Source organism: Ictidomys tridecemlineatus, chromosome 11 (assembly GCF_052094955.1).
Source record: "Ictidomys tridecemlineatus isolate mIctTri1 chromosome 11, mIctTri1.hap1, whole genome shotgun sequence".
Taxonomy (NCBI): domain Eukaryota; kingdom Metazoa; phylum Chordata; class Mammalia; order Rodentia; family Sciuridae; genus Ictidomys; species Ictidomys tridecemlineatus.
Genome location: NC_135487.1, coordinates 117,527,691 through 117,599,779, shown reverse-complemented (window position 1 = coordinate 117,599,779; position 72,089 = coordinate 117,527,691). Strand labels below are relative to the sequence as shown.

Below are 72,089 nucleotides of genomic sequence, written 5' to 3'. Positions count from 1 at the left end.
AGGAAGCAGAGGCAGGAGCAGCTCCATGCTCTCCCTGCTCTTCTTGTTGGATTGGTGTTGGGCTGACTGTGGGACACTATAAGCACATAGCAAGTAGAAAAACTACATCAGTGTCACGGTGTAGCCTCCAGCATTAGAACTGAAGTAACCAGCTATGGAGGTAAAAGCAATAAAGGGCCCATCTGTGTTGTAAAAGAGCAACCTCTGCTCACACAGAAGCAAGATTCAGGAATCTCGCTTTAAAATCCGCAGCATTAACCATGTTTTAGAACTATTTCTTCTGTCCAATTTGATCATAATTTACTCACACTCTGAAAAGTATTAAAATGTACTTCAACTTTTCTCTAATTGTTTTTATATATAAATCCCTGAGAAGATATTTATCTACTTGAAATTTGCTTTTAGAGTTAATAAACTTTCTGCATGGAAGCAGAAACCCCAAGCCTGTGCCATCTGTGCTGTCACATGTCAGGAGAGTTGTAGACCAGGCCACCCTTTCTAAAAGCAGGGTAGGGTGAGGTGCTGAGATGCAGAATCCCAGCACAGGAGCATGAGGTGCATGATGCTCACTCATACTTGGAGACTCAGAGGTCTTGACCTAATGGGGTATCAGGGCCACCATAATGCTTCTTAGGAACCTTATTTTTCTGCTTTTTTTAGACCTCAGGACAGCTGGTGCCACAAATGAGCAAGGAGTTTAACCAAATTGGATGAAGAAAATGGACAAAGAAAGAAAAGGAACAGGAGAAGAAAAGAGAAAGTGAGGAGGATTTTAGGGAAGGAACTTGGAAGCTGGAGGGAAACTGTGGTAGGTCACCACTCATCAGCACCTGTCCCCTGGAAAGATGATGAATGGAGGGCAGACAGTCTGGGACTAGATGCAGCTGTTCAAAGAAATAAAAACACAGCAAATAATGTCAGCTGGACTGTCAGGGAGACCAGGGGCTATTTTTCTCCATCTCAGGGATCATAAAATCACATCTCTGTGAATCCCATACCCAGAAAGAGGTCAACTTAACAATGTCGCCTAAGAACTAACTGGCCCACCTGAGCCCCAGCACTCCTCAGGGTGACCTAGGGGCTGATCACAAGCCCAGTTGACCCCCCAATTGCCTCTCTCACCTTTATCATAGGGACACTACCAGTCTGTCAAGCATGGGCAGGAGGATTCCACTTGAGAATATCTGCCCTTGCACTCCCACAGATCCCTAACTTGAGAGAGTCATGAGTCCAAAGATCAACTGCTGAAAAACATCCAAACTTTGCTTCTTGATATCTTGCACTGCCCCCGTCCCAAGCCTAGGCAGAGTGTTCACCTGCTGTACTGCAGCCCTTTCCAAAGAGACTAAAGAATAAGGGGAATCTCCTCCTCCTTAGTGAGAAGAAAAGGGAAGAGACATTGTCCTTGAAGTGTAACAACTTTACTACCTAATATGCTACCACACAGCCAGACTGAGAAGTGCTGGGCACCTGATCCAGAAGCCACTCGGACCCCACCTGTGGATATCAAAGAGAAGGACTTCCCAGGTAGCCTGGAAGTGACTTGATTCTGGAGAGAAGAACTGGAGAGAGAGTTTGCACCAGGCTCTGCACCAACTCTTCCTGCACTTGGCTCTTTTGGGATTCACAGTCACATTCTTCTGCCCCTAATCTACATCACAGCTAAGAACTGTCAGAGCTCTCCCAAGCATGTATCATTCTCCTCACTTCAGGATACTCATCAGATAATGACTGCCTCCACCTAACAGGAAAAATGGCAGGCTCAACTTCACGTCTGCCAAAAAAACTGTTGTGCTGACATCAGTTTGCTGATTTAGTGGATTTTCTAAACGCATGTATCTTCTGAGCTATTCTGTGGACACCAGCAGTATTATTGGCTATGCCTCAGGCTGGTCAGGCATATTCTGTGCATCTGAACAAAATTAGAACAAACATGAAAAAGAAGTCCCAGGTCACACACCTCACAATAACTCAGAAACTGAAGAAATCACCTGCCATACCATTGACAGTCCTCCCATCACTGGAGACTCTGACAATGGCTTGTGGTGGAGTAGAGGGCTAGATGGGACCAGGAATGTGCATTTCTTGCCAGGTAGCAACAAAGTGCCACAGCTTGTCAGGGTGGGGCTCCATGCCATTCCCAGTGCCCATATACCATGGTGCTTAACAGGCAGGATTATTAGACAATCTTCTGGCAGCCAGATGCCAAATTAGCCAGAGAAGAATCTGCCTAACACTGGCTGTTCCAATGACAATTAGGCATTCTTCAAAGTTGGAGCTTCTTGTAGGAACTCAGGATGGGTGTCCAGGAAGAACAGTCTCTAAATCAGTGAGAATAGAATCTGCAGTTGTCAACACAGGCTGCAGTGTAGTCTCCTGGGAACTCAAACACTGATGTTCAGTTCCCCCAGAGCAACACAGCAACAGTCTCTGCATTAGGAGTAAGGGTGGGAAATGTTGCAAAGCTGCCAGGTGGTCCGCAGGGCATCCAGTATTGAGAAGTACAAAACAGAGGCCATTTGACCCTGCCTGGCTGGGCCCTCAGCTGATGAGGGAGGGGCTTGTGGTAAGACTGGTAAAGCTATGGATTCCATAGACATGGTATGAAGATGCCACAATGCCAGGGACACAGTACAACTCCAAAGATAAATGAGGTCATTTGCAGCCCTGTTCTCCAAGGTGATGTGACCAACCTCAACTTCTAAGCCATAGGGGTGTTCCAAATCCAGTAAACATCGGTAGTTCTAAAGGTGGGTCCAGGATTCTGAGGCATTCATCCTGGTGACTTTCTGGGATTTAGGAGAAATGTGTTAAAATCTGACTTTGCTACATGGTATATTTATCTCAGCAGTCTCTCCAACAGCCTGGGTGCAGCCTTATGATCTGTTAAGTTGGGAAGGAATAGTGTGAAATCTTTGATAAGCTCCACACCCAGAAGTGCCAATAGGAAGCAGCAAGGAGAACTGAGTGCCAGCCCCTGCCTGCATCATGAGACAGAGAAGTACATGTCAGCATGAATCCAGGGTTATTGTAAAGAGCTTTCAAACTGTGTACAATAGTTTCAGTTCATGTCGCCAGTATTTAAATTAACATTTAAGTAAAGTGCATATGTGACAGATACTTTAAAATCCACTAAAAACTTCTCAGTGCTTTGGAGATAAAAGCATAGAGAGAAAGCTCCACTGAGAGCTCTGCACCCAGGCAAATCACACCTCTGTTCTGCCAAAGACCTCACATCCTGGAAATTTTATAAAGCTGGCATGAGGATGAACATCAGGGACAATTACCAAAGGAAAAATAAAAGTAAACTCCACTTGAGCCTGGAAGAGACGGCTGTCCTGAAAGTGCTGAATACTCTTTGAAATTTGCTAAAACATCTAACTTAATACTCAACTCTAACCACCTGTTTCTAAAAATCACCTCCTGCCCACTTCAGCAACTTCATCACTCTGGTTTTCTCATCCTTTTTGCATAGTTTTTACCTTTTAAGGATATACAGATTTGACTTATCTAAGGGCATATGACTTAATTTTCTATTTCTACTAATCACTTTTTAAAGTTACCCCTCTTATTAAAACTCAATTTTTTTCTTATAACTAGTTAAAGATTTACTAAGTGGTGTATCCAATCCAAAGTCTCTGTTTAAAATGAATCTAGCAATAAATGCAAGTTTATTTATGCATTATTTCATAAATTTTGACAATGATTTTTTTTTATTACTGTATGGCCAAGAGTTCACTTGATCATTTTGCTGTAAAAGTCAAAGATTCCATCAAATAAAAAGAAATATACAGCATCAATTAATCAAATTAATAGGAAAATATAGTTCAAATTTGCACCCACAATTAGATGGAAAAGGTAAAAGCCAAAACCAATGGTAAAAAGATGGAGAACCCATGAGTTCTGTGTGTATTCATACAGCCACCACAAATACTTTAATCCAAGGGTATTCGGGCACATGTACTTAAACTTCTTTAAATACAAAGAGCCACATCACCTGTAAAATGGTGCAGAATGGTGAATAATGAATAAAATACAAAACAATGCAAAAATACTACCTTTTGATAAATTGTTTTTTTTTAATTCTTAATTGATGTTCTATAAATGGTGACATTTAGGTAAATTGTCCTTTAGGTGTATTGATTGCTAGGAGAATGGGTGTTAGACAAATCAGTTTGTGTTGTTCCCAGTTAGAAACAGTTCATCACCTCCTAGATTCTGGGAAGAAGTCTGTTAGAGGCTGTGCAGCACTGGCAGAGAACACTGTAGGAGCCCTGTGCATCCTTCTGTGCATCCATCCTGGGGCCCCCCTCCCTGTGTTTCTCCCCATCACTGCATGTCTCAACTTCTTGCATGACCCCACCCACCTCCTACCTTGGGCTCTGCATCAAGTCCACAGCTGCTAGCCTGACACAGGTCCTCTGCTCAACAGACCCCCTCATGTCCTTTTCCTCCAGTGTGGTGCCCGCCTTTCCTTCTGTGCTTCCGCCTGGTGCTTCCTCTCTGCCCCTTCTGCCTTCCTCTTTTCTTTCTTGGACTCTTGTCCTGCCACTTGGGGATCTGCAGGTGGGTGCTATCTTGGTGTTGCCCTTCTGGTCCCTCTGGAAGGTGGGTGCTTGCACCTTGCTCATGTGGATGCTGAGGACCACCACACCTGGCCACTCACTTCTCTGATGCAGGAGTTTGTGGGGCAGGAGGCTGGCCTTCCACCTGGCAGAGGCTGACCCCTGGGCCCCTGGCAGGTAAAGAGATGGGGTGCTGACTCTTGGAACCTCCTCTCTGGAGGTCCTCTGGGCCTCAGAAGTCTGCTATTGTTGTTCAGTGCCCTCCTCCTCAGCCCTCTCTTGGGCAAGGGTGTCCTGGTTCCCTGCTAGCTGCTAGGATTTTCTTACTGCCTGCTGCCTTTTTCGCCCACAGGAAAGGTCCTCAGGGCTCACAGTTTGGCAGATGATAAGTCAGAATTGGACTGTAAAAGCTTATGCTCATCCTGATCATATGGTCTAGGATGCTCCCATCCTCCAGGCCCCACTTGGAGTGCTAGGTCAGCATGGACCGCACAAACTCAGTGAGTCTCTGTAAGCATTTTTGGAGGTTGTAGGCTTCAGAACTTCCTCAGAGGCCAGCAGCAGCTCTAGCCTGTACTTTTCCTCAAACTCTTCGGGATAGGGTTGGGCGCGGCCTCCGCGCGGCCTATGTAAGCGGCTCGCTTCTGAGGGGATATTTCATGGCGGGTGTCCCTTCCATGTATATCTGCCCCTGCATCAGGACTCTAGCACACTCCATTTAGCCCTACATGGTGACTTTCATCATGGCAGTGAAGCTGAAAATGTCCCTTCTTTCAAGATCAAGACCAGAGAAATAGTTGAACAGGTAGTTGGTGATGGTGGGGTGTCCTGCAGGCACAGCTGTGATTAGGGCCATGTTCTCCTTGCCTTTCCAGTTGATGCTTATGGGGGCAGTCTGCTAAGGTTATCACAGTGTCCACAAAGCAGACAACAAAAAGGCCCATCAAGCACTGCAGTTGGTCCCCTGCACCTTCTCATTTCGAGGACCCCACTGCACCAGTGCTTGAAGGAGGAGCCCTCAATCCTTGGCACAGCCAGTGCACAGGAAGGTGGCCTCCTCCAGGACATTGTCCAGGGTGCTGTCCATGCTCACCACACTGCATTTCTCGTCACTTTCAGAAAGATAGAAGGAATCATCAGAAGCGATTCTATGGGTGTCTGCCAGAGTATTCTTTTCTTCACATTTTAGCTTGTCTGAAATTGGGATGCATCTCATTACCACCAACCAGTTGATAGTCACAGAATTATCCCAGATTGTGCACATGTGAATTATAGCTTATAGTGGTATCCTCTTGACTGACCTGCATACCATTAATATAAAAAATGCCAGGTTTGATTGGCATTGTAAAATGGCTTCAAAAATATTACCCTATGACTCAAGTTTATCATATATGCAGAAAAGCATGGAAACAGAGCAGCAGGGTAGAAATTTGATATTAGTGAAACAAATACTCAGTGTTAGCAGAACTGATCACCATTTCATATTTTCTTGAGTAGCACTCACAAAATATTTTGAGAGCTAACATAGGAAGATAAGCACAAATAGATGAAGTTGAACTACATTTTGTCAGTGAGGCCTTGCAAAAGGTTGTCTGTCTCATGCCAATCAATGAAGTTGAAGGCAAAGAAAATCACTGTCTCACACTGTCTCATATGTGAGACAGTGCAAGAAGGTTCAGAGGAGAAATGACTGAATGCTTGTCTTGGTCTAATCAGTGAATTAGTTGAGTGGTAAACTCAAGGCAGGTGGGGTGTGGCTGGAGGAAGTTGTTCATTGGAGGCATGTCTATGAGGTATACATTTTGAATCTGGAGAAAAGAGTTTCTCTCTTTCTCTGCTTTCTGATCATAGTGTAAGTTGCCTCCCTATGCCACACTCTTTCTCCATTGATATTAAATTTATGTCTAATTACACATGAATATTCATATTATTACATATGCTTTATATTAATGTAGTTTTATGTATAGAACTAAATTTAGGAATAGTGTAGGGTTAGACATAGTGCTAGGGAATGAATATATATATATATATCTCAAAAGCATGGTGGCTTTGCTTCTTTTGTGGCTCCTGGAAGGCAAAGGTCTCAATGCTGGAGCACACAGAAGGACCCTTAACGATTTCACCTGCAAGTAAACAAAAGAATTCTGTTCAGATGGAACTGTTAGACCCCACTTATGATGCCCAGACACTGGAATTAGGGCAAAGCATGCAGGAAGGCATAAACATGGTGGGAGGTAGTAAAAAGAATGAGTCAAGGGGATGCACTGGATCTGGAGGAGATTCCAGGTTCCAGCTTAGAGGATAAGCTTCCCTGTGCACCCAAATCCCTGGTGCCCCAGCCATAGCCCTACTGCATGTCATATGGTCAGATCCTACTACTGTCCTTTTATTACCCAGTTCATACTACATGTTATGTGGTCTGAAGAAAAATAAAGGCCTTGTCATATTCCAGGAAAAGAAGGAGGAAGCATGAAACACGCACATGTAGAAACAGCCTGTACTGAAGAGGACATATTGGGGCAAGTCCCCCTGTTAAGTGTGTGTCTCATTTTTCATAAGGAGAAGTCAAATTGGCAGGGACCTCAGAGATGGTCCACCTTTAACAGATGAAGGGTAGTAGCTCACAGAGGCAAAGGGGCCAGCCAATGGCATACAACCAGTTAACATTTAGCCTGGAGTTAGAGACCAGAAATTTGGAACAAAAGAGGGTGGCCTGCACACTGGAGGGAGCCAGCAGGAACTGGAGGCTGTGGGTTAACTTGGCAGGGATAGGAAGAGGCTGTACAGAGCCAATCCTCCAAGTGTTGTGTTAAGAGGCTCAGGAAAGAAAGCAATCCTTGGAGAAGAACCAAAGGGAATTAGAAAACAAGAGCTAGTTAATATACATCCCATGCTTGATCACACTATGGGTGTCAAGGCTCTCAGGGTACAACTTAGGAACATTCCTAGAATGCTCAACTGCTCTGATGTTTACCATATAAGTTTAAAGGTTTAATTTCTCATATTTAAAACAATCAGTTACACATGAATTTTCTCTTAATAGGATTTCTAGGGAATTATTAGCACAGCATTTAAGTGAAAGTAGAGAATATCTGCTATATATATATATTTTAAAACTTTTCCCTTAAAGTGTATTTTTTTTCTTTTCTTTTCTTTTTTTTATTGGTTGTTCAAAACATTACAAAGCTCATGACATATCATCTTTCATACATCTTTTTTTCATTATCAGTTTTTTCTTTTATATCCAGGAGACCAAATGGATCTTCCTTCATGTTTTTTAAAGAAAATGAGATGTTAAAATAAAATGCTGTTCTTAACCTAATTTTGTGCACTAAAGTCAATTTATAAGGTTATGCCTTATTTGGTTTTTCATAAAGTAGTTCAGGAAAGTCCAGAATGCACTTATGGCCTCAAGATCTCTTGGTAGACAACTAATTCACACAGAGACTTTGAAAGTTTCTTCCCTCAGGGACCAACTGAACTGCATTTCTCTGGCTCCTAGCTTGACTGACATTAAGGAGAGAAAATTGGGCTAAAGGGGAGAGATGGTGAGGAGAGGAGAATAATAACAGGGTAGAAAGCGGAGCGGGCAGGAGGGTGAAGGGATGGAATCTTAAGAGGAGGCTATCCAGGAGCTAAGACCTGTGTGGTGAACCTGATATCTCCTAGAAGGTAAAGGAGGTCAGGGTCACTTACAGAGCTGATGTCAGATGGTGATGTATTTGAAGCAGGCTCTGTGACTGTGTAAGATGGAATCGTTGCTTTCGCTCCAAGTTAGTCCTTGCCTTCTTCAAAATATCATGTGTCCTGGTCACTGAAAGAAGAAAAGAGCCCCAGAGAGAAGGAATTTCCAGCTGGGCCCTACTTGCTGGGCATGCATTTTCTAGAGCATTTTCTTCTCACCCCTCAATCATGGCCTCTTGCTGACCCCTTTTTCTCCCCCTCCTTCTGCAACCACAACTGCTCATGTCACAGGAGGGTTGGGCCCAGTGCATCAGACTCTCCCTTCCCAACATTCCCAGTGCCTCTGTGGTCACTGTTTATCTGCAGCACAAGTGGGACATCTGCAAGACAAGCCCTTTCCTCTGCTGCTCCACAGCTCAGGGGCACCTACGCTGGCTGACAATGAACTGCTCCATGTTCTCCTTCTGCTGGTTAGCAGTCTTCAGACGCTCAGCTGTGCTCTCAAGGAGCTTCTCCTGTTTTGATACTTGGGCTCGCAGATCCAGGAGCTCCCTTTCCATTGATTCATCCTGGGGAAGAAGGACAAGCTCTCAGACAACAGTTTGGAGACCGAATGTATCCAGTTCTTTGTGGTTCCTACCAATCAGAAGCAGAACTCCAATCTTCTCAGCAGACTGAGTTCCCTTCATTATAGCTTCTCAATCCCTCAGTTCAGAACAGTTGAGAAAAAGACCACAGGTAGGAATGTTGAGAACCTGAAAGCCCCCAATCAAGGATCAAGGAGACCCTGACTCCAGACCCACAGCAACTCCCAACTGTGAACAAGACCTCCAAATCAGTCCTTGAAGTAATTTTGTCTCACCCTTCTCCCATCCATGCTGGACTTGGAATTTCAGAGATACTATGTCTGGGACACAGGGCTACCTGATGACAGTGTTCACATTTCAAAATGTCTGTACGAATCTGAAGATGGTAAAGTGCTTCCTTGTAATTAGCATAGTTTTTTCCCCAAACATACCAGTTACATTAATATGGAAATAAAAACTAGTGAGCGGATCCAGATTCTAGTCCAACCAAGGCAGGACAATTCTTTAGGGGCTCTACCTTTTCCCCAGACTGGAACAGAGATAAAAGGTGTGTTGGGATTCTAGGAGCATGACTGAAAGAAGCTGCAGGATCACAGTGACTTCCTTTGATCTTTTGACCAAGAAGCCCTGAGGAATGGAGAAGCTTCAAAGGCCCCTGAATTTTAGTTCAAACTTCAGATTTATTGGAAGCAGATATTTATAGATTACCATGGCATCAATGTCTGTGCTTCTCCATTTCCTTTTCTTCTCTTTGAATTATTATCTTGGGGTTTGGGGTGTGAGGACAAAGTAAGGTAATCAGAGCTTCAATGAAAACATCCACCAGGGGTCTCCCTCCAGGATGCTACATTAAGATCCAGCACATTCTAACAACCTGTGTAGCTCCTGACCCTCAGAAAGCCCTGGAACTGAGAATACAGAATCTCATGGGGCAGAAAAACAAAGCTTATACCAGAAGACAACACTGGCCTCTTACCACTTTGCCAGGCAGCCCAGGGCCATGGATACTTGGTAAAGCTGCTCTCCAGAACATGGTCAGGAGCGAGGCTGACTCATCTAGGGTGCGCTGCAGGGCATGAGCACTGCTTCTTAGCTCATGGAAACATTTGCTGCCTGGTGCCTGTGGAAAGGTGGGAGGGAGCCATGGACATCACTGAAGTTGAGACATCACAGGGCTCACGACATTGCAGCCCTGCACAAGACTCAAGCTTTCTTTGTTGATGAGGCACAAAGCATGGGCTGCTTGAACCTGCAAAACCCTAGCTCATCCCTTTGAGGTCCCAGGACTGAATAGTGGCTCCTTTTACCTGGAATGACTCCTCACCTGGACACCCTATATAAGGCTGTCACAGCTCATTCCCATGTCATGTCCTCTACAGACCTTTTAACTTCCTTGCATACAATAAAAGACCCCTCTGCACCAGTGAACTTGAGGTACAAGAGGTGACTTCTCACATTGGGCTTGTGGCCCATTAGTTGGTTTATGAATAGGGGTATGTATCTTGCCCTCAAGTGGGGGTTACCTGGATGCAAGGCTCTGTCTATACATCCATGGGTCTCTGGTAGCTCAGACAGCACAGCCATTGGCCCTTGTTGTCTCTGAACACAGATGCACTCTGAGAAGCATTTGCAGATTGCCTCCCTCCCACTGCCAGATTCTTACTCTTTCCACACACAAGGCCTTTATGGATGTGAATCCCTTAGTACCTGTCCACCTGACAGATTTTAATCCACATGGGTCAGCATGAGTGTAACAGATAATGAGCCATGAGGCTGTGCTGATTTCAACATCATATGGGCATCAACTCTTAACAAATACTTTACTGAGGATGGTGGCAACACTGCACAGACATCTCTGTGGCTCTGAGGCAGAATATCTAGTTGGTTTCCTATACCACAGAGTAGAACATAGAATGAATAAGGAGATAGGGAAGCAAGGGCTTGGCTAGAATAATTGGAAGATGCTTCCTCTGTCATTGGGAGATGCAGGCCACAAAAATAAAAAGGGGAGAAGAAACTAGAATTAAGGACAAAGGGCACAAAGAAAGAGTGAAGGCAGGAGCTGCAGGTGTGACTACCTCTGAGCCCTGAGCTTCAAGGCCCAGGAAGTTGCATGTGGGTGTCAGGAGAGACTGGATCTGTTCAACCAGCTGTTTCCCCTCCCCAATCTGCTCTCTGAGAGCAGTATAGTCATCAATGTGGCCTATGATGTGGCGGCCATGCTTGTTGGCGAAGGAGCCATCCATAGAATCACCCTCTAGCTTCAGAGAGTTCTTCATTCCTGAAGGATCATTTGAATCCAGCTCTGAAAAAGAAAGCCACAATAATAAAGATCTGCTGTTATTCATGAAAATATCCTCAGTTCTCACAGTGCAGAGACAGTGAAAGAGCTCAGGGTCAAGAAAGGCAGCCTTCAGAAATGCAGGGTGGCTCAAGCCTATAGACACCTTTTGTTTTCTTTATTTTTATAATCTTTCTTACAACATTACATAATGATAAACGTTCCAGAAGAAAAATTTTGTTTTCATTGACAAGTGGGCTATTCAGGACAATATTATAAACATGAAATCTTTCTGTATAGAAAAGGCACAGACAACTGAATAAGAATGTGTACAGGGCAATGACCAAAAGACAGCAATAGGACAACTGTGGCAAGAAGAAGAATGAGAAGAAAGGCAGCCACAGAAGTCTCAAGGAACATGGAAGATGCTTTCTCTGTGAGGAAAAAGGATGTCGCACACAGAAAATTTTCTAAATTCACATGACACACTTACAGAGGACCAGGACATATTTGCATTAATAATTTTCCTTCATTGTGTCCAAGCCCTTTAGTTGTCATATTTATACCATTTGTCCTGGTGACAATGACAGTATCTGAGCCAGGAGAAGAGAAAGAAGAGCTGTGGAGGACCAGAGTTAGAAAATCTATGCCAACACCCCAAACACCGAGGAAATACCTGAATCTAGGGAGTAAAAACAACCAGTGTCAAGGACATCACAAACAGCCTGCACCCCAAATCATGCACAGTCTAGCCTTTACCACACAAGATCTAAGGTGCCAGGACTTCCCTCTCATATCATTAGCCTATATATGTCACATAGAAAAGCAAAAGTCAACAGATTGATATGTTTCTATTATTTAGAAAAAAAATGTTTGATGGATGGATATTCCACATGAATGTAACTTCCAGTAAAAACTTGTTAGGTACAATTTCATAAACCAACTTTGAGTATAATTTTCTATGTGCTTTCTAGTACAATGCCTTGTATTGAAACTTAAATATGCACAAAATCACATACATATATAAAATACACATACGTATGAATATATATGAAATATGTATATGTTAAAATATTTATCAAGGGCTGGGGTGCAGAGTTCAGTGGTAGAATGAAGAAAAAAAAACCACTCTATATAGTGTGGCAGGTCTAGCACACACAGAAGAACTTGGGTTCAAATTCTCTGTATTACAAAAGTAGATCAAAATGTAAACTATCAACAAAAGGAGTTCCTGGTAAGAGGAGAGTGAGTCATAGCCAGGTTCCAGTTCAGGCCTCTGGAAGCTGGGAACAAGAGGAAGAGCAGGGACTGAGCCATGCTGCTGCATCTCAGCTGGAACATGGGAACACAGTGACAGGGAAGCCCTGTCAGGAGGAAGTGAAGAGGAAACTCAACACCACACCCACCATGGCAGCTCCAAAAGGGCAAGGCAGCCACCTAATGTATGCTGAGCACTTCCTGCCAGCTGGGTACTGTGCTTAGCTGTTTACAGATATATCTTACTTACAGGCCACAATAAAAAGTCCATGAAATAGTCCACTTTCATCTGACATTTGAGGACATTAACTGAAAAATGAGTATTCAGCGCAACCAGAGAAAATAAGGATTAATATGACCCAAGAATATCTGGCATGAGAATGTCAAGGCTCAGACTTAGAAGAATCTGAGCAGAAGTGATTGAGGATATGGCCATGCAGGTTACTGGAGAGGGTGAATTAATTGGTGCCCCCCAAAAGACAAAACAGAAGAAACAGAGTGGAATGTTGTGTCAAGAGGCTGGGGAGTGGGGCCTCTGTTAACACTCAAATTAAAACTAGGGAGGCAAGATACAGGCTGGATATGGAAGAGAGCCAGAGAAATCTGGTGAACATGCTTATCTGAACAGGCAGGCAAGAGACTGGGGCAGGACTGAATGTCAACCACGTGAAATAAGTGTGCCTTCCACCCAGCACTTTTCCACAGCCCTGATTTCCTTAGGGACACGAGCATTGTGCCACAAACTGAGGTCCCCCTAGGTGAAGAAAAGGAAGCCCTTCTAGAGAGTGTGGAAGGTCTGTGATGCTGAGACGGAGCCTAGTGAGGTGGAAGGAAGACCAACTAAAAAGCCAAGCACCTGATTAGGTCTCTAAGCCCTGTAAACCCAGCTTGTCTATTAATGTCTCAGTTTCCCCTTTGTCAGTTGGATCATGTAAAATATAAAAATGTAGTAAAACCTGTCCTACAATAAATGACATTGGGAAACACAGGCTCCAGGCCAGTATGTGTCTCCCACCTATAGCCAAACTTCCATAGAAATTTGTTTTTGCCTTTTTAGGTTTCATAATGATTTTCTTACCTATATTTCTTTTTTAAAATTAGAACTGTGTAGTTATATATAGTAGTGGGTTCATTCGGTCAAAAAAATACACACATGCAATTTGACTTCAGTTCATGATTGCCCCCTTCCCTCTCTCTTTTTTCTCCCATTCCCCCTAACATTTCCCAAATCTCTTTCATCTACTCTATTAGACTTCTTTTTTGCTCATCTATTAATTTATATTTGATTGCTTCTTTCTACCTATGCATAAAGGTGGAGTCCCTGTGGTATATTTATATGTCCACCTAACAACTTTTTAAGAATTCATTCTGGGGCTGGGGTTTTGGCTTAGTCGAGAACACTTGCCTCAAATGCCTGAGTCCGTTTGATCAATCCTAAGCACCAGGTTAAAAATATATATAAATATATTGTGTTCATCTATAACAACAACAAAAAACAATCATCTGCATTGCCTCCCCTTACCCATCTCTGCACTCTGCCTCTCAATCTTCTCCATTACTGCTCTTTCCTTTATCTGTATGATATCCTATCCTGCCCTCCCCATTTCCTTTGTTCTACTCTAGTTTCTGCATGAGAGTAAACATTCAAGTTTTGAGTTTTTGTGTTTGGCTTATTTCACATAGCATGATATTCTCATTGCTATCCATTTACCTGTAAATGCCATTATTTCATTTTCTTTTATGCCTTTGAAGAACCCTAGTGTGTGTGTGTGTGTGTGTGTGTGCGCGTGCGCATGTGTGTTTACATACATATCATATATATGTGTCAGAATCATAAAATTTATTTATCTATTAAGGTGATTCCACCATTTAGTGAAATGTGCTTCTATAAACATTGAGGTGGCTGTCACTGAAGTATGCTGATTTTAGAAGTTTTGGCAAAATACCAAGGAGTGGGCAGATCCTCACAGGATGCTTACATCTCTAGTTTTTTGATGAATCTCTACAGTGGTTTCTGGACTTGTACTAGTCTGCAGTCCCATTAACAATATACAAGTGTATATTTTCCCCACAACCTTGCCTGCATTTTTATGTATATTCTTGAACATTGCAATTCTGGAGTCAGATAAAATTTTAATATTTCTTTCATTTGCTTTCCCTAATTGCTAGTGATATTGAACGTTTTCTCATTTGGCTATTTGTAATTTTTTTCTTAAGAAGTTTCGATTTCATTTTTTCTATTGCCCATTTATTGATTGGGTTATTTGGGATATTTTTGTATGAAGTGCTTTGAGTTATTTATATATTTAGAGTATTAATCCCTTATCAGATGAGTAGCTGGCCAAGATACTTTTACCATTCTGTAGGCTCTCTCTTCACACTCTTATTTCTTTCTTTTGCTGGGAAGAAGTTTTGTAATTTGATGGTGTCCCACTTATTTATTCATAGTTTCAGTTCATGTACTTTTGAGGAAGCTGGTGCCAGCAATTATATGTAGAATGTTGGCCCTACATTCTTTTCTAACAGTTGCAAGGTTTCTGGTCTAATTCCAAAGTGTTTGATCCATTTTCATTTGAGTTTTGTGCAGGGTGAGAAATAGGGTTTTAGTGTTATTTTTCTAGATAGTTATCTAGTTGTCCCAGAACCATTTATTAAAAATCCTCTTTCCTCCAATATATATTTTTGCACCTTTGTTAAGTATCAGAGGGCTCTAAGGATTGGATTTGTCTCTGTCTTCTATTCTGTCCTATTGGTCTTTGGGTCTATTTTTGTGACAATATCATGCTGTTTTGTTACTAGAGCTCTGCAGCATTACTTATTGTCTGGAGTTTTGTATTTAACAGTGGTACCAATAATAAAAAACAAACTGAAATAGAAAACTACTTCAAGAATTAGATAGTAGGAGACAACTATGTAGGCTAATATATTAACATCCCAACTTGAAGTGGTGGGAATTACAATATATATTTAGGAATACAGTATTTTTCTTCTGGCAGAGCTATTTTTGTTTAATACTTTTACTTTATTTATTTTTACCTAGTGCTGAGGATCCAATCAGTGCCTCACACATGCTAGGCAAGTTCTCCGCCACTGAGCTACAATACCAAATCTAGGAATACAGTATTTTTATTGAAAATTCTTTTTAAAAATATTATTATTTTTACATAATAGCATATTTTGGCATATTATACATACATAGAATAACTATAACTTGTTGAAAATAGGATCCCCCATTATTGTGGTTGTACATGACGAAGAACTTCATTGTTTGTATATTCATACATGAAGATAGGAAAGATGTGTCTTATTCATTCTCCTGTCTTTCCTATTACATGTTCCCCCCTTCTCTTCATTCCCCTTTGTCTAGTCCAATGAACCTCTAATCTTTCACTCTCTAGTTGTAAGTTAGCATCCACATTCTGCCTTTGGGTTTGGGACTGCCTTATTTCACAAAGCATGATAGTCTCCACTTCCATCCATTTACTGGTGAATGATATAATTTCATTCTTCATTATGGCTGAGTAGTATTCCATTTTGTATGTATACCAAATTCTATATCTACTCATCTGATGTAGGGCACCTAAGTTGGTTCTATAGCTTAACTATTGTGAATTGAGCTGATATTAATATTGAAGTGGCTATGTCACTGTGGTATGCTGATTTTAAGTTGTTTGGGTACAAAGTGAGTGGGATAATGGGGTCAAATAGCGGTTCCATTCCAAGTTTTGTAAAAAAGCTCCACACTGCTTTCCAGAATGGTTGCAACAATTTCCAATTCCACCAGCAATGTATTAAGTGAATCTCTTTCCCCACATCCTTGCCATCATTTACTGTTGCTTTTATTTTTAATATTTACCATTCTGAGTGGGGTGAGTGAATTCTCAGTGTAGTTTTGATTTACATTTCTCTAATTGCTAAGATTTTAAATACTGCAACCTCTAAATCAACCAAGTTCAGGCAGCTTCTCTGATTTCAGGTTTTTCTGTACTCAATCTGTGTTTCTCTGTGTTCTCCCCTCCCTTTGTGGGGTCTCTTTGCTGCTTTCAGTACCCATGTGGCAGGTGAGTTGGCATCTATATATTCTTATATTTTGTTGTTGTACTCAAATTTCTGATTCCCTAGTCCAACTGAATGTACACTATTATATTTTGTGAAATTCCTTTTTCATCAACCTCAGTAGGTGTCTATATTCCTGCTGCTGTGCTCATGATACAAGGTAATGCAGCTTTCCACTATCTCACCATCTTCTGGTCTTGCAATAGAGCTTTTTATCCAGGATGATTGCTCATCAATTTTAACACTTTTCAGATTGATGCCATCCCATTTGTGGATGTTTCATTTTATTTCTTGAACTTTAGGAGTGTACTTAAGGAATTCAGTTCCTGAGCCTCAATGTTAGAGTGTTAGGCCTACATGTTCTTCTGGTAGATGCAGGGTTTCTGGTCTACTTCTCAGGTCTTTGATATGCTTTCAGTTCAGTTTTAAGAGAGAGGGGCTAAATTTCATTTGGCTACATATGGATTTCCAGTTTTTCCAGCCCCATTTGTTGAAGAGGCTATCCTCAGCACACTATAGTGATATAATCATATCAATGTTTTTATCAGCACAATTCACAATAGCTAAGCTATGGAGTCAACACACACACACACACACACACACACACATACATGTATTACTCAGCCATAAAGATGAATAACTTTATAATAGTTGCCATTATATGGATGAATCTGGAGACTACCATGCTAAGTGAATTAAGTCAGTCTCCCCAAATACAAATATCAAATGTATCAAATGTTTTCTTTGACATTTGGAAGCTAATCTACACTAAGGAGGGAAGAGTGGAAGAATACAAATTCCAGGTATTAGACAAAGAGAAATGAAGGAAAAAGAGTATGGTAAGGAAAGGAAATGAATGGTAAGAAAAGGAATGAACCTGACATTGTGTTCCTATATGTACATTTGCTATGTACATATAGGAACACAATGCAGAGAATGTCACCTTTATGTACATCAAAAGCCTGGGGTCCTAATTAGATTAAGATATATTCCATGCTTCTATATGATCTCAAAATGGGCTCTACTCTCATGAAAAACTAAAAAGAAGTCATAAAAAACATAATAAAAATGACACTTTAATTTGCATGTCTAAGTTAACAATCCAGGGGGCTGGGTTTGTGGTTCAATGGTAGAGAAATTGCCTCGCATGTACAAGACCCTGGGTTTGATCCTCAGCACAACATAAAAAAAAATAGGTGAAATAGAGGCATTATGTCCAACTACAACTAAAAAACAAATATTAAAAAAAGATAACAACCCAGGTTTGAGTTAGACTTGTTCCCTATGAAAACCCCCAGAGAGAGATCCATGATCTACTAACTTAGTAAAGACTCATTCACAGCACAAAGAGGTAATGAAGTCAAGCAATTCAGGTACAGAAGGCAAAAAAGTGTAGAAAGTATACAATTTAAGAGAAGGGAGCATGTGTCTGAAAGATGCTCTCCATAGGGTTGGGACTGGGCTTCCCTGCAGCAGTTATCAAGAATATTAGGACAGCAGGCATGAGAACAGAGCAGATTTCAGAATGTAAATAGGAAATGTAGATGGAAGGGCAGGTCAGGGCTACAAGGCCATGGGAAGTACAGATAAGACCAAACAGAGGCTCCATCTCCTGTTGGAGACAAGCACAGATGAAGAGAAATCACTGCAGAAGGAGGAGCTACAATCTTACAGAGTTAAAAGGAGTCAAGTGCATTCCAGAGCCAACATACCTGAAGCCTGAAGGCCAGGGAATCTGCATGCTAGTTTCCTCTTGCTCATCAGAATTTTTCTTGTAATCATCTTCTCTTTGCTGACACCTGTGGCATCATTGAGGACATGCTCTGTAAGTATGTGCAAATAAGACAGGATTTGTAAAATGCAATAGCACCCAGATATATTTCCAAACACTAGAAAATCAGAGTGGAGGTAGGTTGTGCTTTGGGGAAGGAAGAGATAATAAAAATCAAGCAAAATCAAAGGAGAAACACATTATTAAAGAAAGGAAAACTCATCCTAAGGAATTTAAAAATATGCATAATAATAATACACTGCACGTATACCCATTATATATGAAAAAGCACATATAAAAAATGTGTAATACACACAAGAGGGATCTCTATATTTATCTGATGGACAACTGCTCCTTTGGGCTCTTGACTCCACCTGTGCATGGGAAACTTGCATCTATGATATGTATGGGCTCACATGTCCACTCAAAGGCCCTTGGGCCTTCTCAGAAGAAATTGAAAGGAGAAGAGGGTTCAGTAACAATCCCAATTCTCCCTTTGCTAACTACTCCTAGAAAACCCATTTCTTATGTCCCTGCCAATTGACCCAACCTAGCAACCCAGGCACAGTGACAGAAATCACGTGTCCAATGGACATGTCATCTTTTGTACATGTGCCTAGGTATTCTTGGGTGGGTGGTGCCCATGCAAAAGTTCCTAAAATAAAGTAATACAATTGACAAAAAGGGCTTTAAAGTAACAATGAATTCATGTTTATTATCCAAATATAATTAATCTTAGTCACTATTTCTGGAGAGAACATTCTACAGAGACACCAGGGCATGGGACAAAAAAAGGAATTTATTGATCTTGATCCACAGGCAGAAAAGATCATGAATAGAAATGGTGGACATCATATTTTTCTTTGGGGGGGGGACAACAGGGATTTAACTCAGGGGACTTGATCACTGAGCTACATCCCAGACCTATTTTGTGTTTAATTTACAAATTGGGTTTCACTGAGTTTCTCAGCACCCCGAGGCTTTGAATTTGAATAATACTTTTTGCTGAGGCTGGCTTTGAATTCATCATTCTTCTGTCTCAGCCTCCTAAGCCACTGGGATTATAGGCCTGAGCCCCCATGCCAAGCACAGCAGACATACTTTAAAGACAAAATCAGTCAGATCCACCTGACCTCTGTACCTACTCTGAAACAAGATGGGTCTCCTGCCTCTGCATGCATATATCTCAGCCTACACAGTAGAGTTGAGTGCAGAGAATTTTTGCTTTCCTAGGGAGAAAAGTTAGATTCATTTGAATTATGATAGGAATACTCACTGGCTTCATCCATAGCAGAACTGACTGTAGGCTCAGCTGATGGGAAGACAGAGCTTCTGACAAGTTCTTGTGTGTTAGATGAATTAGGATGATCCAAGGGTAGAAAATAAGTTTTCCCCAGCAGGAGGTCATCCTCTTTCTCCTCCTGCAGTTCACCATTGGGAATGCTGAGACAAGGAAGAATAACCAAAAAATCAAGGTGGTTTAGAAGCTACAGCCTCCCAGTTGGTTATGATTCAAAGTTGAAGAGTGGAGTCCCCTAACAGGTGCCTCCCTTCAAAAATAATCTAGAAAACCATTTTCAAATCATGGACATAGTTTAGATGCCATAGTATGAGAGAGAGAGTGAGAGCCACCAGTGTCCAGTGTACTGGGCAGATAACAAGCTGATGAGAAAGGAGGCTCAACTTCATCTATAAAGTACAACTACAGAAGGATCATACAATGAGAAGCAAAGCTGTAGTTGAACCTAGGGCATGACTGATACTGACACTTGCATATAGATGGCCAGCAAATACAGTCTGGTACATGAGAGAGTGCCCCCAAAATGTGTGCCTTCTAGAACTTTTTCTATCCATTTTTTTGACATAATACTTTTGGGGGGGGAAGGGGTAGAAAGGGAGCGTATTTCTGTTTTTCTTGCTATGACATACCTGTCCGGGATTCTCAGGCCATAGTATAGAAAGATAGTATGCCTCTAATTCTGATTATTCAACTTAAAATAAACAAGTGATTTTGTTAAAAGGAAGAAATGCCCAAGAATGACTGTGCAGTTCTTCTCAGTCACGCTCACTGTACCAGCACCAGGAAGATAAAAGATAACCTTGCTAAAAGGCTCCATCACACTGGGCTTAGTCAACATCACCCCTGCCAACAGTAGTCTTTTTTACATTTGGTCATCAAATGTGTCTACTTTTGACCTCATGGTCTAATCTTTCAGGTTATCCTTAACCCCTTATTTTGCCCTTTCTTACAATCTCCAGATTATTTGTTGTTACCTGGAATTCAGTGAATTTTGGTCTTTTTCATCATCATTTTCATGGTTTTCTACAAACAATTCAAAAACATCCAGGAGTCATTACATAGTGCTATTTCACCCATTTCAACACAGAGCCCAAGTGGGTTCTTCAGTCACCTTGGCTAGACAGGAATAAGAATCTGCAGGAAATCTTGAAAGTTATTACAATTTCGATCAGGAATGAGCAGAAAAAAGAGTCATGGAAAATGGAGTGGGCTAAGGGGTGAAGACAAAATGACTTCTGCCACGTATAGCCCAGATAAAGTTCAGTTGTCATAATCTTTCCCATCAGTTTTCACAATTTTTCTTTGTGTGTTGACTTAGTCCTGTTTGCCAAGGAGGGTCCAAGAAGGAGCCATGTGCTAGTGACTTATGAAGGCCATGTTCCCAGAATAAAGAGGCAGCAGAGTCAAGGAAGCAGGATAGATCAAAAGCCTAGACAGTGTGTGATTCCAGGGAAGGTGGCATGTGTCTGAAAGATGCTCTTCATGGGATTAGGACCCCCCATTAAGCTGGGCTTTCCTGTGTCAGTTACAGGGAATATCAGGACAGCAGATGTAGGAACAGAGCAGATTTCTGAATGCAAACAGGAGGTGGAGATGGAACAGCCTCTCAGGGTGGGAGACCATAAAATAGAGACATAAGACCAGACAGTCTCCATCTGCTGTTGGAAAGAACCAATGGTGAAGAGAAATCACAGCAGAAGGAGCTACCTCCTCATAGAGAGAGCTAAAAGAGGTAAGTGCATCCCAGAGCCACAGAAGCTGTCACCACTCTACCCGAAGCTTGAAGTCCTGGGAATCTGCATGCCATTCTCCACTTGCAGAAGAGTTGTTTCCTTTTCATGATCTTCTGTTTCATGACACTCATGGTATCAGTGAGGACATGCAGCTCACATCCAGGTGTTTTGACAGCCAAGCCTCCAAGGGCATCACCCTCAAGCTTGGGAAGGTTCTGCAGTTCAATGCAAGTATCCAAATTCAGTTCTGAAAATAAAACAGGAACTATTATCCTGTGACACAACTATTGACCCCAAAGGGTCACCTAATCAAGAAAGCAGCCTTGCACAAAAAAGTCTAAGGATTTATGTGTAGCTTATAGAGACTGATACTTTCAGGGCTGGGGTTGTAGCTTGGAGTTAGAGCACTTGCCTCAAATGCATGAGGCCCTGGGTTCTATCCTCACTACCACATAAATATAAAGACATTGAGACTGATACTTTCATTTTGTTGATGATTCTGGCATATCCAGTATGATAAACTTGACAGGAGGCAAGTGTGGTTACAATTCTTGAAAATATTCAAGAAATATGGAAGTTATAGACACCTATAGCTCCCCAATATAAAAGGCAATAATACCACTAGAGATCTAGGCAGAGCTTTTAGTCAGGAAGTGATCATCAAATTTAAGCAAAATCATAGTAGAAGGAAAACTATATGAAAGTAGAGAACTGGGGAAGAATCATCCCTGGAATATTTTAAATCTTACTCTGACTGACTTATTTTATATACAGGCATTATTACTAATAGAACTACTGTATATGCCTAACATATAATGGATATATCTGATGAACAGAAAATTATGAACATTCACATGTGGGATTGTATAATATCAATATTCTGGCCACAAGAAGTCAGAAATAATTTAGAAACCTGAGGGAAAAAAAGAGATGTTTGAAAAGCAGATGCTCAAAAATTCCCTGTGAGACACCAGAACACAATCACTCAACTGAGCCTGTAGGCTTAGTCTTGACTGGGATTGTGGGAGAACCCAGTAGAGTCCAGCAGGAAGAAAAGATGGTGAACCTCCGCAAGTTTTCACACGTGCTTCAAGAACTACACACCAGTGACACACACAGAGCCCATGCCAGGGAGTGCTCTACATGAGGCACAGGTGTTTCTTCTCTTGCATGGCCCTCAGATGTTTGTAATGAGTGCAAGGGTGCCCACATCTGTCAGATGAGTGTGGCACCTGACATGAGAACCAGAGGCTCCAGAAGCTGATATTGAGGGAGACAGAGAATCAAGATGAACACAACCCAGATTAAGGGGACAAGGAGGGACTAAAACTCAGTCTTCACATCTGAGCAGAATTGAGTCCTTGTGAGGACACTGGCAACATGGATATGAAGACAGACGAATGGAGAGGATGGACTCAGTGTGGAATCAGCAAGGAGACAATTTGTGCACTTTCTGGGTGAAGGTGTCACATTAATTTAAAGAGATGAGGAAAGGTGAAAAGTGAGCTGGATATGTCAGGACACAGAATTGTGGGCCCAGGATTTATACTATTACTGAAAAATTGCTCTATATCCAATGAAAATATCTTTTGTGAAATTATATTTATCAAATAACCAGAAGTTATCTGATGATTTGAGATTACAGAGTCAAATCTTTCATTAAAAAATTTTTATTTTTATTGAACTGGTACTATGGAAATTATTTTAATAAACCATGAAAGAGATGAAAGCACCTAAGATATGCACTTGGTAAAGGCCAGCCCAGGACCTGAGAGTGTATTTAACCCTAGGCCCCAGGCTCCAGCTCACATCACTATGTCAGAGAATCGCAGCTTTAAGTCTGACCGAGAGAACATGTAGAGACCCACCATCTCTGCCACCCACAATATTCTGACAACCAACATGTGGATCAGAGCTTACAAATTCCCTTGCCTTTCCTATCTGGGAAGAGCATCCACTGTTTTCCAGGGTCAGTGTTGGCTACACAGCTATCGATAGCAGAGGAAAGACTCAGCCTGGCTCCACCATCACCACAGATTAACTGGTGATCCAACATTGTCCCCTGACAACTACTCATTTGGGTATTTACATCCAGGTGTGCATCTGAGGCTTGCATCTCTGACACACTGGGGCTCACATGCCCACTCAAAGGCCATTGGAGGCAGGCCTTCTTAGTGACACCTAAAAGGAGAACAGGGTAACTATCCCAGTTCTTTCTTTCTTTAGTACCCCCACCCAGAATGCCCATTTCTTATGTCCCTGTCTGTTGGGGAAACCAGCTTGTGTCTCAGGTACAGTGACAGAGATCATGAGTGTGATGGATATGTCACCTTTGGTTTCTGTGCCTGGATGCTAAGAAGGCCAGAATCAATAAATGGGATGGCAAACTGCAAAGCGTCTTCAGAGTAAAGGAAACAATTAATAACGTGATGAGAGCACCTACAGAATGGGAAAAGATTTTTACCACATGCACATTAGACAAGAGCATTCAATCCTCAGGATGTATTAAGAACTCAAAAAACAAAAAACCCAAAAGAAAAAAAAACATTAAATAACCCAATAAATAAATGGGCAAAGCACTGAACATGCACCTCACAGCCGAAAAAATACTAATGGCCAAAAGATACATGAACAACTCTTTATTATCTCTAGCAACTAGAGAAATGCAAATTAAAACTATGCAGAGATTCCATCTCACTTGAATTAGAATGGCAATTATAAAGAATTCAAGTAACAATAAATGTTGGTGGAGAATGGGGTGAGAAAGGTACTCTCAAAAATTTGAGTAGGACTGAAAATTAGAGCAGCCACTATGGAAAGCAGTATGAAGATTCCTTAGAAAACTTGGAATGAAACCACCATTTGACATCATCAACAGATGAATGGATAAAGAAAATGTAATGTATATAGAGAATGGTATATTACTCAGCCATAAAGAAAAATAAAACAATGGCATTTGCAGAAAATGGATGGACTGGAGATATCATGCTAAGTGAAATAAGCCAATCCCAAACACCAAAGGCTATGTGTTCTGACTTCTAGATGATAACCGGAAAAAAGGGAGGTTGAGGAAGGGAATAATAGAAATCTACTGTATTGGACAAAGGAAAATAAAAGGATGGGAGGAGAGGGAGAAACAGGAAAGACAATAGAATTAACTGGACTTAACTAGCCTTAACTAGCCTTGTATTTGAATACATAACCAGGGTAAATTCACATCATAAACAAAAAGAGCGGGATCATCCACAGGATAAGTTATACTCTACTAATGTGTAATTTGCAAAATACATTCTACTGTCATATGTTACTAAACAAGAACAACAACAACAAAGGCAGGTGTCCAGAAAAGAGTGTCGCTGAAGAAAAATCATCCACTTAAGATGGCTTTGAAGAAAAAAATGAGTTCAAGGCTATTTTCCCAGGATTATTAAACTCCATCACTGTTTGTAGAGAGGACATTCTATTGAGACTCAGTGACCTGATTGAAATTAAAAGGTTTATTGATCTCTCCCCCGAGGGAGGAAAGATCATGGAAAGAATCTAGGATACCATGGAGAGGGGTGTCCAGTGGTTGTATAACATTCCTAGTTATGGGACCCTCTCTGCATTTTGGAAGCCTATGACTCCTTGTGGCTTATATACCACCTACAATCCATATACATATACAGTCTGTTGCCACCTGGAGGCTGTTAGCAGCTATAAGCAATGCAGCAGAGGAGCTGGCTCCTTATTGTAAATCAACTGTATGAAACTGTGAAGAGATATCGGGTCCATAATCCTTATATTTTCCACATACTACAGAGGCAAATTGGACATTCCTCCTGATATACTTGAGTTCTATGTCCCTAGGGAAATGAATAATGTCCTCAGAAATTGAGCTGACTGGAGGTTTCCAGCAGCCTCATGTCTATCCAGGTCAGACTCAGGAAGAACTGGGTACAATAGGGCCTGCTGCCCACTACTGTATTCTCCACACACTCTCCTTGAAAATCCCTCATTCTCACCACGATCTGCTTCAGTTTTCTCAAAATTTCTTCAATCTGACTGTTTGGCTCCATCACCCTGAGAGCACACCTCATCATACTCTCATCACTGGTGTCTAGATTCTTCCACTCTCCTCCTCACTATCTTCTCTTCTTGTGAAGTTCCCCAAAGATCAACTGTCTCACAGGTTAACGTTTGTTAAGATACAGCTGCACAGTGTTACCCAAGCTGCCCTCATGCTCCTGGCCATGAGAGAACCTCCTGCTGGGACCACTGAGCCCAGCCTCACTAACCACTAACTCAATGTCCTGCTCTTACCATGTTCCCACGCTGCTTGGGAAAACTGCATTCCTACATCCCCCTGAATAATTCCAACTCCCTATCCTGCATTTGAAGTCCTCATTCCTGGCCCCACAAAGTTATCCAACATCACATCCCAACACTCCAATACACCATCCTTCCTTGTCAGGCTGTCTCCTCCCTGACTCTCACTCTGCTTCTCTGTCTTCCAGCATTCAGGTCTTTGTCTACAGGTGCTGCTCCCTGCCTGTCATGTACTGTGTGTCCCCAAGTCTCAGTTCATCCATTATTAATCATCTGTCATTGAAGACACTCAGTAACATGCATGAGAGATCCTCTTGACCTGAAGGAGAAAGTATCTTAAACCAATATACCTGTTTGTGAAAGCAATGGTGAAACAGAGAAAAAAAGGAGATTAGACCCTGAAGGATTGAAAATGGCCACTGACACAAGAATCTCTTCATGGACTCTTGGCAACTTGGACAGTTTCTTCACAAAGGTCTTGTACAGCATGCTTTCTACCAGCCACTCTGTCGTTACATAATTTTGGTGGGAAGGAGAACTCCTTTTATATGTCCAACCCCTGAAATCCTGGCCCATTCCTTTTCATGAAAACCGATTTAGTATCATTATATCAAATCAAATTTCCTCCCCTTCAATCTACTTCTTTCAGTTCCTTGAGGCTGGATCCCTCAATCATTGGGTACAATATTTATTTCCACTGTGTCTAAACCTCCAGCCCCTCCTACATATAGTATCTATTATGAAAAGTGGCCAAATCTGTGAAGTCCCTTGGGAAAGTCTCACCTTCCCTCAAGGATATTACATTTAAACTACCTTGAACTCAGACTGAAGGGCTTTGGGGTAGTTTGGTCTCAAAGTGGCTGTAATTCAATGTAGACTCACTCTCTCTACCACTTCCGTGAATGACTACAGAGCTACTACTACCCTCTAGGTCATCTGCAATAAATATTTTAAATTGGGTTAGAATTTTCTCCTGTTTTCGGTTGCCTGCTTCTATCAGGAAGGAACCTTGCTGACATTTTTCAAGGCTCACAGTAGAAGATCCTCTGCAACTATTGGAGCCATTTATCAAACTCTAAAAGTATTGTTGCATGCCATTAGTGGGCAAGATGCAAAAGTCCTCAACAAAATATCAAGTTGTAGCTTAGTTATATTCATGTTGTTTCTGCAGGGCTTTCTGTGTACACAGAGGATAGGTCCGAGCAGAGAGGTCATCACCACTACTGTAGTTACACCTGTGTCCTGTTCACAATATACACATTAGGGTCAGTGAACCCACACAGGATGAATATTAGTACAATTAGAATGCTCTTTTTCTTCATTTCAGATTCATGTATAAAGGTGAATGTGTCCATCTCTATTTGGAGGGAATGGATGAGGCACTGGCTCTTCCCAGGGACAAAGTATACTGATTAATAGCTCAAAAACCCATGTGAGAGGCCTTATGAATTCTTTGTTCCAGAGAAGCAATGTCTGTTTCTCTTTGAAATTGTCTCAAAAACATTTGTAACATACAGAATTAGAAATGGGTGAACACCCAACCCAGCCTCCTCTTTGAAAGATCAGGCTGCACAGCAGTAAAAATATGTTGGCTGAGGAGCCAGGCAGACATGGGCCCTGTGTTCCCACCACACACTAGTGGAGATTTGGGGGCAGTGACCATGCTGAATCTCAGTGTCCTCATCACTATTGTAGAGACACCACCAACTGTGAATAGTGTCTCTTGAGGATTTAATGGAGTAGTCTGTATACAGAGATCCCTTGGCAGTGGTTACAGTTCACACATGTATTTTATTTCTGTTTCTGAAATGTTGTGACACTGAGATTAAACTTTTGCATCACTGCACCTCAGTGGAAATGGGAAAAAGAAAAAGATGGTCACACCTGAAAAGGCACTGACTAAAGCAAGAGTTGGAAAATAAATTTAGTCAGTTAATTTTACTATAAAACATTCTGATACAGTGAGACATCAGACTTCTGCTCTTCCTAAATACTGATTTAATGAGTAAAGACTCCCAAGAATTTCAAAAGTTTATCTGAGGAAAAGTTTAACTCTACCTTGAGTGAGAGGCAAGAAGAATATATTTTTTTTCTCTACATACTCTATAAAGCTTCCACCACTCATGGCTCTTGTTCAACAAGAGTGACATTCCTGGGAATTGTGGAGAGAAATGCTCTCTGCTGTCTGAATAACTGGGGCAGTTCCCCATCATGTACACTGGCCATTGACAATTTACATGAGAACATAACTCTCAGATGGAACACATGATTCAACATGTAATCTATGGAGGAAAGAATCATCTGTGCTCCTTTGGGTTGAAAACTACAGCAATGTATGGTGGAACAGAAACAGGAATGATTAATTGAAGGATAGCCTTCTCAGAGGAAGTTGAGAAAGTGCATTAACACTCAAGAACCATAAAAGACCTCCACAATGATTTTTGAATATTCTATCTCATGAAAAGAAGAGAGGAAATCATTAGAAAATAAATGCAATTTCCAAGGACACTGCAGAAGGAATGATTTAACCCCTTTAAAGACTGAGGTCTGACCAATCCCTCTAAATGCAATTTCCAAGGACACTGCAGAAGGAATGATTTAACCCCTTTAAAGACTGAGGTCTGACCAATCCCTCCTGGAACAAGTTGTAGTGATGTCTGTGAGATGCTTCTAATCCCCTCCTCCTAACTCCAGTCTACCTGCAACTGTGGCTGGCACATTGCAGACCAGGATTAAAAAAAAACTGACCTGGCAAGAAAAATAACAAAGCTTCAGATCCACCTGACCTCTAAACCTGCTGAGAAACAAAATGGTCTCCTGGCTCTTCAGGCATATGTCTCAGCCTAGATAGTGGAGTTGAGTGCAGAGAATTTGTGATTTACCAGGGAGACAAGTTGCATTCATCTGAATTAGGATAAGAGTACTCACTGGTTCCATCCACAGTAGAGCTGACTTTACACTCATGTGATGGGAACACAGAGCTTATGACAAGTTCTTGTGTGTCACATGAATTAGGATGACCAGAGTACTGAAAATATTTTTCATCCAGCTGGAGGTCATTCTCTTCCTCTTCCTGAAATTCACTGTTGATACTGCTGAGACAGCTGAGGCAGGGAAGAACAAAAGATGAAATCATGGTGATTTAGAAGTTACAGTCTCCCAGCTGGTCCCGATTCAAAGCAGAAGGGTGGAGTTCAAAACAGGAGCCTCCCTTCAAAAATGATCCAGAAAACCATTTTCATCTCAAGGACATAGTTTAGGTGCCACGGTATGAGAGAAACCAAGGGCCACCAGTGCTCAGTGTAGTGATAACAAGATAACAAGCTAATGAGGAAGGAGGCTTAACTCACCTATAAGACACAGTCACAGAAGGATCACACAATGAGAAGCATAGCAGGGGCCAACCTTGTGCATAAAGCATGGTGAATTTTAGACACAAGTGTCTGATCAATAGTCTCCTGAATTCAAGAGTCTCAGAGACATTTTGCCTTCTTTGCACATCCATATTATGACATGATATCATTTTTATTCTGCACATCCATATTATGACATGATATCATTTTTATTCTATCTATTTTTCTTGCTATGGAATACCTGTTGATGAGCTCAGGCTAACAGTACAGAAATGATTTTTGAGTCTCATCCTGAGTTTGACATTTACAAAGGGAACATATGATTTATTTAAGATCTAGAAGTGCCCAAGGCTGCTCAGTTATTCTTGAGAAGACTTACTCTTACAATACTATAAAGAAGACAAAGAATTTTGCTAATGGGTTCCATCATCTTGGGTTGAATCAACAACTTCACTGCAATCAGCACTCCTACTGGGCCTTTAAGAAACTTTGACTACATTTGACCTCATGCTCTGTACTTTTAGGATTCCTGCACCCCTTTTATTTTATCCATTTTTTTTCTAGCCCCTGGTCATTCATTGTTACCTGAAATAAAGTGACTCTTCTTTATCATTGTCCTCATTGTCATGGTGTTCTGTAAACATATTCAGAAATGCAGAAGTCACTAAATAACTCCCCTTCACTCATTCCAATACAGACACCTCCCTCAGAAGAAGACATAATTTATGTATATATAATTCAGGGAGCAACTAAGGGACTTAACCTGGGAGAACTCACATGTTGAGTTTAAAGAAATGGTCTGAAATGCTATGCTGATCCATCATGCACATCGTCTCTGACTGGGGGGATCATTATGGAATGCTCTTCATGTAATTGGACAAAGTCAAAATGCATTTTGGTCTCCTGATCCCTGGATACTCATCCAGGTTCTTCTGGATTTCACTAACTGCAGCTTCCTTCCTTCCACAAAGCTCATTCCAACACTTAGTGGCTCTGGGCCCCCTCACAATTCTCAAATAGAACCAGTTTCATTCTCTATGAAGAGGATTAAAAGCCCTGAGCCTCATTTTTCTCAATACTAGGGATTTTTTTTTTTTTAAGATCGCAAAGTTAACTTTGGCAGTGTACTAGAAGGAAATTCCTCTTTCAGAACAGTTCTAGTATAAATATTACTACCACCTGATTCTAGCATTTTAATGGAAGCAAAATTAACCATTTCAATGTTCTCTCTCTTTTATGTTTTTGGTACTGGCAATTGAACTTAGGGGCACATGACCACTGCACTACATCCCCAGGCCTATTTTGTATTTTATTTAGTGATGGGTCTGAGTTGTTTACTGCCTTGCTTTTTCCTGAGGCTGGCTTTTTAAACTTTAAATTTTTTTTTTTTAGTTTTAGATAGACACACAATACCTTTATTTTTTATTTTTTTATGGTGCCGAGAGTTGAACTCAGTGCCTCATGCATGCTAGGTGACTGTCCTACCACTTGAGCCACATCCCATGCCCTCTGAGTTGGCTTTAAACTCAAGATCCTCCTGCCTCAATCTCCTGAGCAGCTGGGATTAGAGGCTTGTGCTTGTAATCAAAGAATTAAACATGAGCAAGAACACTTAGGAGAGATAAGTTGTCCTAGGTTGTAAGAATAAGGTCATGCAGAGCCCTGATATGCACACACATAAATGGTACCTATGAGTAGGTTACAGTCTCTACAACTTCCCTGATCTTGTTAGTTCTAGGTTTACCATCCTGAATTTGTCACTGGACCCTCAGAAGTATAATTAATAGAAGTGCATTTGTGTTTTAATGGGGTGGTCATGAGCTGCAGCTAGACAAAGGGAAACTTCATGCTCACCCAAGAGATCATCACTGAAGCAGGTGGGCTGGTGGATATCTGATGATTCAGAGTGACTGGGGCAAGTGTTACAGCCCTCATTCAATACGTCCTGCAGGATTTCTTTCTCCTCCTGTGGGGCTTGTCTCAGACTAGAGGGATAAAGAGTACAATTAAACGAGAGGATTAAATATGAGTCCCAGTTGGTCTAAATAGAGGCCTAAGGGAGTGGTCACAGAAGGGCAAGAGGGTACTCCTTTCAAAGAGAAAGAAAATGATCCTCCTAGGATGTGGGCAGGGTGCACATGTCTTTATGACAGGAGATAGGAAGAGGGGCTCAATCTACTGACTAGAAAAGAGCTGAGGACAGAGACTCCACTCTCCCTGTGTGATACAACCATGAGCCACAGCATACACAGAAAATGAACTTTATGTGTGTGTTTGTGGGCACATTTGTATATGTATGTGTGTGTGTGTGTGTGTGTGTGTGTGTGTGTGTGTATGTGTATTCCCCAAACCCAAGGCTATGATATCCCTGCCAAAATGTCCTATCAACCAGAAAGAAATCGATTTATATCTCATACTCAATGGACCCATACAAGACAGGAGATGTAGATTCTGTGAGGTAAAAAAAAAAAAAAAACATTTAGTTAGTTTGATTATTTCTAGTTGGATACAGACAAGAACCACAGAGAAAAGAAAAACACCTCCTTAAAAGATGTACTTCTTCCATGGTTGAGGAATGCAGTCATACCAGGAGCTTGTGTTTGCCTGTGCATGTGAATAGTGTGGACACTTTGTACCTCTTGGTTTGCTCATCTGGGGACCCTCCTCATATTTAACCCATCCTCTTCCAGGCTCTTAACACTCATTGTTACCTGGGAGCCAGTAATTCCTGTTCTTTTCCACTCTCCTCCTCTGCACCACTCCCTGAAATCAAATTCAGAAATGTCCAGTCAGTCAATGAGTAGTTTCTACATCACTCACTACAAACACAGGGGAAGCCTGAACTCAGTGGAGAATCATTAGTCCCAGACCTTTACCAACACGGCCGTTATATGTCTGTGGATCTAATATGGTACAAACTGGATCCTGATATAAAAGATTTGAGCTATTCTTGAGGATGAAAAGGCATTTTCATGTCTCCAGTAGACATCAGTAACTGGGAATTAACCTATGCCCACCCTACACTTCCCTGTAAACTAGAAGTTGCTATAGTCTTTGTGTTTCATTATTCCATTGTTAGTAAACTGAAGGCAAAATAACAATATCTTTACTTCTAGAAATGATGGATTATCCTTTTGATGAAAGAAAAGAGGAGAAAAAGTTTTGGAGAAGATCTTTTTCTCAGAGGGGAAACAGACACTCATACCTCACTTTAGTGACCATAAACCTATCTGCAACTTACGATATTTCTGGAACTCGTTGGCCAGGGTATACACGGTAGATTGACATAAGATGAATTTTTCTTCCAGATCACGGAAATTCAGTTTGTGTTCTTGTAATTCGGCTTGTAGTCCCCGTATGATTTCTTTCAATTTCATCTGAGGCTCTCCGTCAAGGTTCATTTCAGCCCCTCCATCAGGGGAAGGGCTGAAGAATACTGCCATGTTTGTACAGTAAATGTACAGCCAGGACCTGCAAAGAGGAAACCCAAACATGTTATGGGTTAAAAACAAGTGAATCCAAGAGCTGGATGCAGTGGCAAACGCCTATAATCTCAGAGGCTCAGAAGGTGAGACAGAAGGACCTAGAGTTAGAAGTCAGCTTGAGCAATGACAAGGTGCTAAGCCACTCAGTGAGACCCTTTCTCTTAATAAAATACAAAAAAGGGCTGCATATGTGGCTCAGTGTTTGAGTGCTTCTGACCCAAATATTTAAAAAAAAATAAAATAACCCAAGTAGAATTCATTGGGATTAAGGGAAGACAGCAGCTGTCACGATTCACTTACTGTTGAGAACTAAGTACTCAGCAGTCCACAACACTTCAAACTCCTTCACCTTTCAAACAAGGATTCACACACCTGAGTCTATAGCACGGACTCAAGACAGAAATGAGGAGGTAGGGCTGAGTGGGCTAGGTAACAGTCTAACAGAATCAGAAGGTGGGAGATGTCATGGAATGTGGGAGCCTCTGCCTTCCAATGGCCTCATGATGGCTGACCCACTGGTTTCCTCAGAAGGTCACTACAGATGTAGACCACCACTCATTGGGCAGTCTCAGTACTTGTGTACCCTCATGCCAATGTTACCAACTTTTCTTTGTTCCCTTCTCCAAACACCATATTTCACATTACTCCTACAGGTATATCTTGAGAATTCTCGAAGTAAAATGGTTTCCCAACAAGTTAAAATTATCTACAGGACTACCCAGTGGTCACCTCATTATTTCCTTAATAATAAGGTGGATCATAAGGCTTTTCCTCAAGGGAACAATGCAAAACTGTCAATGTAACATAGTCATAATGTTCTTCTCTGAATATGCAGCCATTATTTCAAAATCCACTAAAAATACAGAACGAAGAGTAAACCATGAGTGTTTGAAATTGTGTTCTGCACTCTCTTAATATTATTTTGTTATACTCCATTTTTATTGTGGCCTCTTTTCTCTCACTGGGACATCTGTTGGTGTATAGGACTCTGAAGGAATTCCTCACTTATTACAAAAGTTCCAATTGGCTCAGGCAATAGGAACATGGAAAGGTGAATAGAAACATGGAGGGGAGCCATGCTAAGTCTTTGTGAACCCTCAACTGTGGGACACTCATTGGAAAGAAAATTTCCAGATCCCTCTTACTAAGTCCAAAGCAGATAATGTCCAGTGCTGACTCTGCTCTTCATGGCAATCTTCCCTTAACTAGGTCAGGCTACTGGTGTCTGCAATCAATGTTCTCACCTACTGAGAACCATGGCTGAATCTGAAGCAGATACGTTAAGCTCTTTTCAGTAAGGATTGGATACCCTTCCTAGCATGCTGCAGGGAAATGAGCCCAATGCTTTATCTGTAGGACCTCAGCAAATGCATTCATTTGCTTTAACCCACTTATAATGTAAGTTCTCTAGATACATGGAGATTTTACATTTTACACACGTCACAGGGTAAACTGAGGAGCAAAGCAGGGGAGTTAGTTTATTCTGCTTCTATGAACACAAGAGTCATGAACTCTCATCCACTTGAATGTCAGAAAGCCTGGCTTTTAGCCCCACCTTCCTCCCTTTGGACTGCAAACCTGAAAATTACTTCGATTATTTACCTGCATTTGAAATGAAGTTTGAGTAAAAACAAGAGTTGAACTTTGAGGAATGACAATATTAGTTTGTTTTGAAGTGGATAGAAAATGCCGAGGTCTAGAGAAAACATCACGATAATCTTCGCAAGGAAGAACTTATGTGTCTTACTTATCCTGCCTCTTTCTCCAGCTGGCCAGAACATACTCAGTATCTGTTGATGTCATCAAAATCATCTTCAGATCTTGAGAATATGAATTTCTATGAGCCAAACTGGAGAGCAGGTGTTGGTCTGAGAAGTCATCCATCATTATGCTGGGACCTGTTGGAAACAACAAGTAGGGGGATCACCCTGACTACCAACATTTTTTGATACAGCACTGGCTACACTCATCAATTAGCCCACTATCAATTCTTTCACTTGCTGTTCACCAGACTGACAGTTCTGTAAAAGCTAAGATAATGTTCTACCCATCTCTGTGTTCACAGTTTCCAGTGAAGACCAAGCACTGAAGCACCTGGCAGGATACACTGAATGAGTGCATAAAAGTGGTTGCCTACCACTGTCTTTAAGATGAAGTCCCTTTACAGTGTCATCTAAAGCCTTCTAGTTAGTGTCCCCTTCAATGAATCCACAAGTGCCACATACAGAGTCTTGCACATAACTCTGCATGTGAAGAAGAGAAAACTACCCTAAGAACACTTTGTTTCCCACCTATAATCCACATTGCACTCTAGGGTTTGTAATTGGGGCTCTTGCCAGTTTTAAATTTTTTTATTAAATTTTTAATTTGTATGAAAGTTAAAGGTTGACTGAAGGAAAGGCTTACAGTTGACTTACTCTTATTCTAAAAGATAGGTGTTAGAAAAGCATCCATGTGCCAGTGATTTAGGAAGACCATGGCTCCCAGGAGAAAGAGGCAGTGGAGCTGAGGGATCTGGGAAGAGAAGGCAAAACAGCCGACAAAGTGTGATTTCAGGGACAGCGCCATGTGTTTAAAGGATAATTTTTATAGTATTTGGACACTGAGTTGGCTCTGCGTCAGTGTGGCAGTTACAGAGAAGAGCAGGACAGCAGCTTTGGATACAGAAAAGTGTTCAGAGTGAAAACCACAGGAGTGAGTCAACCTTATGCATAACCAAAGTTGAATTTTACACTCTCCTATCAAGTGAATATAGCTTCCTGCATGTGGAAGGTCCCAGAGAACTTGTGCCTTCTACCTACACAATATTCTGATATGTTGTTGCTGTGTGTGTAGCTGCTGTTTTTGCTATAGCAGAACTGTCCAGGATCTTGGAATAACACTTCAGAAAGAAGTTACTCATGTCATTCTCATTTTAGTTCTTTCAAAGGAACAAGTGACTCTTTTAAAGGAGAAAGCCCCCAAGACTTCTCAGACAGATGATAAAAATGCTCAACACAAAACAGGCAATTCAGAGTGGTTTAGCAAGGGAAACCAGTGACACCAGTAGATGGTTTTTACCTTTGCAGCTATTTTGGCCTGTTTATGTGCTCTTTTTGTCTGATAATTACCCTCCCATGATGATTCCCTGGGGGCCAGTGATTCAAGTGATGCTTTTCTTCATCATGATGCTCTTCACTATTTCCTACAACTGAATTTATTAAACCCCCTTTAGATATTAGGCAGTTCTATCTCATCCATTAAAAACTGTAGCCTATCATGGCTCAGAGAAAATATCGGTATGAATTTAGAAAGATCTCATGCATTTCTTTAAAGAAATGGCCTGCCCAGGTATTCTTATCCATGAAACAAAGTGGCCCCCATAAAGTAGATCTCACGAGCAGCATGCTAGTTGTTTAACTGGGCAGAGGGAAAAATGTCCTTTTTTCCCCACATGAACAGAAACTGGAAACAACTGGTGAATGCTGGTAAATTTCAGCTATACCTACCTCCCATTACATGGCTGCTTCCCAGGCACAGTGATTTACTTCCCAATACGCCTTTCATAGAAAACATATGCATTCCTCTTCAGGGAAGAAAGACAACCCTGTCATACATCTAGGAACTCCATACATCTAGGAACTACACAGGACCCTCCATGCCTGCTCCTATCACTTAACCAGGGAAAATTCTCTCCATGTCACTTCTTAAGTATTAAAGTGTACCCTACATCCCACCCTCAGATTTTACTACTTCAACTCCCTAAAACAAACCCTGAGAGTGACTTTAGAAAGTACACTCATAAACATTCCCTGTTTACATGCTACAGCTATCATGCCATGTGCATTTTAAGCAATATTTTGGAGAAGAGAAAACATAACCAGAAAAGATAAATCTCCCTTGGCCCACAATTAAATCAGCCTGCAAATTCCTTAAAAGTTTTCTTTCTTAGGCCATGCTCTTTTCAATTTCACAAACTTGCACCTGTCACACTCTCCTTCCTGAAAGTATGCTAGGTATTTGCTGCCTGCCATCTTAAAGGCACATGCCTGGTTCAGGAAGGAACATATGGGATAGTATGACCTCTGCCTAGTGGGTGAATCTACTGTCCTCCCACTTAGGCAGTCTCCATCATTCAAGACCACACACAAGATGCAGATACCAGGAGAGCAGGTACAAATATCACTTGCCTAATGGAATCTCTCATGAGCTGGGCACCTTGGAACATCTTTCTGTGAGCAGGGCCTCTGGGCACCTTACAAAATGCTCTGCCAACTTGTGCTCTTCAGCCAGTTCCTCTCCATGGCCCTCAGGGTCATGCTGGATGAGGAGGTCCTTGATATGCCTACTGAGGAAGAAAGAAGCATCTTCATCTTCCTGCAGCTTCAGGAGGCCAATTCTGGTGCCTGAAATTCAATCAGGAAATTAAAATCCCTAAGGTAGGATACAAGGGGAAATTTATAACTAGAACTCAATGAATGATGGGATAGTAGGATTTGGACACAGATTTCTATGACAATATCCCTTTGAAGCCTTCAAACCAATATTCTGGTACTTTTTGAGCAATTGTTCACACATTCTTGCACTTGCCAGTTTACCTCCTGCAGACTACTACACACCCAATGTTGGTACTTCATGTACTTTCTTGGTACTTTTCTTTTGATACTATTAAAAAATATATTTGTACATGTGTATATATTTATACATTTAGGCATATAAATGTATATGTATACACATGTACACGTACATATGTATAGATAAAAACATACATAAGTACAGATATATATCTAACTGCATTCCTTGCTTTGAGAGGCCTACTACAAAAGATGAAGTATGTGGAAGGAAGTCTGAATTTAACCCTGCATTTAGACTCTACATGAGAAGGTGGATGGGACCTGGGTACAGGAAATCCCGAGACTGATTCATTCAGAGTAACTCTACAAGTACCAAAAGGAAAACAAACTTATGTGGGGAATGACATTGCTGTTTGGGTGAATGGAATTGGTAGTAATCAGCAGCTTGTGTGTACATGGTCGTGTTTCTCTCTGTCCTTCCACCTGGGTTGAGCTTGGAGACAAAGTGCTGTGCCAGCCTGTTCCTATCAGCAATTTGCTCTCAGAGGACCTTCCCCAGGGGACTGTCAGAGTCTTCCATGTGAGGAAGTCCTTGAGATGCTGACTGAGGAACAATTAGGCATCTCTCCCTTCTGGGGACTGCTGGGGTAACTGGGTGACAGCTCTCAAGCCTGAGCATGACTTAGAACAAAGAATTTCCTGACCCAGGTAGAAAGGAATGCATCAGAATGCATGCAGCATTGAGAAGCGATAAGGATTTGAGAGAGGTGTTTCTGAAGATATCATGAGGAGTCCTTCAGTGCAATTCTGACTCATTTAATGCCAGAAGCCCATGAGCATTCATAGTTTACTTGAACTCTATTTCAGTAAGTTCAGAAATAATAAGTTTTGACCTTTAATACAGGAATATGGAAGAAAGCAAGCAATATCCTTTAAAAACACACTTTGAAACTCTGTGCAATACGTACAAACATACAGAAGACCAATTTTTCCCTGGATCTGGAGGGAAGAATATATACAATCAACATATCACATTGGTTAGCTCAGCACCCCTGGATGATCAGAATTACCTGGGGGCATTGGCTCCTGTCCTTCATCCTTACCATGTTATTTATTTCCTGCCAATAAAACCAGACTGGACCAGCCACATTAAACTACTCCTGCTTTACACATTGCAAACACGAGCATATAAATGTTCTCTGGGTACACTGGGATGTCCTGAGAAGAATACTGAAGGAGAACTTAAAAGAAGGTACCCTGCACTTACCACAAAAACTGGCCTTGTGAGTAGGAAGTCCTGTTCTGATAAATTATTGACCCAGATCCTGTCTCTGAACTCTGGAAAAAAGTCAAGCATGCACTTTCCCCCCCCCCAAGAGATTCTGGTAAAAGTGCCTAGCTGCCTTCTAAAACACATGGGTAAGTTCCCTCAGCAGACACTTTGTTTCATGTTGGTTCAGATTAGAAAAGACACTGAAAATAGATTTAGATGGAATATGCAAACTCTCACAAAGGAAACATTTATTGGTGTGCCATTGACACAGTATCCTTGGCTATTAATGGATTTTGCAGGTGACAGGGTAAAGCCTTATCTTCAGGGAAAATGCCATACATAGGCAATGAGAATTTGGGACTGGAGCTTAGAGCCAAGCAAACATGGTACCATTTTGAAACATAATAGCGATTTTGCTGTCCTTCTTGGATAGCCACAAATGTTCAAAAAACACTGCGGAGAATTGATATTTTAACAGCACAAGTAGAGGAGAGATAAGAGGACCCACTGCAAAAGAGTCTTTTGGATAGATGATTAGGCATCTGCATGCTAAAGAACTAAATGAGATTCTTTGAATACATTCACTCTCCTCATCCCTGCCTGCAATGTTCCATAACTTGCATTTGCCAGTGAGTGCCAGGAGGGACAGGTGGGGCTAAAAGTTGGAAGAGTGCAAGCTACCTGACCCACCCAATGCCTGTACTTCAGACCTGGTCCTAGGGTTTGACTCATACCAATGAGTAACTATGGGACCTGCCTGCAGGGAGATCTCTCTACCCACATAGAGGGTTGAAATTGAAGAATAGAGAGGCTACCTGGGAACCCACCAGGAGCCACCTTTTTCTTTTTAATTTTTTTTAATAATTGTAGATGGACAGTTTTATTTGTTTTGTTTTTATGCTCTAATCTCTTTAGTTTTTTATGCAGTGCTAAGGATCAAACTCAGTGCCTCACACACATAGCCAAGCACTCTGCCACCAAGCTACAGCCCCATTCCACCACCTTTTTCATGGAAGCAGTGTATTCACTGGCCCCATCCAGAGTAGAGTAAACCACATGTTCCTCAGAGAGGGAGGCTGGACTCTTGCTTGGGAGGCCAGAAAAGTGAGACAAGTCATGACAGCTGGAATGAGCCCAAAGCACCTCTTTCAATGAGTCCATCAGCACTTCATTCATATCCTCCTCCACTTGCAGCTCCATGCAGAGACCTGTATGATATACAAAACAATTACATGGCTGCATTTTCTTAGTTTCAGAAGAGTATATCACTGCAGTGTTTTGTACAAACACTAGTTTTTCCTATACTTACACACAAAAAGCAACCTTCAATGACAATAAATATACTCTACATGAATGGCAGTAGTGATAATGATTTATATGCTACATTCAAAGTTAGTAACATGAAACGCAAAAGTACTAAAAGAAATGATCTGAGCAAGTTTGACAGCCAGAATCGAAGATTATTGTCTTATATCATCTTGTTATTCTGAATAATTGTAATACATGTGTGTGAGGTTGTATATTCTGAACTTAGTCCTATCAACAAAATTAATTATTTGACGGAATTAATTATTTTGAGTTTCAACATTCACAGGCAGGGATAGAAATATTTTTATATGCAGATCTAGCTTCCAGGCCACAGGTCAGAACACCCAGCATCACATTTAATTCCCATTAGTAGTCCAGTCATTATTTTATTATGATTATACAGTCTTGTAAAATGTCCTTTTTTATGAAATGCAATCCATTTTCATCTAATAACATTTTAGATGCCAAGTATTTAGAAGTGACTCTGAAGAACAAAGTTATTTCCTGAAAATGTTCATACTAACATACAAATTAGCACCAGACTGAAGACAAGGACAAAACAAAATCAAATATAAAGACTGGATTTTAAATGCCACTACTAATACCAGATTAATTTTGAATATTCCTATTTGTACTGGAGTATTCATTACAAAAAGAACATTTCTAGTTTAACATCTTCAGAATAAAGTTTTAAATAGCAATCCTTAAAATAGTTCATTTGAAAATATATAGAGAAATGTAATAAGCATGCATAAATGTTTTTTCATCAGATTTGATTACATACTTATTGTAGATATTTATAAGTTATTCACCCCTGATTATCAGTAAAGTTTGCTAGATGTCACAAAGTAAAAGATCCGAAAAAAGATTCTAGAATAAACACTGCCACTGGAAAAGACACTAAAAAGCAACCGTTTGCAACATTTTGAAAATCTGCTTTCATATTTCAGTTTTATAAGAAGTAGTTTTAAGTACTACATACATGATGATAAATTTATACTTGTCTCATGTAGTCCTGAATTTGGTACAAAAGAAACTACTTTAAAATCACATCAAGGGCTGGGGATGTGGCTCAAGTGGTAGCGTGCTCGCCTGGCATTTGTGCGGCCCGGGTTCGATCCTCAGCACCACATACAAGCAAGATGTTGTGTTCGCCGAAAAACTAAAAAATAAATAAATAAATAAATATTAAAAAGATTCTCTCCTCTTTTTTTTTTTTTAAAAAAATCACATCAAATCTCAGATCGAGAAAAGTAGTTTTGTTTTGTTTTTTCCTTTTGATAAGTGAGCATGTGTTTTGCAATCTCTCAATTCACAGGAGTACAAAGTTAGACACTGAACATGTCTTGTGGCTGTCTTTGCCTTCCTTCAGAGCTCCCAAATCACAATGAAGTACATTGTAACACAGTACTGAGATTCAATAGTTGAACACCTGCAAAATAGGACTGATTAATTGGTTAAAATGTAATCATATTTGTCAATATAATTTAAGATTAAAAATAATTCTCATATCTTACTACTGATTTTCAATATAGTCCATCATTTTGATTCTTTAATACTTGGTATATTTCTCTTAAAAAACATATTGGGAAAGGACAGTTTCATTGAGATAAGAACAAGAACAAAAATTATTGAGCTCTATGGAAACTTTGATGATTAAAAAGACAGCAGTTCAAGCACCTCTTACTTTGTTAGTTAAAGGTACTATTGATGAGCACATCAGGTACTAGGAAGGTCAAAGTGCATTGTGCTAGCAGACATGAGAGTTGTATTCAAGGTAGTGTGTTAATAAGCACTGAAGAGATCCATTAGTAACTACAATGAGGTTGTTTTAGTCAAAGGGAGTAATTAATAGAATTATGAATAATGGTTGTTATGCAATTCAACCCTAGAAAATGATATTGAATATGAAAAGACAGACTTGATATTATCCAATAATGTAGTGTTTGGCAAGTGTCAACGTTAGACTGAAAAGGAGTTGATTGTGTATATCTCTAAGTTAAATACTATTGCCTAATTGTTGAGTGACTTCTACAAGTGTTTTGTTTGTAAAAAGGTTTTTTTTTTCTTTAAAAGTGGGAAGACACAAATTGCTATTTGCTTACTGTATTTCAAACTTTCACAAACAGTGAGGATGGGGGTTAAGAGCATAATGTTGGATAAAATGTTCAAATGTTATAATAAAGACCAAAAAAATGTAAATAAATCTACAAGTGCTGCAAGACTACTTATTTCTCAGTTCAGAAACTGATTTTATGACATCAATGACAGCTCATTGTTAAAAAAAAATTGAAGACTAACTTGATAATAGGAATTTCTTAGAAGATACTGAAATTGATCTTTTCCTTCATTTAATAAAATTGATTCACTTTCTGCATTCCCTTCTGCTTTCTACCTTCCTTTAAATACATTAACAGATTAAATATATTAACAGACTTTCCCACGAAATATTAATACAGATTTGTCCATTCTTATTGACTTTCTATTCTCATTTAACATCCCCCAGCCTTCAGTGCCAAAAGGAAGCACTAAAATAACAAAATGCTTGGCTCCAGAAATTACTCTAGGCAACAACCTTTATCTTCTGTCCATTCTTTTTCAGTTCATCTCCCATTGACCATGAGCAGTCTTCCTCCTTTCTTTTGACATCTTAGAGACTTCACTGGCTTTGAATCAGCTTCTACCCAGGTGGGAGCTATAAAACTACCCCAGTAATCACAGAGGACTGTGTAAAGGCAAATTCAAAACCTTTTTCATGGTGAGGAAGAGATGAAAGGCTTAGAACCCTCATAAATTAATAAATTCTTCTAATCACAATTCTGAAATAGTATTCTTCCTTTATATTCATATTTGTCTTTCCAGAGCTCAGATCTTCAACAATTATTATAATAGTATACTTATTATTCATTTCCTCCTCAATTCACTTAACTACATATACACACATACAATAAAGGACTCTAATAACTCTATCAATGCAATTTTCACAGAAAGTATACCCGATTGCATTATTGTCATTAATATCATTCAATATCACTCTTTGTTTTTAGAAAAATTCTATTTGGGGGGATTGGTGTTTCATGATTTGGATCCTTTTCACTAATTTGACCTGCTTCTTTGCACTTTAAAACAAAAATGCTAATTCTAGTGTTGCAAACCACTTTGGGTTCTCTAGATGGTCAAGCTTGAGTATTTCTGTGCACCTTCAGTCCCTTACTCCTTAATATGGCATTTCCAATGACTTATAACTCCTGCCTCATACCATGTCATTGCCTGACTGATTCCTACCTAGCTTTCTAAAGTGAGTCTATCAGTGGGATGTTCTGATAACTGGTGCTTACAATTCGCTCAGTTGCTGTTTCTAGGTGATTCTATGGCACTCTGTTAATTCCCATCCAACAGATACAGAACGTGCACAAATTCTTTTTCTGCTTGCCACTTTATGCAACTATACCACACACCACCTGAGGGTCTTATATCTTGTATGTTTGAATTCCAAGCACTTTGTCACAGTAAGTGCACAAAAAATGTTTGCCAATTGCTTGCCATAAACTCCAGATATTAAAATATTAAAAATTTCATATATGGAATTTCAAACTTAAATTTGAAAATACGAATATTGATGTTAGGACAAAGTTTCCCTTTTAGAGTCTTTCTATTTGACTAACTGGATTCTAAACTGGATATCAGAGCTCTTGGAACATGAGGCAACAACAAAAGCCAGGGACACTTAATACAGGAACTTTTCTCTACCTACTGGACTTCCAGAATACATCTCTGTGTTCTATAGATCAAACAAAGCTCCCAAATACATAGCAATTCTGGATGTTGAGAAACTTTAAAAAAGGAATGTCCAAAAGAATATCATTTCAACAAAACACAGAAGTCAAGGGGAAGAGAAAAGGACGAATAGCCAATAGTAGTGAGTGACATCTAATATTATGATGATAAGATGGAGACAAAATAGTCTTTATGCTCATTTATGATATGAAAATACTACAGTTTATATAGCGTACGGATGGTTCTATCACAAAGATTATTATTTTAAACTTTTTCTGGTTTGCTTAAGTATTAATGTAAAGCATAAGCTTATTAATTGAAGAAAAATTCACTATGGAATAACAATTTCTTGACATAAATTTGCATATAACAATGCAGAATGATATTAGGATCACATGGTCATGCAAAAGTGCCTTTCTTGTTTTTTTTTTTTTTTTTTGGTTGGGAGGGAGGGGGGCGTCCAATGGACTTAACTCAGGGAAACTCAACCAGTGAACCACATCCCTAGCCCTATTTTGTATTTTACTAGACACAGGGTCTCACTGAGTTGCTTAGCGCCTCTCTAAATTGCTGAGGCTGGCTTTGAATTCGAGACCCTCCTGCCTCCACCTCCAGAGCCACAGGGATTACAGGAGGGCGCCCCCATGCCTGGCCGAAAGTTCCTTTCTTAATTTTCAGGATTTTTTCTCCTTTTAAAAAATAATTTATCAAAACTACACTGAGTTGTATCTCGCTCCAGTCTGAATGCCAACCATCAAGAGTACAAATAGTAAGAAATGCTGACAAGGATGCAGGGAAAAGGGAACAGGGACCCTCAGTGGAATCCTAAATTGATCAACCACTATGGAAATCAATATGAAGGTTCTTCAATAGTGTAGTCATATTACCACCATATGCCCCAGCTACACCACTCCACAGTATTTATCCAGAAGAACTCTTAGTTAGCACATATAGAGCAAACACAATCATGTTTATAAACATGCAGAACATGCACAATTCATGTTTATAGTAAAACAATTAACTATAGCCAAGTCCTACAAGCAGCCTAGGTGTCTGTCACCAGATGAAAAGACAAAAGAAAATGTGATACATATAGACACAACAGAGTTTTACTGAGCCCTGGAAAACAAAACAAAATTATGTCATTAGTAGGAAAATGAATCTAGAGAATATGGTGTAACGTGAAATAAGCCAGACTCAGAGAGTGAGGGTCATCTGAATCCATTATATGTGGAAGGTAGAGAGAAAAGGGAGGGGGGGGATGCAACATCTCATAAAGACAGAAGAGAGAACAGTAGTGTAAAGGATGGGGTCAAGGGGCGGGAGGATGGGAGAGAAAGCGCAAGTACTGGGGGATGAAATTGACCAAATTGTGTTATGTGCAGGTATAAATATTGCAATGAAGAGGAGGAAGGGTCCGCAGAGGTGGCAGCGCTCCTGGGGAGCGGGATCTACCTGTGAGCAGAAGTCTGTGCCCTGGACGCCCAGCTTGATGCACGTGGGACGCTGGAGCTTGGTCTCGCTGCTGCAGCCGTCCATCTCGCACACCCGTGTCTCCACCGCCGCTGTGCTGCTCGCCTGCCCGCCTGCTGCCGGCGGAGGAGCGGTTCACTGGGGAAGAGGTGGGAGGGAAGGGGGACCGACAGCGCGAAGGGGAGGAGGTGGCAAGGGAGTCTAACAAGGAGTCCCGCCCCCTGCGGGTCCAGAAGCGAAAGTGGGGAAAGCGGAATCCCTGAGGCTACCACGCTGTGCGCTCCGCCCTAGTCCAAGAGCGCAGCTGGCGCCCCGCCTACGCCTTCCCCCGCCTTAGGGACGGAGCGCAGGTGGGGGCAACGGGGAGTCCAGCCTCGCTTTGCGCTGGTTGGACGCAGTTCACTGTCTGCGCTCAGCTCTCTCAAGCTCTGGGCGGTGAAGGCCAGTGAGAGTCAGCGAGGAGAAGGGGGTAAACTCTGTGCCTTGGAAGACACATGCCCAGACGTCCTTACTGACCAAGGCTCTAGAGCTCTGCAGGTTCCCAGGTCCTGCACCTCAGGCAGATGAAAAGGGCGCTCCACTCTTCTGCTTTGGTTCCACTGGCCGCTCAGGGCAAAGTAATTTCTTTTCTATTTCTCACTTATAATGTTTCCTCTGAGGCCTAAGGATCGCTGCTTGTCACAGAAAGGAGAATCAGAGCTGTCATGGGGAAGACAGCTGGGGTTTGCATCTGTTCTCTCTCTCTCTCTCTCTCTCTCTCTCTCTCTCTCTCTCTCTTTCTCTCAACTTTTGCACACACCACCTCCACTGCTGGTTTATCTCTTGCAAGAGAAAACATACCTTATACATATTTACATATATGTAGCCAGGGATATAGTAAGTTCTAAATAAATAATAAAAGAATGAAAGGTAAATGAAGTACTAAGAGAGTTCTTTTTTCAAGTGACAAGAATTTTTGGCTAGCAGATTAGCAGTGGAAGAGAAATTAACCAAATCAGGATAAACTGAGTATTTATACAAAAAAGACAAAATTGAAGTGCCAATCATATAGTCAGAAAACTTTCTACTGAGAAGTTTGCAATTTTATTAAATACATATTAAATGGACATGTAAGTCATGTCCAAAGTATTGTATCTTAGTGTACTGTCAAGATTACAAAATTCACTTCTTTTATACGGGAGAAAAACAGTGTTTTTATATGTCTGTCAAACATGATGAGACTTCCCTGCAGGTACTGAAAGATATACACTTAGCTTAGAAAAACAAAGAACACAAAATCAGATATTTTTATGTTTCATCGATTATCTTTTTCACTTTTTAGAAAAAGAAGGAATATTACATGATTACACAGGCCTCTCCCTAACCTCTTAAAGATTGAGTTGGGATGGGTGTCATAGGCATCACTTTCCTGGTCTTTTCAAAGCCCGCAAGATGGTACCCCTATTTTGCATGAATTAGGCACAAATAAAACTTGCCTTCTTGGGTTTTCTATCTCTGTCCTTGATCTTCTTTGCCAATATTTGGGTATGTAGAAATATTTGTGCATATTCCAATCTATGACAGTTTTATCATGTGTATAGTTTGTATTCAATTAGAGACCTTTCCTATGAAAGTGTTACTAATTTTTATTAAAAGATTGCTATTGTTCATGTAAAACATGAAAAAAAAATTCAGTGAATCTGATAGTGTGAACTTGGGGGACTAGATACTCAGAGCTATGACCAAGCAGAGGGATTCATGCAAAAAAGTATGTGCTTTCCTCTCCTGGGCTCAGTTCTGTTTCACACTCTCTTGCACTACAGATGACCAATGATGTCTCTCCATCAAGAGCCTGTGCCTCCTGGGCATGCCAGTCTTGGCATCTGGCCTGCAGCACCTGGCTCCACATCAGGCCCCAGCTCACAAGCACTGCTGTGCAGTATTAGTGGGAATTGTTTTGTGTTGTTGGAAGGTTTCTTGGATACTCAGCAAGCATCAGCCTTTTAATTTTGGAGCCTTATTGTCGTTCAGATGTGTACCTCTGCAGGTGTACAAAGTATCAGATTTTACTGCCAGTGGGTTGTACTTGAGAGACACGTCTTAAATTGTATGATTTTTGGAGAAGTTTATATACTTTCTTGGAGACAGGATAGCCTTTTCTTTAATATCCATTTAAAATCTATTCATTTCATTTAGTGGGAGTGTTAACTTGTCACCAAACAGGACTCTACTTAAAAGAAAATTTAAAACTCTTTGGCTTATATGTGTAGGCTGGCTATGGTGGTACATGTCTGTAATCCCAGCAGTGCAAGAGGCTGAAGCAGGAGGATGGGGAGTTCCAGCCAGCCTCAGCAAGGGCAAGGTACTAAGCAACTCAGTGAGACCCTGTCTCTAAATAAAATACAACATAGGGCTGAAGATGTGGCTTAGTGGTCAAATGCCCCTGAATTCAATCCCAGATACACCTCCCCAACCCCCACCAAATTGCTTCTACACCCTGATGCCCCTTGACTATGGGATGAGAAAGTCCTGCTTCTGAACAATGCAGACAGTGTGCAGGCCAAAGTACAAATGCTGGACAACTTCCTGGACATTGGGATGGCCTGCAGTTGGCTTAGGGGTGGATCTGATGACAGTAGCAAGGACCCCATTGATGTCAACTATAAGAAGCTCAAAAGTGACATTAACGTAGTTGACAAAGACTCTGAAGAAGCAGAGATCATCAGGAAGTATGTTAGGAACACAGGCAAACATGCACAATGCCTATGACCTGGAAGTTTGGATATCTCTAAGGTAGAGTGCAAAGGGGAGAGCCAACAGTACAAACCCTTTAAGAAGCTTCACAATCAAAGGTTGCTGTGGCACAGGTGCAGGACCACCAACTTTGCTGGGATCCTGTTCCCCTGTCTAGGCATAGCCCTGCCTGAAGCACCTGTGACAGGCTACATGTTTGGCAAAGGGATATTTTTTGCTGATATGGTCTCAAAGTGTACCTACTACTTCCGCACATCTCAGGGAGACAAGATAGGTTAAATCCTGTTGGGAGAAGTTGTCCTGGGCAACATGTATGAACTGAAGCATGCTTCACATATCAACCAATTACCCAAGGGCAAGCAGAGTGTCAAAAGATTTGGGCAAAACTATCCCTGATCCTTTGGCTAGTATTACTCTGGAGAGTATAAAGGACTGGGATCTCATAAGGTGTTATCCACACCTGCCTACTATACAATGAATACATTGTCTTTAACATTGCTTAGGTAAATAAGAAGTATGTACTGAAACTGAAATTCAACTTTAAGACATTTCTGTGGGAAACAGAGATGTGAGTTGCACCCTGGTGACTCTAATTTGAATTAACTGTGTGCTCATGAACCAACACACCCAACAGAAACCTCTACTAAGCTACCAATGGATGTTACCTTTACTAAATCTCCTTAGAAATGGTTTTTACATGAACAGGTTAAAAGATTTTTCTCAATTTTTCAAATCCCTTTTATGTTTAATGTTGCATTGGAGGGTTTGAGGGTTCTATCTAGCCAGGCACAGTCCTGACAGATACATCTGACAGTAGAGGGAAAGTCGGGGGCGGGGGGGGAGGTTTTTGGTTTGTTTTGTTTGCTTAGACTAGTCTTATTTTTTTTTCTTTTTTAAAAAAGCCAAATTACAGCACTTGCCTTATTGGTTTCCCAAGAGTTGGAAACAATGTGTTTCCACCCTTTTCTCTAAGTGTTCATCTTTAGTTTTAATTCTAGCAATGTGTGATGCATTTATTTTGAGCTAAACATAAAAACTAATTTCATACTAGAAATGTTACCATTAACAATATTTGTCAATATCATCAGTGATCATTTGCCTATTAAGTTTCTCAAACCAGAACTCTAAAAACACAAATAGTTTTTGGAAGTTACATACATTTTCTTTCTGTTTTCCTTTTTTGTATTTTTATTTAGAGACAGGGTGTTGCTTAGTTGCTGAGGCCAACTTTGAACTTGTGATCTTAGACTCCTGATCTGTTGGGATTGCAATGTGCACTACTGTGCCCAGCTAGAAAACAAATCTTGTCTGGTCTTTTGGTGGTGATATGGACAGAAGCTAATTGAGCCATGTATGAAATCCTTGCTTGTGCATCAGTCCTATGATGAACCTGTCACCTGCTTACCCCACTAAATTCACATGACCCAAGAATGGAGGAAGCATGATTCCCCAAAAGACAATCAAGGTGCTATTACCAGAAGAAGGGGAAACAGAGGCTGGAAAGTCCAAAATAGAGTGGCAGGTATTGCCACCATTCCATCCAGGCTCCTTGGGAGCCTGGACACCTCATCACACACAGTACCCACCATAGCTTTCCAAACTTCCTGAGTTTGAAATAAGCTGAAGAAGCTGGTGGATTCCTTCTTGCCCTCTTCCTTGATTTTCTCTGGTCCAAGTATTTCTAACAATTTTAGGACACCTCTGACCTCAAGAAATTCTCTCAGGTACCAATTACTGTCCAGGGAGTAGAAGAGTTGAAATAAAACATTTGACAAATTCCTTGACACTGACCTCCTAAGGGAGTCTAAGTTCCTTTCCTCGCATATTTTGCCTCCTATCCCAGAAACGTCCATAGGTAAAGTGGTATGATACTTTGGATATTCTTCCTTCTAGCAGGAAGTGGACATCTCTTTATTTGGGGCTCTCCAGCCTCTGTTCCCCTTCTGCTGGTAATAGCACCTTGATTGTCCCTTGGGGACTCATGCTTCCTCCATTCTTGGTCATGTGATTTTAGTGGGGTAAACACTTGCCAGGCAAGTGTGCTACCGCTGAGTCCCAGCCCCAGCCCCCCATCTGGGTTCTTGATACAAGTGATAGAAAAGAATTTCAGCCCACACCCACAGAGGAATAGACAGAGATTAATTTAGGGAAGTAGATAAATATTTAAACAAGAGGGAATGAGGACAATTTCAAGAGATGCCTTTGGGGACGAAGCAAGAAATATACATTCAAGAGAGAATGTGGCCCATCTCCAGAGTGAAGGGCATGTTTGGGGGATTCTGAGCTCTTCTTTCAAAGGAAACTCGAGGAGGGGTGAGAATGAGATGGTGTGTAGTGATGATATTAATCTGGTGATCTCTCTGGTGGTCTGTTCAGCCTCAGGATCCTCCAGCTGCTGTGGTCTTCATTATCTGATGATGGATAACCTGGAAAGTCCCTAAATTATATGTTCCCCAAGGCATCCTATCTCTCTTTGCTTACTCTGTTTATTGGAGGAGTTAATGAACAGTGCACAGGTAGATTTACAGATTCCCCAAGAATCTGGGTGTGGCAGGTCTGCAAGGAAGACAGGCTGGGATAGGGGTGTCACAGACCTGGAAAAGTGTGGGGGAACTTCTGAATTTGAATCTTTCCCCCCTGTTCTTCCTTTATGTCTCCTACCTATTTCTCATTCCTCCTTTCCTACCTCCATTTACCTTTCCAACATAATCACCTCCTACTCTGCTCCGTGCTTATTCAGCTTCTGCTGCACGGGTTCCTTCTGCTCCCTGAACACAGCAGACTCACCTCCACCTGAAGTGTTCTGCCTGTGCTGCTCCCTCCACCTGGGACATGCTACTCCAGACCCCTCCATGGCTCAGCCCCTCACAGGGATCTACTCGAAACTGCAAACCACCTCTCAACACCTCAAAGTCCCTGCTCTACTCTCTTTTTTCTAAAATACCTGTCAAAGCTTGACATTCCATTTACTTTATTTATATTGTGTGCTTTCCAGGACTAGAACACAATCCCCAGGGAGGCAGAAAGTTGGGCCTGTTTTGCTGCTCTATCCCCAGTGTCTAGAACATGACCTGGCATGTAATAAGCTCTTGGTTAATTCTTGTAAAAAGAATGAAATTTAGCTGTACATGGTGCCACAGTTTTAATTACAGTGACTAGCGAGGCTAAGGCAGAATTGCAATTCCTGAGATTTGAAGTCCAAAATATAGGTATCCTCAGGACCATGTTCTTTCTGAAGAGTCTCAAAAAGGGTTATTGACTCTTTCTGCTTTCTTTTTGTTGTTGTTGTCCCGGGGATTGAAACCATGGCTGCATAACTACTGAGTTACATCTCCAGCCCTTTTTTAGTATTTTATTTTGAGATAGGGTCTTGCTGAATTGCTCAGGGCCTTGCTAAGTTTCTGAGGCTGGCTTTGAACTCATGATCCTCCTGCCTCAGCCTCCCTGAGCCACTGGAATTAGGAGCGAGCCCCACCACACCCAGCTCCTGGCTTCTTTTAGATGAGATCATCATTTCTTGTTGAAGCCGTGACATCACAGTGTGCACACCTACCTTTGATTCTGAATGTGAGGGATAGCGAAGCATTCTAGAAATGGTTTCTTTCTGTTTTATCTGTTTCCAACTGGTTGAGCAGAATGAATGAGTCTGACATTAGCACCAAGGGACCAAAGTGAAGGGGAAATGGAAGCAAGAATTTCGTGTGTGTCTTAGTCATTGAAAGAGCTGGTAATGAATGGGACATTTCAGAGGGGATGGTGTCCTCTGCCTTCCAGAGGAGACTGGCGTTGGCTCTGGTAACTGTCACCATCTGGCATTCCTTGACCTGTGGCAGCATAACTCCATTCCCTGCTTCCATCTTCACAGGGCCGTCTGCCCTCTGTAGGTTTCTGTCTCGGTCTCTTCTCTCTTTCTTATAAGGACACCAATCATATTAGAGCTAGGGCCAGGCCTAACCTGGTATAACTCCTCTTTCTTTAGTAATCACATCTGCAAAGCCCTATTTCCAAATAAGGTCATATTCATAGGTTCCTGACATTAGCTCTTTGACATATTTTCTTAGGGAACACAGTTGAACCCCCAACAGCAGTCATCATCCTAGGTCTCCAACTGTGTCTGAAATTTTAGATACACCGGGTCCAGCCTGCTGTGGCCTGATGTTTGTGTCTTCTCAGAATTTATGTGTTGACACCTACTCCCCAATGTGAGAGTATGTGGAGGTAGAGATGTTGTGAGATGAGGTCGTGAGGGCAGAGCTCTCATGAGCGGGATTCATGCACTTATTAAAGATGTCCTGAAGGTCCCTCACACCTTCCACAGGGGAGTTTACAGAGGAGACAGTGAGCTGTGCAGAAGCAGCCCTCACCAGACCCCAAGTCTTCCAGTGCCTTCACCTTACACTTCCTAGCCTCCAGAACTGAGAAATGTAAATCTCTGTTGATTTTAAGCCACTCATTCTAAGGTATTCTGTTGTAGCAGTCTGGACGGACTAAGGCAAGCACCCAGTCACAAATCACCTTCCAAAGGTACAGAAAAAACAATGACATAAACCGAGAGAAATAACAGATGATGTAACAAACTCAGGAATCCAGGTAACAGAGTTATCAGACACAGATTTGGGGTTTGGTATGTTCAAAATATTAAAAAAGAAGGCACTTTTTTTCTTAACCAGAATTGCCTAGCCATTTTTATTTTTTATTTTGAGACAGGATTTGCTAAGTTACCTAGGGCCTTGCTATCTTACTGAGGCTGGTTTGAACTTTTGATCCTTCTGTCTCAGCCTCCCAAGTCACTAAGATTATAGTCATGTACCACCACACCCAGCAGAAGACAAATTTTTAAACAAATAAACCGAAAAATATGATAAAAACTGAAAAGTTTAGTTTTAGTGCAGAAATGTCCTGTTCTTAAGACTAATACAATTTAAGGAAGACCCAGAGACTTTATTGTTGTTGTTTTGGTGCTGAGGATTAAATCCAGGGCTTCACACCTGCTCTGAAGACACTGCACCACTGAACTACATTCCCAGCTTCCTCTGAGTCATCTTAACGTTAAAATAGAATTAGGGTGATCCCTAAGCAGTAGCACCTCTGAGCACCTGCCAGGAGCAAATTTAAGTCCTCTCTGGAAGGCAAAAGTCATCATCCTCTCTGAAATGTCTCATTCATTACCAGTTGTCTCAATGACTATGACACACAAGATATTCTTTGATCCCTATGTGCTAATGATGTCAGACTCATCCACTCCACTCAGCCAACTGGAATCAGACTTACATGCTCTTGTACAAGCCTTGTAATTATCTCTTGATGTTGCCATTATAAAATCTGCTGCTTACCCAAAAAATATAATGTGAATTATTATGGAGAAAAATACATTGGTCATCCTTCCTCCTCCTGATTAAGGATCCCTGACCAAGGGGTGATAGGTGAAGGATTGCCTGGCATTGCACAATGGATACCTTGACCTCGAGATTTTTTTTTAGTTTTGAGGATTGAAGTCAGATGCATTCTACCATCCTACCCCAAGCTACATCCCCAGTCTCTTTTTTGAGACGGTCTCACTATGTTGGCTGGCTTTTGTTTCTCAACCACAGCACTAAGGACATTGCAGGTCAGATCGTTCTTTATTGTGAGAAGAGAATATCTTTTGCAATATAAGATGGTTTGGGGGTGTGTTTGTTGAGGGGGGCTCTTTGGGGGTTGCCCTGCACATGAGCTAGGCACAACCCCTCAGCTTTGAGTAACGAGGACATTGAACTGACATCGCACACTGTGCGAAGCAATGAGCCTTCCCTTCACTGGGCAAGGAAGTGCCTCGGCTCTGGGCTTGGGTGTCACTCAATGGGATTGGGCAGCCCCCCTTCTGAAACATCATCCCCTGCCTTATTTGGGTGGAATATTCTATCAAATGTCTTTGTCCTAATAAATAGAGGGGTTGGGGGTGCGCTCTCTCTTGTCCTCTTGCCCAGGTCCAGTGCTGTCCAGTGTGGAGTTGACCCTTGAGGTTGCAGAGCCGCCCCGCCTCCCACAATTGAGAAAAAGGGACCTTTGTGTTCGTGTGGCCTGTTCATCACCTGCCCAAACCACACAGAGTGACGCAGAGTGACCCTGGTTCCATCGCCAGCATGGATCCTGGGCCATAGGTGTGTGGTGCTTGTTGGTTTTTTGTCTGTCTGTCCTGGAGGTTGGAGCCAGGAGTGCTTTACCCCTGAGCCTCGTCCCCAGTCCTTTTTATTTTATTTATTGTTGTGAGATGGGGTCTCACCACAAATGCTGAGGGTGTCTGGAAATTGCTGAGGCTGGCCTTGAATTTGAGATCCTCATGCCTCAGCCACTTGGGAAGGGAAGAGTGAGTGTCCTTGTTCTTGATGACTATCTCTCCCTACCTTGGAGTTACAAGACCTCCCCCCAAAACAGTCTTCAGTCACCACAGCTATGGTGCACTCTTCTACCATGGGGAGAAAACCCCCTAAACATAAAGATTAGTATTCTAGATGTTAATATGAAAATTGTTCCAATACTGATGTTACCTTGGCAATAGCTTTGTGACCACAACACAAGGAAGTACGTCCTAAAGATAACACAAACTGAGTGGACACGGTGGCACATGCATATGATTCCAGTGACTCAGGAGGCTGAGACATGAGGATGGCAAGTTCAAGGCCAGCCTCATCAAGACACTGTCTCAAAATAAAAAATAAAAAAGGGGATGTAGATCAGTGATAGAGCACCCCTGGATTCACTCTCCTCTATAAAAAGAAAAAAAAGGAGGAAAAAAAAAAAGCAAAGTCATACTAACTATAAAGTAAAACATTGATAAAATGGACCCCATTCAAATTCACCATCAAAACAGTAACCAGATATGTGGAAGCTAAAGAGAATACAGGGGAAAGTGGGGCGTCTCATGAAAATAGAAGGGAGACCAGTGGGGTAGAGGAAGGACCGGGAAAGGAGGAACAGAGGGAAAGAGGTGCTGTAAAATGAAAGTGACCGAATATGTCATGTGCATGTAGGAATATGTAGCACCAAGGCAACTAGTGTGTATAATACATCAAGAAAAATGGAAAGAGGAGTAAAGAAACCAAGTGGGGAAGAGACCAATTTAGATACACATGGCACATCCCGCAAAAGCCAGCATGCCCCCCACAACTCTGCCCCACACATACGTGCAGGTTGCTGTCTCTCAGAAAGTCACGTGTTCCGTGTTGCAGCCAGTGACTCTCACCCCAGCACACAGAGCATTGGCTGCTCCCTCCTTATTAAACACCCTGAACTGGACAAACCCTGCAACAAATTCTCCTGAAAAAGAGATGCCAACAAGAGCCAAGTACTAAAAACAGTGACTCTAGCAGGACACAGCTGATTCACATCTCTAATCCCAGAAGTTCAGGAAGTTGAGGCAGGAGGAACAACAGTTTGAGGGCAGCCTCAGCAACTTTGTGAGGTCCTACCCAATTCAGTGAGACTCTGCCTTAAAATAAAATTTAAGAAAGGACTGGGGATGTAGCTCAGTGGTGAAGTGGTGAATCTCTGGGTTCAATCTCTAGTACCAAAAAAAAAAAAAAAAAGAGTGACTATAGCCAGGCCCAGTGGCACACACCTGCAATCCCAGTGACTCAGGAGGCTGAGGAGGAAGGATCACAAGTTCAAGACCAGCTTCAGCAATTTAGTGAGACCCTCAGTAACTTAGTGAAATCCTCCCCCAAAATTAGAAATTAAAAAGACTGGAGCTGAAGCTCAGTGGTAAAGTGCTCTTGGATTCAATTCCCAATACCTAATAATAATAACAAGAACAACAACGATAACTAGAACCTCTTCTTTTTTAACCAGACCAGGATGCCCTAAGCCAAAAGTTTAGGCCAAACATCCAAGATGTAAGGATGGAGCCCACACCCCTGTGGCCAGTGCTTGGTATATTCCAGCTATGAACTTGGCCTCCAAAATCTTTTCCACAGTGTATAAGCCATTTTATTTCCAACAGTGCACAAGGATCCCAAGGTCTCCGCATCCTGGCCAACACTTGTTATTTTCTGCATTCATTTTTGTTTGTTTTTAAAGTAGCCATTCTCATGGGTTATGAAGTGGTATCTTTCCGGGTTTCTGTTCTCACGACTAAAAGGCTCAGGGGTCACTCTAGTTAAACTGGGCTGACTGGGCTGCACAAAATAACCACACAAGAGGCACAAATACCTTTTTCTTTGGGGTTGCTGTGATGGATCCTCTGACCTTAAGGGTCCACAGAAAGAGACAGAGCAAGGCACTCGCTGATCCCTTTTATTGAGGAGAAGCTATTCAAATGAGGCAAGGGGTCAGGTTTCAGAGGGCTGAGTCTATCTTCATGATGTCCACTGTCAGCAGGTTGACTGACACCTGGGTAGGCCACACCCAAGGGCACAGTAAGAGAAGGGGACACACACAAGGCACTTCCATGGAAGATTCTATCCTAAACAGGGCAAGGGGTTATATTACAAGGGAACAGGTGAGCATAGCTTCACCCATGGGGCTGTAGCAAGACACACCCATTTCTGTGACTGAGCACCTCAGTACCCAGCTGGGGAGTGTAACTCATTCACCCATAAGATTGGCCTCCCACAGTATCTCACTAGAGCTTTGGTTTGCATTCCATAATGATTAGTGGGGCTTGGCACTTTTCATGTGCTTTTTGGCCATGTGTATTACTTCTTTGGAGAATTGTCTGTTTGAGTCTTTTACCAAGTTGTGAGTTTTGTTGTTTGGGGTTGCATTGTTGAATTTTAGGAGTCCATATATGATATGCAAATATTTCCTCCACTCTGTGGTTGTTCTGCTCTGTTGATAGTGCTTCTAAATTACAAACACACACACACATATTTGGGTACTAGGGATTGAACCCAGGGGCACTTTACCACTGAGTTATCAGTCCTTTTTATTTTTTGTTTTGAGACAGGGTCCCATTAAGTTTCTGAGGCTGGCCTCAAGCTTGTGATCCTCCTGCCTCTGCCTCCCCAGTTGCTGGGATTACAGGTTTGTGGCACCACACCCTGCCAAATGCACAAAATGTTTAATTCTCTTGAAGGCTGATGAGTCCTTTCCTTCTTTAGTTGCCTGTGTCATTGGTGACAAGTCTGAGAAATCATTGCCAAACTCACTACTATGAAGATTTTGACCTGTTTTGATCTAAGAGTTTTATAGTTGTAGTCTTACATGTAGATTACAGATCCATTTTGAACTAATTTCTGTGTGTGCTATTAGGCAAGGGTCTAGCTTCATTCTTTTGCATGTGAATATCCTCTTTTCCCAGCACCATTGGTCAAAAAAGGGGTCCTCTTCCCATTGAGTGGTCCTGGCAACCTGGTTCCAAGTCATTTGACCATAATGTGAGGGCTCATTTCTGAGCTCTCTGGTCAATTCCATTAGTCTCTGTGTCAGTCTTTATGCCAGTAGCGTGCGGTTTTGATCACTGTAGCTTTGCAGCACATTTTGAAATCAGGAGGTGTGGACTTTGTAATTAATTGCCAAGAGTAACAAAACTATTTTCCTGGATTCCATGAGCCACTCTCGCAAATTATTGAACCCAAGAAGGATGTCTCTCAGCCAGAGAGGAATACAATTATTCCACTTAGAGTAGTGGAGATAAGGAAGGGCTGATTATAAACATGGTGACATTCTAGAGAAAAACACAATAAAATGCCCAACATTTAACCAAGGTCCAGTACTGATGTCATCCCGTCCCACCTGTACTATAACCCAGTGGGGATGATTGGGTCACTTGGCCCCTTTTGAACAAAGCCATGAAGATGGGATCCAGGAGGGTTAGCTACTACCCTAGAAGAGGCATCCTCAGAGGCCTGCCAGCCCCATCCTTCCCTAAGGAGAAACCCACCACCAAGGCTGTCAGACACCAGATATGGATATTGGGTGACTTTGTCACACACCCAATCCCCCACACAAAAAAGACTATTTTCTTCCTTAGGAGTTTCAGGTAGAGGATGCAAATTGAGCAGTCCATATGGGTAAGGTAAGAAGGAGCAGGACAAAAAGCCTCCTCCCTGCCCTTTACTCCTCTGGCTATTTTAAAGGGTTACCTGAAGGGTGTTGGGGGATGGCATATTCCCCTGTCAGGATTCCTAAGCCCTAACAGTCCAAGCACGGAGGTGGTGGAAGTTGAATAGTTGAGAGCAATAGACAGTCTTTTGGAATCTCCTGCAGTGCTTTCCTCCCTACGTAAGAAGATCCTGTGTTAATTCAGGAATACTCAGAGGTGAAGTAACTGGATTGTGAGCACTGTAACCAACCAGTCCATCCTAATCTGTATGAACTGACTGGGCAGTAACTGTAGGCAGGTGGGGCATGGCCGGAGGAGGTGGGTCACTGGGGAAGTTCACTTCTTCCCACTATTTTATTTCTCTCTTTCGCTTCCTCCCCACCCCCACCCCGACTGTCATGCATGGAGTAGCCACCTCACCCATCCACTGTGATGTTCTGCCTCACTTGTGCCCACAGCAACAGACTTGATCCACCATGGACGGAATCTCTGAAACCATGAGCCAAAACAAACTTTCCCTCCTCTAAATTATTCTTGCCACAGATTTTTTGTCACAGTGATGCGAAGCGGAATAACACAAACACCAATTCCTAAAATAACATGATTTATTCTTTTTTCCTGTGCAACTAACATTCCAGTTCCTAAGCAAGTGGTTCTCCATCCTTAGGACCGCATCCCTGGGAGAAGAGCTCTGGGTCCTGTAGAATGAAGTTCTCAACGATAGAAGAGAAGCACAGCTGCCTCTGTTATCTCCCGGCTGCTGCTGTAACCAACGTGAGTTCCATGTCCATTCCAGTCAAAAGAAGAGAAGTCTCCACACTGGATGGGATTACCCTCTGGGAAGAATCCTCCTCCACCAATGCAGTGCTAGGACACAAGGAGAGGAGGAGGTGGTGATGAGAGGGCTGCTGGTGAGCCCAAAGACCTTATGACCAAATCCAGAGGAATCTTTGCTGCTCATCAGTTCTCCATGGGCAGTGTTGATGTGTGTGTCTCTGATAAAAACTTCTTTACCCCTAGCTTTAGTGACACACCTTCTCCTCCTGGCTTTCCTTCAACTTTTCTGAACATTCCTTCTTGGATTCCTTGGCTGGTCTCTTCCTTCAGAATTCCTTAAGTGCTCCTCCCTAGAAGGAGACACATCTCCCTCTCTCTTATAGATTGTCTGATCCTCTTTGGCTACAGTTACTAACAATTCACTGATGGTCCCAAAGCTCTGTCTCCAGTCCATTTATTTCTTGGGCTGAAGACCTCAAACTCTGTCACTGGGACCTCTCTGAAGGCACTTCAGGCTCCCCTTAACTGAAACACAGTTAATTATATCCAGACATCATTTAATATGCGGACACTTACTGAGAAATGTATCATGGGGCAATTTTGACACTGTGTGAACATGATAGTGTATTTACACAAACTAAGATGACCATGATGTCACAAGGTAATACGATCTCTTGGGACCTTTGTCATATTTGCAGTCTGTCATTGGTCAAAATATTGTTATGCAGCAGCATATGACTGTATGTCCTTAGTTGACCCCAAACCTGCTCATCATCCAGACACCCTGATGTAATAAAAGATATTCCCTTACCCCAATGAAAACCATGAGTTTATTTTAGACTTGTTGCCTTTCTATCATCTGTGTAAACTGGACATGAATCTAGAATCTCTGGAATTCTCAGTACCCCCTTTTCATCCCTTTTGGCAATACCCTGTTTCAGGCCTTCAACTAGACTATGGGGAACCACCTCAATATTGGTCTCCTAATCTTTAATCTCACCCCACTAGAATCTGTCACCACTGTGCTACCAGTATGATTGTCACAAAGACAATCAAGTCAAATCTTCCTGTTCAAGTATTTTATTGGCTCTCATCACCTATAAAGTTCAAAATCTTTGTTGTGATGTTAAAGTCTCTTCCTAATCCAGTTCCTGTCACTACCCCACATACATCTCATGCACCAAAACTGCAAAACAGCTTGCTGCCCCCTCAATGCCACATGCCCTCTGAAACACTGATGATTCTGAACACATTATTCATTTCCTAAATTGCATTGAGAACTCATAAAGTTCTCTCTCTCCAGCTCTCAAGACTCAGCACAGAAGTTCCCTTTCCTGCAATCACTTCCTTGACACCTCATCAGAGTTAGGTGTTCTTACAGCCCCTGGTTATTTGTTGTTGTTGTTTTTGTTGTTGTCGTGTTGTTTTGTTTTGTCTTATTTTTGTTGCTGAGGGTTGAACCAAGGACCTCACATATGCTGGGTAAGCATTCAACACTGAGCTACATTTCCACCCCCATGGTTTATATTTCTATTAAGACCTTGGGTTCATCAGATAGTCATTTCACCTTTGTGTGAAAGTCTGCCCTGTTGGATGAGAGCAAGGAATATATCACCGTTGTGTCTCCTGTTCTAGTACAGTGTAGGTGCCCAGGGCAGGTAAGAGCAGGTGTGTGCTGGCACATGTGCACACTACATTTCACATGCCTGAAGCCATGGCTTTGAGGTGCCAGGGGAGCTAGATAGTCACAACGGATCTGCTCCTTTAGTGTTTCCATACTGAATATTCCCCATCCTAACCCTAGGGTCCTCCTTGATGGTGAAGCTGCCTTGTCCTGCTCTGGCAATCAGTCCCCATGGTGACCTCTGGCCAGAGAAAGTACCTGTGGTAGGGAGCTGGGATGGCCTGAGTGAGGTTCTAGCAGAATATGTCCAGGACTTTCCTGGTAATGTGTCAACACATGGTCCATCCATGCAATCCCTGGACAGGGGTGGGAAGGCCAAGGTTGACTCTGGCAGCTAAAACTCAGGTGGAGAATAACAACACCTCATGTTTCTCAAGCACTCTCAGCTTCAAAAGGCTTTCATGGGTTGTTCCTGATCATAATCCTCACCCTAAATCCAGGTAACAGAATATTTAATCCCAAAGGCTGAGAATACAACAATGATGCATTTGAAACTTCAACCCTTGATTTTGATCCTAACGAGTACAGGACATCTGTGCCTAAACAGGAGGTCCCACAGTCCTTGTCCTGAGCCTCAGCAAGGAGAAAGGAAGTCACATTCTCATACACATACACATGCTCACATAAAGATGAGTATTCTAGATGTTAATATTAACATTTTTCCAATATTAATGTTATATTTGCAGTAGCCTTATGACCTCAATACAGGAAGTACTTCTTAAAGAAAACAGAAGCTGAGTCGGCACGGTGGCACATGCATATAATTCCAGTGACTCAGGAGGCTGAGACATGAAGAGGGCAAGTTTAAGAGTCTCAGCAACTTAGAAAGACCCTGTCTCAAAATAAAAGGTAAAAAGGGGATGTAGCTCAGTGATAGAGCACCCCTGGATTCCATCCCCAGTATAAACTAAAAAAGAAAAGAAAGAAAGAAACTATGGAAGAAAACAGGCACAAGAATACTCACCATAAATTAAAATATTGATAAAATGGACTCCATTCAAATTCTGTTCATATGACACCATCAAGAGGGTAATGAGATATGCAGTAGCTAAGAGGATAAAGGGGGAAAGAAGAGCATCTCACAAAAATAGAAGGGATACCAGTAGAGTAGAGGAAGAGGACCAGGGAAGGAGGGGGGGAGGGAAAGAGGTACTGTAAAATGAAAGTGATCAAATTATCTCATGTGCATGTAGGAATATGTAGCAACTAGGCCAACTGCTATGTATAATACATCAAGAAAAATGGGAAAAGGGAGTAAAGAGAATAAGGGGGGAAGAGATCAAGTTTGATGCACAACGACACAGGCACACATAAGTTCACACGCATACGCACACGCACACATGCGTGCCTGCTGCTGTCTCCCCAGAAACTCACATGCTCCGTGTTGCAGCCAGTGACTCTCATCCCAGCACACAGAGCATTGGCTGCTCTCTCGTTATTAAACACCCGGAACTGGACAAATCCTGCAACAAATTCCGCTGAAAAAGAAGATGCAAACAAGAGCCAAGTATTAAAAAGAGTGACTAGAGCAGGACACAGCGGCACACATCTGCAATCCCAGTGTCTTAGGAGGCTGAGGAAGAAGGATCACAAGTTCAAGACCAGCTTCAGCAATTTATTGAGACCCTCAGTAACTTAGTGAGATCCTGACTCAAAATGAAAAAAAAAAAAAGACTGGGGCAGGGCGCTGGGTTTGCAGCACAGTGATAGAGTGCTTGCCTAGCATGTGAGGCACTGGGTTCAATTCTTAGCAGCACTGCATATAACTAAATAAATCAATAATAAATAAATAAAATAAAGGCCCATCCAAAAAAGGGGGAGTAATTAATTTAAAAAACAAACAAACAAACACTGGTGCAGTAGCTCAGTAGTAAAGTGCTCCTGGGTCCAATTCCCAGTATCTAAAAATAATAATAATAACTAGAAGCATTTTCTTTTTTAACCAGAACAAGATGCCCTAAGCCAAGAGTTTAGCCGACAGCCGAACATCCAAGCCATAGGGATGGAGCTCCACACCATGTGGCCAGTGGTTGGTGAATCCCAGACCTGAACTTGGCCTTGAGGGAAGCTCTCTCATCTGGAGTAAGAGGCTGGAACTCACAGAAGACTTGTTTTCCTAAAGATTGCAGGAGACATTAGACTGGACAGAAAGCTCACTAGGCCCACCACAGTGGTGCGACCTGTAATGCCAGTGGCTCGGGAGGCTGAGGCAGGAGAATTGCAAGTTCTAAGCCAGTCTCAGCCACTTAGTGAAACCCTAAACAAAGGGGGGGGCTAGGGATGTAGATCAGTGGTAGAGTACCCTCGGGCTCAATCCCCAATACCGCCAAATAAAAAGAAGATAGATAGTAAGATCCCTATGTAAAGATGAGCAGGGTAAGCAATGTCCAATGCAGCCACCTGTTGCTGTTTACACCCCTCTCAGCCAGTGACCATGGGATGTTTTCCCAGCATCACTTGCTTTTCTGCTTTCATTCAAATACCAAAAGTAAATGGCTCTTGATTTTTCTGGCCCAAAACTTCATTTCTATGGTTTCATTGTATTGAGAAACATCTTTTTAAAGAAAATTAATAGCTATCCATCAAAACAAAAATAAATATTAGCCAGATGCAGTAGCATGTCTGCAATCTCAGTGTCAAGGGAGGCTAAAGCAGAAGCATCACAAGTTCAAAGTCAGCCTCAGCAGCTAAGCAAGGCCCTAAGCAACTCAGCAAGATCCTCTCTCTAATAAAATATAAAAAAGGCCTGAGATGTGGCTCAGTGGTTAAGCACCCCTGGGTTCAATCCCCAGGACCAAAATAAATAAATAGATAAATAAAAATAAATCTTCCTCACCACTTTGCTAGTTCTTTCCTGTAAGTATTAGCCTTCACCTTTTCTTAATTATTATAAGAGGCTGCACAGGGAGGAAGGCTGGGTTTATGCCCCATAAAATGGAGAAAATGATAATCCTAATTTCATAGTTTTCTCATGATGTAATAACACAAAATCACATCAAATTCCTAGGAATGAGTCTGACATATTTTAACAGCTCAATTAGTGAATACTAGCCTTTGGTGTTTTGGTGGTGGTACTGGGGAATGAATGCAGGGGTGCTCTGGCACTGAGCCACATCCCCAACCCATTTTATATTTTATGTTGAGACAGGGTCTTGCTAAGTTACGGAGGCTGGCCTCAAACTTGCAATCCTCCTGCCTCAAGCCTCCAGAGTAGCTGGGATGACAAGTATGCACCTCTGACCCTGTCTAGCAGTTCTTTATTATTGATATTACCCTCTTTCCCTCTTTCACCAAGAGTTCAAGAAAGGACTTCTGATTGGACTTTGGGAGCAAACACTCACTTTGACCAATAGGTGAGTAGTAAGATGCGGTCTTCTGAGCATCACCAAAGTCGTAGACCACAGGTATTGCTGGGCCATTGTCATTCAAACAGTTCCCTAATCCATACTTCACTGGGTATTTCTGCAGGAACCAAAAGGAAAAGTTTTGTAAGGACAGTAGATATGCCGCCATTTTGGACAGAAAATGGATCCCTTCAAGTTAACTGTCATTACTCGGAAACCAGTCTTAATAATGACGACTCCTTCTCCCCATAGCAGGATCTCCCCAAGAGTCCCAAGTCCTCTGTGTCTCTTCCTCTTTCTTCCCACTCTTCTCTCCCTTAGGGCTCTTCCCTTGCCTGGCTCAGAGTCTCTGGGATATGCATGATATTGCACTGAACTCATAAAATATCACTCAAATAGTAGTGACTTAGTGTGGGAGGCCACCACATCATGTGACCAGTGTTTTTCCTCTCCTGATTGGTTGAGGCACTGTTGGTCACTTCCAGTGATCTGGCCACTTTGAAGTAACTGAGGAGGTAGCCCCAATCTTGAGGGTAGAAATAATGCAACCGAATGTGTCTTCATGGGTAGGCGTGCCTTCCTGCAGCCCCATGGGTCAAGCTACACTCACCTGTTCCTTTGTGATATTAACCCCTTGCCCTGTTTGGGATTGTATGTTCCATGGAAACTCCCTTTGTGTGTCCCCTTCCCTTACTCTGTCCTTGGGTGTGGCCTTCCTAGATGTCAGTCAACCTGCTGACAGCAGACATCATGAAGCTACACTCAGCCCCCTGAAACCTGACCCCTTGCCTCATTTGAATGGTTTCTCCTCAATAAAAGGGGTCAGCACGTGCTCCCTCACTCCCTCTTTCTGTGGACCCTTAAGGTCAGAGGAGCTGTCATAGCACCCCCAAAGAAAAAGGTATTTGTGTCTCTTGTGTGGTTATTTCATGCAGCCCAGTTCCCCTGGAGTGACCCGTGACTGTTTTAGTCTTGAGCAATGTGACAGCTTTGATTTTTCCAGCCACTCAATCAGGACATGGCTCCAGAGAGCTGATTAGTCCCCCCATCCTGAACACTGAAGTGATCCCCAGCCTGCAGCCCTGTGTACCTGGTAGAGGCCAAACAGATTATGTTCCAGATGCTGGAAGAAGCCAGTCGTGGTGCGGTACCTCAATAGAGAGCTGTTCCGCCAGTTCTCCATGGGGCTCTTGTTGGGCACATGCCAGATGCCCAGGTCCGAAGCCTGGATGTCGTAGTAGCCAGGGTTCTGGAAAGCAACCAACACTGAGACTGACCAACCCAGAAGGTCCCACATGGGCAAAAGACACACATGGGCTTTGTCAGCTGAGCTGACAGCTCTGGGCTCCAGGTGGACGGATGGCCAGCCATGCTCACACACACCTACCTCCAGCAGATCATGTCCCCTCCCACCCCACTGCCTAATGGCCTTGTGGGAGGAAGCTGGGACTCAAGGCATGTGACTGTTTCTCTCTGCTGCTCCAGCCCCATGTCCACAGCCCCCCTCCCAGCCTCCCTCCTGCATGCTGTGCCCAGCTACACTGAGGTCCTCACCTTTCCCAGTGGCACCCACCTTGTAGTCGTCACTGGTGGCTGCCTCTGCAGACCCGAAGGTGTTGTAATTGGCCCAGTTGCCGTCCCCCTCTGGGTAGTCTGCTCTGTTGCCCTGCTGGCTGGACCACCGATCGCCCACCGTGCACTTCCCAGCCATGTTGTTCTCGTGCACACTGGCCACCAGGGTCCAGCCACCACCCCCAGAGGTCATGTCACAGAAGGTCTGGTAGATGACACCATTCTTGGCCCGGAGGAGATACAGGCCATCTGTGGAGAGAACCAGCCCCGAGCCTCCCTGTCTGGGAGCTCATGCCATCTCAGTGCCATGACCAGGACAGCTCTGGGAACTAGAAACATGGCCTAAGGGCTCCTCTCCTGAGTCCTGTCAGTATGCATCCCTGGGTGTAGTGGAACACCCCCAAGTTTGAATAACAACCTACTGACTGAGGCAGAACACAGAATTATTTAAGCTCTCAGCAACGTTCCTCTCAGAATTAAGCACAGAATTTTCATATGACCTAGCAATTCCACTTCTAGTACATGCCCAAAGGAATTAAAAACTGGATCTCACAACAGTTATTTGTACACTAATATTTATTGTAGCATTGGTCACAAGACTCATAGAAACAACCCAAGTATTCCACAGATAAGTAAAATATTGGGTGTGTATACACGCACATCATATACCATCTCTACTGTGCATGAAAGGCCAAGGTTCGTGGTCGGAGATTAAAATGCACACACAGATAGCAGTGACAAAGATGGAGCACTTTACTGCAAGCTGGTGCTAGCTTATATAGAAAGTGAGAGTCAGTTATCTTAAACCAGGAAGCTCCCGGGGCCAATCATAGTAAAGGTCAGGTCATCACCTACTGTGCACGCACCTCTGCCCTGCATAAGATTCATGGGGGGCACGAACTGTCCATGTGTACGGAAGACGGGAGGGTCAATTAGAAGGTTTTCAGAACAACTTGTTATCCGCCCACTGGCAATTTGCCCACCGCCATGTTTGAAAGGCCTGGGGAGTTCTCAGGGAGACTCCCAACAGTGCTGATATTGACATGTATCTATACACAATTGATAAAATGAAGTAATTATTCATGCTACATGTATAAACCTTGAAAACATTATGCTAATTGAGATAAGCCAGATGTAAAATAAGCCAGCTACCTGGTGATTCTACTCAAATGAGGTAACTAGAAGAGGCAAATTCACAGAGATAGAAAATACATCAGCAATTACCTGGACCTTAGAAAAAGGCAAAATACAGATTCATTACTTAATAGAGTATCTGTTGGGGTAATGAAAATTTTCTTCAGGTGGATGGTGGTGATGATTTCATAGCATTGAGAAAGTAATTCCTGCCACTGCAATGTACACTTAAAACTGCTTAAAATGAAGAAGCTCATCCAATATATGATATATACATTTTGTCACATTCTTTTAAATTAAAAAATATCCAGCTTGGTGCAGTGAAACATTCCTGTAATACCAACAACTCAGGAGGCCGAGGCAGAAGGGTCACAAGTTTGAGATCAGCCTCAGAAACTTAGACCTTGTCTCAAAAAAGTAGGCCAATGGTCGGGGGCAGGCCTTGGGATGTAGCTCAGTGGTAAAGTGCCCAGGTTCAATCCCCAGTACCAATTTTTTTTTTCAATAAGTGAAAACCAAACAAATAGACCAAATAAATAAATAAATCAAAAACTTCTCAGAGGATAAAATCCTGATAGGGCTCCATACTTACCATCTGCATTAAAGCATTTCTCTTTGATTTCTTTGCAGCTTCTAGGCAGAGATGCATACAGTGAAGACCAGGTCAATTCCTTGGAAACAGCATTGCTCACAGCTAGAGAATATGCAGAGTTTCATTCTCTTTGCAGCTTTGACACAAAACCAAGTCTTCCCTTGCCACTAATCCCCAACTCACTCCACCTCTGTGGCAGAGCCTCGCTGCCTGGGTTGAAAGACCCTGAGCTATCCAGCATCGTCCATCAGCCCATCTGAGCCAGCATCCAGCACAGGTTTACCTCCCTCCCTCCACACGACCTCGTGCTGGGCCAAGCCCTGCCCTGGGCACAGGGCATTCAAGAAATTAAACTTCCCCAGGAACTTACCTCTAGAGGGAGGTGCCAAAACCAACAGAAAATTTTATTTAAAGGAATGAAGGATAAGCTCAGGAGAACAAGAGAAAGACTCTGAGATGAGAATAGAGAAGTCTGAAGGGCGCTGGGGGTTGTCTGGAGTAGGATGACTTAGTGACAGAGGCTTTCTAGTTCTGGTGACACTACAGTGTACTCTGAGAGAATAGACATGATTCATCAGTTGGAAGAAAGAAAAGAGAATTCAAGGCAGGAGAAAAACATGTCCAAAGACCTGGAGAAAAGAATGGAGCAAAGCCCGGCTTGAGGAGGAAATACAGGTAGCTTAAGGGGGTTGAGGCAGAGGATGAGGTGACAGAGCTGAGACTCTAGCCAGGAGACCAGCAGGGGCACAGAATGAAGAACCTTGTACAGGAGCGTTAACTCTGCAAACCAGTCTACAAGTCTGGAGGGGTGGGAGGATCACAGGCTTTCAAGTCAGAGGGATTCAGGCCTAAGTAGCTCAGGCTTCCAGGGGACAGTCCTTGGGTTCTACTTGCCACACCTGAGCCTCAGTTTCCTTCTGCCTAAGATGAAGCTAATTACTTATATTTTTTGTAAAGATCAAGTGAGATAATATGTAGAAACATGCTTTTCCCAGCCAGCCATGGGGGTAAACACCTGAGATCCCAGTGACTTAGGATGCTGAGGTAGGAGGATCACATATTCAAGGCCAGCCTAGGTGACTTAGTGAGACCCTATCTCAAAATAAAAAATAATAAAACATGCTGGTGATGTGGCTCAGTGGTAGAGTCCCCCTGGGCTCAATCCCCAGTACTCTGGAAAGAAACAGGTGTTTATCTTTAAAAGATAAGTAAATTAATTAATTTTAAAAATACAGATTATAAAATGCCATTGCTCTTCTTATTATAGAGAGGAGTATGAAGAGAACATTCTCTGGGCACACAGCATGTCACACAATTGCCATGGAAATCCCAAGGTCCATGCAGGCCATCATAGTGGAAAATGGCAAGGAGAGGCCACACTTCTTACAAGGGTCCCCTCAGGACCACACAGAGACAAAGAACCAGACCCAGGATATGTCTTAGCAATACTCTCACTGCTAGAGACCAGATCCCTCCAGAGGCCAGAAATCAGCCCTCAGACTACATCCAAGGTGGCCTCTGTGCCTCCCAAAGATGTCATCTCTGGATCAGGAGAGTCCCCTTCCTGGAAGCAACCCTGCCTAGTGTGTGTTCTTTGAAAGCTGTGTGCAGGTGAGTGGGGGACTGAACCCCTGACAGGGAGACTCACCAGCACTGCATCCTCTGCTGGCCACAATGAGAAACAGCAGGAAGCTGAGTTGGGTCATGATAGCCTAAAAAAAACCAAGATGAAATTCACTGTCTTGATTATATTTTTTTTCTTTATACCTGTCCCCACTCGTGTCTAATCCTACAAAGACTCAAAGTGCTCTCTTCTCTCTCTTCTCTCTCTCTCTCTCTCTCTCTCTCTCTCTCTCTCTCTCTCTCTCTCTCTCTCTCTCTCTCTCTCTCTCTCTCTCTCTCTCTCTCTCTCCACATCTCTGGGAACTAACCCAGACCTGAGCTGAAATAAAGACTCTTTAAACTCACAGAAAGCAAACCCCTTCTGCCAACACAGGGCCAGGAGCTGAAGTTGCCCACTGAATGGAGACGGGATCTTTCTCTGCAGAGGCTCCTAATGAGAGGTGAGAGCTGAGCCCTTTATGGAGAAAGCCTAGGGGCAGGTCTCCAGACTCACCCTCCCCTGGCATGATGCCTAAGGAGGTGAAGTCTCTGGTTATGATAGGAAAGATAAACAGTGACAATTCATGGAATTAGCAGGACAAATATTAGAGGTCAACTACTAGCATTGTTCTTAGATTTCTAAATTTCATGGACATGTGTATTTCAAAAAAATAAAAATAAATGAGACTATCGAGAGTTGAGGATGATTTGGGGGTTTTTTTTGTGTGTGTGCCTTTCTTTCCTGATAAGTAAAACCTTTTTCTAAAATTAAATATTTACCATCATCATCATTTTATAGAACAAGGAAACTTTAACAACAAAATAGGGAAGGTACCATTTCAGGATCAGTAGAAGCCTTTAGCTTGAAGAAATGTCATTCCATACAAAGTTTTGCTATTTTGTCCTTAATTTCCTCATTTTGTCACAAACTATTGAAACTTTACTACCATAGCATGTGGGATTATGTCAGTAAAAAGCCTCTTTGATGCTTCAAAGCTCCTATATCATTCCTGTTCCAATGTTATCCAAATCCCATCAGCTTATAGTAGAAGTGATTGGCTCCTCCTCACTGACACCAAATCCCTAATTCATTACAGTACTAAAAACTTTGCAGCCCACAGGAAAAGATTGTGAACCTCTCTTTAATTAAGCTAATATTTTTATCTTTGTAGGTTCAAAGTTCATATTTGTACAAAATATTCAGAGATATTGAGAGAATAAAAATAAAACAATGCCCATGAAGGAATGCCCACTTCCACCCCACTCCCCTCCTTGTACTGGCTGTAGTGGTACCATCTCCTGCTCAGCATTATCGCCAGTCTCAGACCTCTCACGAAGTCCAAGGTCATCAAAAAGAGGAACAGGAAGCTCATTCAGCTCTAGTCAGGCTGATATGTCAAAAGTATTACCAATAGGAACCCAGGGATAGCCACAACTGGGTACCGAGAAGATTGGAGAGTCACAGCTTGATTCCCAACATTGGTTATGGGAGCAACAAGGAAGTAAAGCCCATGCTTCCAGAGGCTTCTGGAAGTTCCTGGTCCGCAATGTCAAAGATCTGGAAATGCTGCTGCTGAGCAACGAGTCTTATTAGGCTGAGATTGCTCACACTATTTCCACCAAGAACCTCAAAGCCACTGGGAAAAAAAGAAACCCTACTGGCCCTCAGAGTCATCAGCTCCAATGCAGGGCTGCACAGTGAACGAAATGAATAGGAGACTCCTGTGTGTATTTCACTTGTACTTAAATAAACCCAGAAAAAACTACGATGCGCACGCACACACACACACACATACACACACACACAGAGAAAATATGTACTTTTTTAGTAGTTTTTAAATTAATTTCTGAGATGTGTTTTTTCATATTTTGACATCTTTAGTATACATTCCATCTTTATGGAGAAAGCACAGGGGCACAGTCCAGGTCTCCAGACTCACCGCCTGGCATCATGGAACAGTCTACTACTGCTTGTTTGAATCCATGAGTCTAGGAAAATGGTAGACCTGTCTGAGGGACATTATCCCTTCTAACCCCCAGCATCCAGTCAGTGACTGTGTCCCACTGATCGTACCTCCTACTTCCTCTGCAATTGGTTCCCCATGCCACCTTCTCCAAATCCCACTGCCCTTGACACTTGTTTAATTAAGGTCTCGATCATTTAGGACACTTTCAGTGGTGATTAATAGAAACCCCATCTCAAAGTGGCTTAAACAAAAAGTAAATATATCACTTCAGGAAAAGAAATCTAGAATAAGGCTAGGATTCAGGCTTAACTGACTCTAGCTTCTCTCCACCAGGCTCCATCCTACTTGAGTTCAAGATGGCGACTGGTATTCCAGGCATTGCCTACAAGCCGAGGGAGGAGGGCTCATCTTTTCCTGTGGCTCCTTTTCAGGAGAGAGCAAGCTTTCTCCAGAGTCCCCCAGCTTCCTGTTCCTAATGTCTCATTGGCCTGAGATGTCACATGTGGCACTAGCTCCATGGGGCTTCCTTTACCCACGCTCAGACTGGTGCTCTAAACAATGCCAGCCTATCTTCTCACAGGACTGGAGACTAGAAGTCGAAGGTGCACATGCCCAGCTCTAGTTCCTTCTGAGGTCTGATTCCTTCTGAGACCTCTCTCCTTAGCTGTAATAGCCACCTCTCTGTGTCTTTACATGGTCCAATCTCTGTGTGCAATGCATTCCCGGTGTATCTCTTTGTGTCCAAATTTTCTCATATAAGTACACCAGTCATATGGGATTAGAGTCCATTCTAATTACCTCATTTTAACTTAATTGCCTCTTTAAAGTCCTTCTTCAAATGTCATCACATTCCTACTCAACATATGAAAGTGAGAACATGCTTCATTCAGCCCAAACACACACCCATTCCTGAAGGAATCCCTGGCCAGTGGAAAAGAACTGTCCAGTTTGCCCAAAACCATTCATCTGGGCTTATGATTAACACTGGTGAGTCATATAACAAGGCTTTCTCTGGCCTCTATTTCAAACCTCATGCTCTTCTGTCTCTAGTATTGGCCCCCTTTAATCCCTTCTCCACACTTGTACCAATGTGGATCCTTGTAAAACATGAACTATTTCTACAACCCCATTAAAAATATCCCTGTCCTCTTGCATTAGCTGGACAACCAAGGTCAAAATCCATGCCATAGGAGTTGTGTCAGTTACTTATTGCTACATAACAATCCATTTCACAATGGAGTGGCTTAAAACAACAGCAGTCATTTCTTTTGCTTATGCATCTGCAATTTGAGTGTGGCTTGTTTCTGTTGTACATTAGCTGAAACATCTTAGTGTCTTATGTTCACTCACTTATAAATAGACTATCAGGATGGGATTTTAGGGTTGAACTATTCAGACATCTAGAAGCAACAGTGAGCCCGTAGCTGGTGGCCAGGGGGGTTGTATGGATGCTGGATACTTGCTCTCTCCAGTCTTTCTCTTCCCCACTTTGGGTCTTATTTGTCTTTTAGCTCAACTTCCTTCATCACTGAATTTTCATATGGTGCAGACAACAGGAATCGGAGGATTTAAGAAGATAACTGTAGGACCAGTAAGGATTATTTTAACATTGGCAATGACAAGTTGAGGGCAGAGGAGAAAAATAGCAAGAGATAGCAATGGTAGCCAAATGCACTTTCCACTCACAATACAACCTATGTTGGGGTGGAAAGGGTGCTAGTTTGAGGCTAGATTGTATGCAGTGGTGAGCTGAAAGTTATTGGGAGGTGAGGGAGTGCTAATAGGTTAGAAAAGAATTCGAGTATTTGCCTAAGCATGCCCAAGGCCCTGGGTTCAATATCCAGCACTGCAAAAACAAAGAAGATGACTATTTTATTAGAATATTTCTTTTGGCGAACT

General features: G+C 42.1%; 1 protein-coding gene, 2 long non-coding RNA genes and 1 pseudogene across 5 annotated transcripts; 1 reads left to right on the top strand and 3 right to left on the bottom strand.

The window, feature by feature from the left end:
* Nucleotides 1-6,023: 6,023 nt before the first annotated feature.
* On the bottom strand, nt 6,024-15,850 carry LOC144368338 (uncharacterized). Its single transcript, XR_013428129.1, has 2 exons — nt 8,262-15,850; nt 6,024-6,688 (listed from the first exon to the last, which is right to left on the bottom strand). It is a non-coding gene; the product is annotated as an uncharacterized LOC144368338 (long non-coding RNA).
* A 22,377-nt stretch (nt 15,851-38,227) lies between these two features.
* On the bottom strand, nt 38,228-45,047 carry LOC144367779 (uncharacterized). 2 transcript variants are annotated; one of them, XR_013427280.1, is made up of 4 exons: nt 44,747-45,046; nt 40,497-40,676; nt 39,209-39,414; nt 38,228-38,271 (listed from the first exon to the last, which is right to left on the bottom strand). It is a non-coding gene; the product is annotated as an uncharacterized LOC144367779 (long non-coding RNA). The 2 variants fall into 2 exon arrangements; XR_013427279.1 differs by lacking the exon at nt 38,228-38,271 and having other exon boundaries at nt 38,694-39,414; nt 44,747-45,047.
* Nucleotides 45,048-47,180: 2,133 nt separating this feature from the next.
* On the top strand, nt 47,181-48,069 carry LOC144368683 (poly [ADP-ribose] polymerase 1 pseudogene; annotated as a pseudogene).
* Nucleotides 48,070-58,232: 10,163 nt separating this feature from the next.
* On the bottom strand, nt 58,233-68,327 carry LOC144367778 (intelectin-1a-like). 2 transcript variants are annotated; one of them, XM_078024935.1, is made up of 7 exons: nt 68,266-68,327; nt 66,622-66,716; nt 64,897-65,144; nt 64,414-64,572; nt 63,321-63,441; nt 61,354-61,457; nt 58,233-58,385 (listed from the first exon to the last, which is right to left on the bottom strand). In XM_078024935.1, exons 1-7 carry the CDS (start codon nt 68,325-68,327, stop codon nt 58,233-58,235), a joined length of 942 nt encoding a protein of 313 aa, XP_077881061.1. The 2 variants fall into 2 exon arrangements, with proteins under 2 accessions (XP_077881061.1, XP_077881060.1); XM_078024934.1 differs by having other exon boundaries at nt 66,622-66,723; nt 68,270-68,327.
* Between the last annotated feature and the right edge of the window lie 3,762 nt (nt 68,328-72,089).

What these genes read in the sequence shown, in the direction of transcription:
- LOC144367778 (XM_078024934.1), bottom strand. Translation starts at nt 68,327, where the DNA reads ATGACCCAACTCAGCTTCCTGCTGTTTCTCATTGTGGCCAGCAGAGGA. An exon ending in GAAATGCTTTAATGCAGATG is followed by an intron (nt 65,145 to 66,621) that starts GTAAGTATGGAG and finishes TTCTCTCCACAG; the next exon opens with ATGGCCTGTATCTCCTCCGG. An exon ending in CTGGCTGCAACACGGAGCAT is followed by an intron (nt 58,386 to 61,353) that starts GTGAGTTTCTGG and finishes CTTGTGTCCTAG; the next exon opens with CACTGCATTGGTGGAGGAGG.